Source organism: Idiotropiscis lumnitzeri, chromosome 5 (assembly GCF_059441095.1).
Source record: "Idiotropiscis lumnitzeri isolate Australia: NSW breed Sydney's pygmy pipehorse chromosome 5, RoL_Ilum_1.0, whole genome shotgun sequence".
NCBI classification, from domain to species: Eukaryota; Metazoa; Chordata; class Actinopteri; order Syngnathiformes; family Syngnathidae; genus Idiotropiscis; species Idiotropiscis lumnitzeri.
This window is the reverse complement of record NC_142395.1, coordinates 22,659,563-22,717,537: the sequence shown is the minus strand read 5'-3', so window position 1 is coordinate 22,717,537 and position 57,975 is coordinate 22,659,563. Positions and strand designations below refer to the sequence as shown.

The following is a 57,975-nucleotide window of genomic DNA, read 5'->3' as shown; positions in this document are numbered from 1 at the left end:
AGTTAAAGACATAAAATCGTGTGTGAGTTTTAATTTTTTAAAAAAGCATGAGCGAGTGCCTGGTGCAAGCAGACAATTTTACCTGAATGTTTATTTAATTTGAATAGACTGTGCTGATGGTGTTAACAAAAAAATACATTAAGTTAGGGAAAGTCTCTCTCTATTTTATAAATAATTCGGGCGATAGGTTTCCCCTTTCCCCCTCTCAACCAGATGCCCTAAAAAGGTTAACGCGCCAGCAAACTTCAGTATTTGCTTTTTATTGTATTATTTGTATTTCCCATGTTTGACCACTAGAGGTCACTAAGAAATAGTTGATCATTTTAACAGTTGCTTTGTCTCTCTGCATGATGATAATGGAATGTGATTCGTAAATATTTTTTTAATCAGTTTGATTTGTTCTACGGACTGCTCTCAAACGGTCCTATAGGTGAAAAAAAATGTGTGAGTAAATTCAGTAACCGCTGGTCTCCCTAAGAAAAGGGACAATGGTCACATTTTTAAGAATTGAATGGCTTTCCAAACCATGACACCCCACCAATCCCACCATCACACGCACACACACACACACACATGCACAAACATACACACTTCCCCACCTCCCTGCATGGCGTAATATCTGGGGGGGGGGAAGGGATGGTGTCATGCATTCTTCAATAAGGAACTGGGGGACACAGGGTGAAAAATTCAATCCATTGCAATACCAATCCTGTTTCCATGCCAACACCACCACACACATGTGAAGCCTACACACTCCACAGGATTTGGAAACATGCAGGGTGAATTATTAGAGCCGTGATTGAGCTACTAAAACATACGCTGCTGGAGAAATGGAAACAAATCTACTGACAAGAAACAAAAAGAATGCACCTTCTGACTAAGCATGTGTGTGTGACTTAGGGAGTCATCTGGTTGGAAATTCCTCTTGTGCCCTTGCATGAAGCTGCAGCTTCTAATGGTAGATCATTTCAAAGATGACTTCAAGCAAAAATACACAAGGCCTCAGTGAAATTAAAATGAGCTCCCCTCAAGGACACCCAAGCGAATTATTAAGTCTTACCACCACTTGTTCTGATGCATTTACAGGGGAACGTTGAATTATTCTAGAACTTGTAAGATTCAGTATTCAACCAATATTTGGTTGGTGAACAATGTGCTTCGAAAGTCACGCAAAATCTTAGCCTTCATGCATGATTGCATTACAAATATTAGGCCCGCCCTCAAATATGACAGCGTTGGAATGTGAGAAATTAGTCGTTGTTTTTATAGTATTATTATTATTCCAAAACACATTTTGTGCTAATACAATATAAAAAAACTAATTACTGTGGATTGATGTTACTATTTTGGTTTACTCCGTAAACCAATTTAGCATGAACGTTACACTTGAGATTTTGGAAGTGGATGATCTTGCCGAAAAGGTTTTTTTCATGTCCCGTTCTGAACATGTGAAAGAGGATTTAATTATATTGGCATTTATTGTGATACATGTCAAAAATGCATGAATAGGTTTTAGGACGATCAACTGCCCACATTTTCTTCTTTATATAATCACGAGGCAATGAAAGGCTTTAATCTCTTCAACTGGGAAGTCCTGCAAAAGCACCTCATTTCTCCCCATAGCCTGACACAATTTGTATCGGAATATACATGTTAATGTTATGCTAAATCACAATTCTAATAGAACCGTAGAGTGGATTTGTATTATTCTTAATTTTTTTATATTTTGAACAGTTTACGATTATTAATTACGTGATCATATGTCCAGGACATTACAAGTGGTTTAAACATTTTTTTGTTTACCAAACAGTTCCATCAATATTTCTTTATTCATCTACAATTCAGGAAAAAACAAAACACTGAATTAGTTTCTAAACTATGACTGCTACTGTATATAGAGTACACGGTGGATTCTTTGGAGATTTATTTTAGGGTACTGGTTGACCACCAATTAAAATTTTGTAAACACGCACACACTCAAAAAAAAAGCTTACTATATAAAACCATCAAACTTGAAACAATCCATTCCAGTCACAAGCACAACACTTTTATTAGCCGATTATTTTAAGTTTATTCTAAGTTTTGATGAAAGTGTAAAACAAATATTTTAACCATCCCACACACCGGTTGATGTCGCCAGACATCATGTCAAGTGAATAAGGAAGTCAAATAGGAGACCTGATGAAGTCCAGACGAGTAGACGACTTCACGCATTGTTTCATGCGAGTTTACAAGTGATGATGGATTAAAGTAAAATTGGAATACCGTAGAAACATATTGTTCACCCACATTTTGAGTGGTCATTTTGTTTGTATCACAAATTGTTCAAACTTCAAGGTGTTTGAAATTCGATTGCATTACTATATTTGAGGCACTAAATATGAATAATAAATCAGAAGGGATCGTAGATGTATTTAGACCATTTTTAGGAGAAGTGAAGCAAGCTATAAAATTGTGAAAACCAGGTCGAAGCACAGCCGCCAACGAACCCTTCACACCCCCCCGACCCCGACTTTCACATACAGCCCTCTGTCCTCCCGATATTTGCAGCACCCATAAATTCCTCTGAAGCAACCCTCAACCTCTGATCCAAGAACCACCCGTTATCTAGCATCATCGGATTGGGTTTTTCCACAATAACACTACAAAGAAATGATCCTTGAGTGATCATGTTCACAAAATCCCATCACATGTTTTAGAAATATGCTCTTAAATTCCTAAAAAGGAGGTGAAATCAAAGTAGTCTTGATCACAGTGCACTGCTTTTAGCTTTGAGGGTACTTCCTCGGCGTGGCCACAAAGAGGAGCAGAAATATTGGATTTCATAAACTAATAAACCTCAAAAGAAAAATCAATGAAGTGGCTGACTCTTTTCCACAAATTTATAGACTGTGACAGCCAATGCCCTGAGTTTAAAACTTGACTGGATTTGGAAATAAAAACATCTGTGAAATGTTGCTACTCAGTATGCAAATTAGGGACAAAGACTTGGTTTGTTGTTGGGAATGTAGCTGCCATCAGCCATGGTTTGGCATTTACATTCAACTGGAACACTCTGGTTTAACTTCAAGAGTTTTTTTTCCACTCCTATTTTCCAGACGTCTCCAATGCAGCAAAACATGCTAGCTAGCTATTAACTAGCGGGATTTGAGCTAACACATTTTGGTGTAGCAGACCGGAAGGTTTCTGGTCGCTAACAAATTGACTTTTTCGACTCATGAAGCAAAACTGTCGAGTGCTAGCTAATTTTAATCCAGTGGGCGAAATGACTGAGTACCAGGGAGCTAACTTCGGAAAAATGAATTTACTCTTTTGTTATGAGCTATCTGCTTTGTGCATCACTGACATGCTAAATTATAGCTAGTTGTACCTGTGGTTTATGTAAATGATTTGTAAAAGTGCCTTTTAAACAAATGTTGTCGAAAATGAGGTAACTGTATTTTTAAGGATAGCAACACCCTTGCAAGCTTTCACCTAAAATTGCTTGTTGAAATTAGCAGCATGCTAACGCAATGATCCCCAAACATTGTACCAGTGCCATAGCACAATCGAGTGCTGTGAGAGTTCATTAGGTGTCAAATTTCACTTAATGAATCCCAGAATTATTTCTTTATAACAAATAATATATCTTTATGTATCTACACAAGTGACCTATAATTACAGGCTTAAAAATAAAATGCACTTCCATTAGCCAGAATGTCCAATTAACCTGTGTATCCACCTGCTGTTTATTTTAGCATACTGTATATACCTTCAGAGACATTTTTGGTCATGGGCTGCGAGATTTTTCCGATTCAAAATAATATCCGCCTTGGCTCAATATATTGTAGGCTGGAAGACACTGGTTGATTGCTGTGAGCATGGACAATACTGACGGGAACTACCTTTCAAACCAGATAGGCACACAATTATTTAAAAGAAACAAATACCCTTCTCATCCACAAAGGGTGAAGACTTTAAAACGCTTTTTGTTTGGTAATTGGCAGATGTCACTTGTTATTAGTTATCCTACATGTGCTGATTTCATTTCAGAGCCAGATGGTCGAAAATAGATGGATGCATATATTAAGCAAAGATGAAACGATATGAATATTTCATATCGTAACTAGCGTGACCAAAATTATCTCGGTTATCAGGATTAGCACGATCCTGATAAATTAAATGTAAGCAAACACATTATGGATATGTACACCCAAAAGCATATGTGGGTATGCGTTAGCTTGTTTTTTTTTATGTTAACGCATTTGGAACACCGATGTATCCTTTCTTAATTTGTCCGCTCCTCTCCGTCCAGATTGGTTTGGACTCCAATGAATCACAGAGAGATGCAGAGAAAACCAGAAAATCACACGTCCATCTGTTGCGCCTGCACCAAAGGTCCCTGTGATATTTCCTGCGAAATTAATGATGATGGTGATATGGCGCCTCAGTGAACACTGCATTCGCTCCGTAAACTGCAATTGCAGTTTGTAGGAGGAGTAAGATATTCCCCTTGTTTTTAATTTCTGCCCGAGTACTCTTGTTACCAGTTATCCACAATTACAGAGCAGCACATTGGCTTTTATTTATGTGTACGTTGAATTTGTTTGATGGCATGAATGTTTCAGGAGCACATTTTTAATCGAGTGGAACCGCAGGTTTTTAGATCACCGCATTATTATAGCGCTGATATTGGCCCGGGACCAGTCCAGGTTAGATTTTGCATTTTGCAAAAAGCCAGCTCGGATAGGCTCCAGCTCACCAGCATCCCAAATGCGGACAAGCGCTCTAGAAAATTGATGGACACTATAACATTGACTGAAACAAAATCAATAACGTAACACAATTTCTCAACAGATGTGCGTGTGATCGTCGGATAAAGGCAGCCAAAGGAATCCAACACCTGCTTTAAAAAATAAAAAAAAAAAGAAAACGAAAGAAACAATACCTGACAGGATACTCTTGTATCCATCGTTGCGGTGTTATGGGATGCTTTCCCCTAAATTACCCGTAGGGTTTATTGTCAAAGTTAGTTTTGTACAATGGATTATATCATGAGATGAAAAGAGGATTTTATGGTCTGCGGACTTTACAAACGTAATCAGAAGCAGCCTTTTTTTTTTTTTTTTAATCTGAAAACGATTTCACATACAATACTCAAGTGGAGTATACCCCTCAACGTAATGAATCTGATTTCAAGACCAAGTCACCACTTTTTACCAAGGTCAGATTATCTGATGGCTTTTAATATTATCTCGGTAAATTAATCTGAGGTGTGAAATGTTTTTAATGAGCAAGTGATTTTCCTGCTTTCAAACTGGTTGGTGCAGACAATTGTAAATATGAGTTAAATTTTTAAACTTTTAATATTGGCAGTTATAAAAATTCTGCTACGTATGTACAACCTCACTATTTTTTTTTAAACAATTTTTTTTAGGCCTATGAAATGACTGCAGTTTAACGTTAGTCATTAATGTGGTACTTTGTGTAAAAAGTTTGAGAATGCCATTCTGATTTACGAACATTGTTGAAGCATATTATGAACACCTTTGAAATGATAAAAATACTATTTGAAATGTCACAATTGATAGGTGTTAAATGTTTCATTGCTGCGCAGGTCTGTAAACACATTAATTTGTCGTATTTCACTTCTATTCTGCATTAAATATAAAAGCCAGGAACCCCCCCCCACCAACCACCGTGCCACCGGCTGGATCTCGTCCTTTTGCCCTTGCACAAATCGTCACTGATTGACAATATTCAAATCATTTTTTTTTCGCAAGGTCCCTTGCTCAATGTAATTTTACCCCAAAGAGCAAAGACAGATGAGCAGTAAATCAATGAACGGAGGCTCAGTGGCAGAAAAAACTGTTTCTGCAAGCCAATGGCTCCAGCACACGACCATGTGATGGCTCCTTCTAGTGCTCTCTAACACTGTCGAGTACCAACCCCCACCCTGTATTTCCATTTTAATCCTTGGGGTATTCTGCATATCAGGCTTTATTACTCCCACTTCTTCAAAGACTGTTAATTTCGCTTGAACTGACTTTAGTAGTATTCTATTTAACGGCATGGCTCGGAGCTATTTTAGCCATATAAACTGATAGAGTTGGATAAGCCAATGAGGTGGGCCATCTATACGTTTGTGTCCTATGCCGAATAAAAAAGCATTTATATAAAGCAGCTGGCCCATAATTATTAGTGCTCTTTTTCACGTGTCAACAGCTAGGACTAAACGACGTTGTACGCAAAATATAGTGCCGTACAATGCAATGTTGTGATCACTCAGATATATCAAGGGTGGGCAAACTTTTTGATTGGCAGGCCACAATAGGTTCTAAAATTTCACAGAGGGGCCGGACCAGGAGCAGATTTAATTTTACATTAAAGTGTACAAAAGCATTACAACAATATATAAAAACCACAATATTTAGAAAATAAAACATTAACAATGTTTATTCATTTAATTTTTCTCAAGTTCGGCGGGCCGGATTAAAACGTTTTAACGGGCCGCATGTGGCCTCCGGGCCGTAGTTTGCCCACGCCTGAGATATACACTGTATTGCTTTCTGTAAAGGTTCCATGTTGTCAAAATATTGAGTGCAAATGAAGAATGAGCAGAGTTTAATGGCGTCACAGATGATGGCGTTAGAGCACTAATGTTTCATTTGTCATTACCATGATTTCTTTAGACATTAATCATCCTCTTAGAGCAGGACTCCAGACTAACATATTTTTATTAGGAGCACAGTATGCCCTAACTTGAGATTATTTATTGAGCAAGTTCCAGCAGTTAATGTTTAGAGTGGCAGTGCAAGTATTATCAGCAAATTTCGCACTCTGTGCCATAAAGTGTCTTGAAGTTGGTGTGTGAATACTTCTACGATGAATAAAGTAATCTTAGCAAGTAGTGGTGGTCCGTGCATTATTGGAAATAATAATGTGCTGATGAAGCATCTCGTGCATTGCTGCCCAGTTGCTCCATTCCGTGGGCATGCGGTCGCCATCTCCCAACTGAAGGTTTTGGATCGATCATCAGCACTTCTGACCATGCCGGAGTGTCGTTGAGCAAGATAGCTTAACCCCAAGTTGCTTTTATCAGTTGGTAAATACACTTTGAAGGTAGAAAAGCGCTTCACGAGAGGAAGCCCATTCACCATATAAACCCGATGCATGTCCCTTTGAATTCTCGTCGCTTCTTTGCTCCCAGCGTCTGCCGGTCGCTATTTTTTCTTGTGCTGTCACAACATCCTGTTCCTGCGGGCTTTGTCTCAGTGATAAATGTCTTTTGAGTCAAAGTGCGGAGCCGAAGTGTGTCAACATTGATTGAAAAAAATATTTATATACGATATATCAAAAGATATACTGGTCCCATTTGCACCAGTAGATGAAAAATGTACTTGTGCTCTCTCATATTTTAGGGTCAAAATGCGACTATTTAGGGTCAGAGCACTGTAAGCGCTCAGATATATTGTTTTGCATTTGGAGTCATTGCTCATTTTATTTAAGAGTAGATAACAGACGACTCTTGAGGGTTCTGGTTGCTGATGTGATGCCGCATGAATACACAAGTGTCGGAATGATGACAACAGAGTTTGTGGTTATTTGCTCCGCCCCTGCGACAAAACAAAGTTATCATTGCTGTACAATTGCGCAAACACACAGCTCTTTAATTAGCTGCTGTGTTGCTCGCAGTAAGTCGCCTTCACCGTTCCAGCAGATAAAGCGGCCAGGAAGTCCACCTCAGAAATGCACACTTCCTGTTCCATCAACTGAAGCGTTCTGGCTTTTGAGGTTATGGCCGTAATCACGCAATACAGGCTGCAAATGTACGACATGTTCATCCTTTTTGCAGTGTGACAGAAAAATTGGTGTTCTTCTTCATGCGGTCCATTTTGGCAAACGGTTTCATCAGCTTATACGATTTCAGACCATTTCCAGGTGTTCTGCGTCGATGCCAACCCATTTTAGACATTTGCTGAGCGGAAAAGTGATCAATCTTTCCACCTAAGAAAGGATTTGGACAGCCGCAACCAAAGACAAGCGCGCTAAAGGTACTCGCTGCATTGTTACCGTAGCAACCAACCATGCAAGGCTGTGTGTGTGTCTGTGTATTTTTGACCGTGAAATGCAATGTTGCAACAGTGTTGGAAAAGACCAGACACCTAAAAGGCAAGGGATTTGGAAACAGGGATGGTTCGTCACCCAGAGCGACGGGAACATGTATGATTAGATAACATATCACACATGGAGTGAAACATCCCAGTTAAGCTTGTTTATTACAACTATAATAAAAAATGTATATCAAATCAAGCTCAGAATTGGATTATGACTTCAACATGATGACGCACAAGTCAAATATTTATAAATCCATTACTTTGGGCTATAGTGGTGCGCTCCCCGTAATTGCACCACTATCTGCAGGGAACGTGACAAAGCTAGCCAAGCTACCTATCTCGCCACTATTTCAAACCCTAAGGACACACTTGCAATAACTACACGGAGACAGACCCCATTTGTTGGAATACCGTGAACATGGCAACGCTTCAAACGTAAAACGGTGTTGCTTAGTGTACAATCCAGAAACATGGATAACACAGACAGCACACACGTTAATGCAAACATGACTTCTTGCATTCACGTGAGCAAACGAAAAGACCACAGGGAGGAATTCCGACCAACCCTCCATTCCCCAGAGTCTACTTACTGATGCAGCAAGGATCGGCACAGAGAAGATGGAAAATGCTATACACACTGGACCACGAGCCTCATTTGGGTTATCACTCGTTACTCAATCGCGAGAGGCTCGATAAAAGGAAAACACTTTCATTTTGTTAGGTGGATCACAATCGTTAAGATGAATATTGCATTTGCACAATTCCCTTTCAACGTGTTCATTCTATGAGCAGTAGTAGGCTAAATGAGCGCATATTATCACTGATGTGTTTTGGATTCAGCTCAGTTTTAAATGGCGATGAGTAACTTGAAAAACTTCAACTGCACATCTGTAATTAAATAGCAAAAAGGCTGGTCTCGCGCAGAAATTTATATTAATCATTGTTTCCTTCTGCGTACAGTGGGGATCAGATATGAGTGACCTGCTTGAAGGGTTTTCATTCCCTTTTTTGTTTTGCTCCGCAAGAAAACGAATGAGACGACCACTGTATGGAACTCAACTCACTTCACAAGAAATAATTTTACTCATAGTGAACACTTTTTCAAAAAGAGGCTTCATACTGATTTGGTATTTAAAACAACCAAATGGCTTTTCCTGAGGAAAGTCCGCCTAGCTTAATGCTAACAATCGATGCAAAAAGACCGACTAGCATTGGTGCTACAGTTTTCTCATCCTTAAAAAAACAAAAAAAACAAACAATATCTGAACACAAATAATGTTGATACACATTAGACAGACAAAACTCACAGGCCTATATTCTTTATCCTCTGCGAAGAACCATAGATGTTACTGCAGCTTACTGAGGAGGTGACATAAACCATGACCATATCTAAGATATAATTTAAGAATTGATATCCTTCTCACTCGTGCATTCAAGATACTCACAACGACGCTATTAAAATGAGCACACCATTGAGGTCATGAAAAAGAAACTCTTGTTTGTTTGGCTATTTTGCATAATAAAGCCATCCTGAACCTGTGTGTGAATATCCCTCTGTCCTGCTGTTTATCTTTTTTTTTTTTTTGCCCCTTCCTAAATCCTCTTTACGAGCATCCTCTCATGGAACCCAGCCGGTTTCGCAGGTGTTAACCCTTTTCTGGAATGTTCCTGCATGAGGCACAAGTGTGCCTCGCAGAGCAACACATCTCATTTCCCGAGTCGCTTGTCGCCTGCCAATCACCCCGGCGGAGCAGATGGAGGTGCAGATCAGTCTCCCTCACTCCCAAAGTCATTTTACTTTTTGCCTCTAAAATTGAAAAATATCAGTAAATCACACCTGGATAAGTCTTCATTTCACTTATTTATTTATTTTTATTTTTTTTACTGAAAACCATCCTCACCAGAGTTTACACCCTGTATTCGTGTACCGAACGAGCATGCCAACTTGAATTGACTGGAAATAATGGCTCGTAGCGTAATGGTTCACATAGCAGATGTTCAGGAAGATGTCACGGGTTCAATTTCCACTCAATGATTGTCACTGCGAGTAACTGCTGAACAGTCCCGGATACGGACTGCTTCTTATCCTAAATGAGCGAGCAACCCAGCACAAGACATGAAATACAGCCAATATATCGATGGAAAAGCCATCAAATCCCCAAGAATAGGCAATGGCAATTTTCAAAGGCCAGATGGCAGAGAAAATTGGAAGACGGTCGGATGAATGCTCTCTCCGGCCAATCCGAGCCATAAACAGAAGATCGAGTGGTTAAGGCTAGTAGGACAATAAGTCAAAATCTTGAGAGTCTTCTCAGGAAATGAGTGATAATGTCGTTTTTTTACGCTTCCTTTAGTAGAGGAAAAAATGTCAAATTTGGACAACGCCGCCGTTATAGCAACATCAAAGATAAGCTCCTAGGTGGCCACTTGCAAGTTTCAAATCCTTACATTACAAGTCCAGGGTCATTCGGCTTCAGCTAACCCTCATGAAAATAAATCAGTTTAAAAAAAAAAAATGGATGAAACTATTTCCTTTCTCTCTTTTCCTTCACAGTTGATCCAAATTGCCATCATGACACCTGTGAACAATTTAGAGTCCTTCATTAACACAGCATGTATATTTTTGGGATGTGGAAGGAACACGGGGGAACCTGGAAAACATGAAACACGCAAACTCCCCACGGAATCTTTGATTATGACGCATGCACCGTGCAGATATTTATGAATCAATGGTTGTGTTTATGTGCACTGCACAACATAAAACCGATCAGAGTGGAGCCACTCCAATTGTTTACACTCTGTGTTATTTCCCAGCAGTGTTTTTTGTTTTGTTTTTGTTTTTCCTCAACAGGCCCACTGGGCCCACTTTGGCACACCCGTTGCCACTCACCAGCTGATTATCCCCTCGTCATACTTGTAAAGTCACTATAAAGTTAGTCATGCTTGATTGACACTGTCAGATATTTTCCGCAGTGGTCTAAAAAGCGAACTACATCATACCAAAAGCTGGCAGCCAAAACCGTTCCATTATCACAAGATCATTTTTTTTTTCTCCCCATAATTTTTGGCACCATTAGTTAAAATGTGTTAGAAGCCTTAAAATGAATTACATTTTTATTGCACAAGCATACTCTCATGCTGGCAATTATAGAAATGGTTCATCAGACAAGGACTCAAGCTCCTCCCGTGTACATCTCAACCCCGTTGAAAACCTGCAGCATGAGTGAAAGAGGAAAGTGCAGAAGAGATGATCCACGTTGCGGGAGTATTTGGAGAAATTGTGCAAAGGGGAACGGTTGAAGAGTCCTCTTTATGGATTCTCCCATCTTGTGACACAATATAGGAGAAAATTAGGTGCTTTTTGTTGGCAATCCATGGTTGTCTGAATGTTAACATCAGGATTTCCAATAATTGTGGCACATTTCATTTGCTGTACCATAATTATTTCTTAATCTGTGATTTTCCTCCTTAAAAATGGTCCAATATTAGAAAAAAATCTCCCATCTTTCCAATTATTACTGAGGGCAGTGTAACGATTATATTGGATTCCATTAGATTGTTCAGGTGTACCTAATGAAGTGGCCAAAGTATCTCATTTCTTCAAGAGCTCTTCACAAAAGGACTGCAGGACGATCGTCCCTCATGGGATTCTAAAAAGATAAAAAGTCCGCAAGTCACAAAACCCATTTCCACCTTCAAAGCACTCGGCGCAAAATACCCAGTCGGTCATTCATTTAGGATTTATTACTCCCATCCGATTTTTTTTAGGCGAAATATGAGCAGAAAGTATTGCGCAATACGTCTCTCGTCATGTTGTTACATTTATGTGTGCACTCAAATCATCGTTAAACATGCCACGTTCAACACATGAAGTCATATGCTCAGGATTTCATTACGTTTCAAATTATTTTGAGTATTTTCCCCAACTAGTCCATGCAAAAAGACACTAAGTATAGTCATCAGCCATTGCAGTATAATTTTGAAAAAAATAATGGTAAAAATTAATAAATAAATAAATGAATAAATAAATAAATAAATAAATAAATAAATAAATACATAAATAAATAAATAAATAAATAAATAAATGAACCAACTTAAAATGTACTATTCCCTGATCTACAACTTGCCTGACAGACAGAACGATCCCAACGGGCCGGATTGAATCCCCCTGACGGGCCACTTCTGGCCCGTGGACCTAACGTTTGCCACCCTGGCACTACTCTATCCTTGTAGACAATCCAGGCTTGCACGGCACTCATCAGTGAACACGATTGTTGGAAAATTAGTCTTTATTCTGTGCCCTACTCCAGCCGTTTCTGCTTGTGTGCATTGGCGAGGAGTGACCGAAACGAAAGTTTACGCACAACTGCAAGCCTCGAGAGCACGCTACCCATTGATGTTTGCAGGCCCCCAGACGCACCAGCAGCTTCAAATACCTGTTTGCTGCTTTGCAATGACATTTTAGCAGCTGCTCTCTTGCGTGTGATGTATTCGTCTGGCAGAAAGCTTTCTCATTGGGCCTTTATTTGCACCCACCTGTATGTTGTGCTCAACTAGAAAAAAACCATCCATGCAATTCTGCAGTGTCAGATATGATGATAATGCATTGTAGAGTTTATCAGTGGGGTTTATAACACCTCGTGCTTAAATCCACTTCTTGGACATGTAGTTGTGGCGATATGCTACAAAAATCCACTCCTGAGAAACCGCTCTTGGCTATTCAAAATCCATTTTTCCCAAGTGTATTTTTTCTCTGACGTAGTTTTCCTTCTTTTCCCTGCCCCCCCCCTTTTCCTCTTTATACGCTCAATATGATCTCTCCTGCAGTCTCATGCTCTCCCTTATACCCGCTGTTTCGTTGGCACGAGTGCACGCATATGCTCATATACACACACACATCGCAGACTCATATTAGTTGGTGCCTGTTTTTTTTTTTTTTTTAAAGCCCTGTCACTCACATTCAACACGAGCATCGTAAAACATTAGGTAGCAATCTCAAGTTATACACTAGGATCCCTTTATGGAATAATGAAAGACACTCAAAGAATTAATTTCACTGTTTGCATTGATAATTCAGAGTATTTTATCTGAGTATCATGAATTGTGACTGACAGAGGTTAGGTTTAGATTTTGCATGAGTTTTTTTCCTGCTTTCATTTCAGTGTAGCTGATTCTCAAAACATGATGCATGAAAATCTTTGCAAAGGTTGGCATTCCGTCAAACTGACTGGTCCTTCAGCCCGTCACTGACGGACGCCCGTTTTGCTGAAAATTGTCATTTTGCTCTTTTTGCTTTATTGCATTCTTGGAAATTCAACCTCTGATGTTGCACAGCAATTTTACTTGACAAAAGTGCACTCATGTCTGTGAAATAAATTGTGGAGTTCTTGGTTCTGAATGAGCTTGCTGCCTCTGACACGCTCAGCAACAATTTTCATCCCTCTCACTGTTGGCAAAAAATGGGAATTACTCACAAGCTCATGACAAGCTACATGATAAAAAAGAAAAAAAACGGAATCACTTTAAACGGTTTGCGAAAACGCCTACAAGCAATAGTCCCCATTTTCTCTTCGTCTTACCATGGATTTCCTCTAAAGTGGATTGATGGCTTATACTAATTCCATCGTTCCATTCATGCTCTCTCAACTGAGGGTGAGAGGCATCGTGGATACGGGACAGGTCACTTGCCAATCACAGGAATGACGCATAAAATAAGACATTCACATTCAGGCCAGAAACACTGTAAAGTGCCGTTGTTGCCTGAGTGGTCATGAAAATGTCGCAGAATAATATATCTCTCAGGTCCTCTTATAAGTAGCCAGACATTTGCATACATGCCAGTACGATCATAAGTCTCGTAAAATGTGACATTTCTTCTTACTTGAATCCTTTTTTTTTTCCATTGGATGTATACAGAGGTGGGCATTGCGTCCGGAAATACTGACGGAAACAGTGATGGACTGACGTAAGGTCACACAAGCCGTTTGGCTGTCACTGACAACTCAGACGGACGGCATCTCACTAACGGACTCACAGTCTGATGATGCCCACAAAATTATCCAATGCTCCTCCGCATTGAGAGGAGCCAGATGAGGTGGCTCGGGCATGTAATCAGGACGCCTCCCTGGTGAGGCGGCTCGAGCACATCTCACCAGGGAAAAAGACCTAGAGGATGACCCAGAACACGCTGGAGAGTTTATCTCACGGCTGGCCTGGGAATGCCTTGGACTGGACGAAGTGGCTGGGGTGAAGAAAGTTTTCTTATTCATACTGCAAATTTTGCATTGCATTGCAAATTTGCGTATCCAGAAAGAACCCTCAAACCCGCCCCCCCCCCCCCCCAAACCGTAACCTTCTTGTTGTTAGGAAACCAAACTCACCAATGGACTATTGCGATGTTTCCAATTGTGAAAAATTGCCTCCAGTTAGAAATAAAATAGACTGCGTTTTAAACTCTTCTAATCCTGTGTAGAATAGTGAGAGCCAGTTGGGAAAGAGACGATTATAGAGATGTAACACATGCAGCGCCAAGAGTGTCTGCAGGCATCTTTCACAATGGCCTTTTAAAACTCAGAGAACACGGTGTGGTGAGCTTGCTGCATTTTACTTCATGCCCAAGATTGTGAGTTCCAGAGCGTATGAGGAAACCAAAACATACAGGGAGATGAACAGGATCTCGTCACAATTATGTAATAACCGCTATTACACACTCACCCACCTCACATATTCATAATTGCCAAAGACGGGTGTCATATTTTTTGCGATATTGGCTGCGCTGTCTTGATGACAAGGCGGAGAAACTCGACATTGCTCTTCTACAACAGAGGAGCAACACGATAAAAAGCACGAAGGGTACAGCTCATTAAACGTGCTTATCGTTGATTTGAGACGGCTGCTGTTTTTCGTTCGTTGTGGAATGTACCTCGCAATTTTGAGACCGCTCAGTCATTCTTGTGTGGAGTTTGGATGTCCTGCCCATGTTGACCTCCAACGTTTTATCGTGTTAGCAAAAACAAGAATGGTAACCACCCCCTCTTCTATTCTCACATGGGCTCTGTTTTATGACTGTGAATCAAGCTGTTGTAGTTCAGCTCATTCAGTTAAATATAAGTGAATTCATAATTCATACATTGTAGAATAAATTAAGCATCACATTGCATGTCATTTCTTTCATGTTAAAAGGCAGGCACTCAGAAGCCAAAACATGCATAATCTAATGAGATACAATAATCACTAAGTCTACCATCACAATTAGCATAGTAATAATGCACACTTGTGACTGACAATGTCATGAGACAGACAATGAAGCTAAATTTATGTGCCACTATCTACTATCGCAGGAGCGAGCAAACTTTTTGATTGGCGGGCCACAATGGGTTCTAAAATTTGACCGAAGCAGATGGATGGAATGTTTTTGTAACCTCACCTCAACGGATAAAAAAATAATAAAAATACATGTAATTTTAAAAGAAAGTTAACAAAAGCATTACAACAATATATATGTCTTTGAAAAACCACAATATTTAGAAAATAAAACATTAACAAGGTTTATTCTTCGGATTAAAACGTTTAACGGGCCGCATGTGGCCCCCAGGCCATAGTTTGCCCACACCTGTACTATACACAATATATATATATATATATATATATATATATACACAATATATATATATCTACACAATGTATATATATATATATATATATATATATATTTTTATATATATATATATATATATATATATATATATATGTATATATATATATATTGGACGCTGTATGGCAATTTTGCAGTGTACAAGGTACTCATAAAATTCAAAATTTGTACAAGATGTATTATAGCTGTACAATAAACATGATTCGCATGCCAGTGTAGCCACTGTGAGATTGTACGAGTAGTAGTAGTTAGAGCAGGGCTGTCCAAATCCCGCTATGCTTCGTTTAAAGGTAGAAATGTATGAAATGATAGTGTCGTGTTTCACTCGCCTGACCTCCGTGCAGAAGGTGTGGCTTCAGAAGAATTGATGAGACATTTTCATTTAGGGGACGGTGGAGTCAGAGATTTTTTTTATGTGGTTGATTAATATTGCATTTGTGGGATATGAATTAAGCAGCAAATTCCGCCATTTTTTTATCCATCTCAGGGGGCGGCCATTTTGCCACTTGCCAAGAGCTCGTCTTGCGATTTCCACATGATCAAAACCAGAAATCACATGAACCATGATTGGTCATTCCCTCGGAAAATCAAAGAACAAACAAAACTAATTCAAAACAAAAAACAATTATAATAAAAAATAAACTATTATAACCCTCGTTCAGGGTGTTGTCCACGTCAACTTGGACAGACACCAGCTATCCCTAAGCTACAGAAATATGATGGACTGATAAATGAAGGCTATTGTATTTTGCAATACAGTACAATCCCCAATAGACAAGTGTGCCAAATATGGTTCGCATGTCAAACTGCAGTTTTCGATAAACAGTATCGGAAGATTGTGCAAGTACACTCAATGAGTGAGCGTGTACAACAAAGCAATCCTAAATCACCTCATAAATTATGCCTTATCATCGTGAAAGCATATTGACACACTGCTCTACTTTCCCGAACGTAAGAACGCGCCACACGTTTTCGTGGTGCACCGTAGTCCGCGGAGGCGCGCGCACGTTCCAGCTCCGTGGACAGAGCGCCGCGCCGCAGTGTCAATGCGTGGATTCAACCGGTGGCTTTTCACTGTGCGGCGAAGAGTGACGGCCACAAATGAGTGAACGTTTCACGCGAGATGCGTTTATTGCACACATGGGAAACGCCAATCGCTCTTGGGCTCACTTTTCATTTTTAGTGCGCGGGGTTTCATTTGTGCTCCTCCATCGCGTGGGTAGGCGTGCCGCCGGATGAGTGATCGACTGGGCTGCGTGGAAAAGCAGAGTGTGAGGCGAGCGGTCCGCTTTGGTGCTGGTGGCGCCTGAGAGAGCCTCCATGATTTAAGGATGCTGTTGGGAAATGCCTGGCGACAGAGATGACGAGATTTGTCGAAAGGCACTTGAACTCCTCTCAGATCTTTGTTCCAAAGGGGAAGTGCAGAGTGAAAACTGCCTGGATTTCATTTACTATTTCCGTGATTTGGCCAGGCCACGCTACACGGACTCAGGTGAGGAACAGCTCCATTAACGTTATCGAATGAATTAAAGCAAAATGCGAATTTAAATGTGCACATTTTTTAACAGTTTTTTTTTTTCTTGAACATTCGCCACGCATTACTACAATGCATTTATTTTTCTGCTGCATATTGTATGCAAAAGGGTAATTTCTCAGTATTGCTTTTGATATTCGTTCTACTATAATGGGATAATTGCAATCCTCCAACGTATTACTGATAACTGCACACAGAAAGGGTGACATGTTTTAACATTACTCTGCATTTTCCTGCCTGCGCGATGCTACTCGCAGTAAAGCCACACTTGTAATGTTCAATGAAAGTTGGATTTAGATTTGTGTGTTTGTGTGTGATTAATCAAAATGGATTAACCAATGGACTTCACTGAACTTGCTAAAACGTGTTGCAAAGGGGGAAAAAAAGAGGCGCGAATCGTCTCAACATCGACTCACACATCAGTCACGTGCGAAAATGAATGGCACGTTTCGAACACCCAAGCTAATGTGCGTGCGCGCGAGAGTGCGCGCGCTTGTGTGCAATGGAGACAGAGAGTGAAGGCAGAGAGCATGCAGTCTAACTGCACATTTTCAACAAGTCTTTTCATAAAGTTTTCCCATCATTTGATTTCATTTATTGGACTTTATTCACATAATATGAGTTAATGAGTGAATATCTGTATGCTTTTCTTGGAAATCCTCCACTTGCTTACGCTAAAAAAGAAGTCATGAGATAAAACTAGAACACACCTGTCCACGATGAAAGATTAAAATGATAAGGAAGCAATTATGATTATGAGGAATTGAGCCATATTCACATCTACTTTCTGAAGAAAATGGACAGCTTTGAATTCTGAAGGGATCAAATGGATGTAGACAAGGGCAATTTACTTAAATGACTCTCTCCTTTGTTGTGAATTTGGTAAAACCTATTTGGACTCCTTCACACTTGATTTGAATTTTTATCTTATGCTTGACTTTATCTTGACCTTTAATTGTTACCTAAAAATGACTCCAATGGGGTACATGAGTGGATTGAGGATTGTGCTTTGAGGGATCTGCTGTGGGTGAAAAATACCGAGGTGGTCACATGAGTGTTATTCGCCAGCGGCACCGCCACCCGTCTCATCGTCAATCCGCCATTATTTCAAGCTGAATAATATTATTGTCCGTCATTGTTATTTTAACCATGCTTTCATTATCAGTCAGTTACAGTTTGTTAACATTATTTTTGGCCCAACAGACCTACTTCTTCTTGTTCTTCTTACTATGTCACACGCGGCGCAGCACCGGAGACACACAGCCAAATAAAGTTTAAAAAAAAAAAGACAGACACACTCACATGCAGCGTGATGATTGGTGAAATAAAAACAATATGGGACAATGTTCTTGTGGTTGTGGGACTGAAAGGTAGATAAAACAAAGCCTGCTTCGTTCACCAGCCTAGGGCGACTTGAAGCCCGTATTTCACTGAGCAACAAAGGCTTGCTCGTGTTTGCGAATCAGGCAAATGTTTTGTTCTTGGTTGCAAATTCAATTCAACGAGTAGCAAAAAAAAAAAAAAAAAAAAAAAAAGAAATAAATGAAAAAAAAACTAACTATGCCCAACAGATGGTGACGTTGGCTTCTGGACGAGTTCTCCGTGTGAGAAAAGAAGCCAGATTTTTGGAAATACAACCACTGGAAGCAGGTTGTGATGATCAAAGTGTTTGTCAAAGTTAAATCTACATCACATAATTTTTCCATCAAACGCACATTTTAAGTAATGTCGTTGGTATTTTATAGAAGAAAATATGTCTGAGGCAAATTGTTAGCAGCAACGTTAAACTGTTGTGCGTACGATCTATTTTTTTTACAAAAAGCATTTTCTTTTATTATTTCATTTTGATAGCATCAGTGTTTACATAGTCATAAAACACAATTGTCTGTGAGCTAAATTGTCTGGCACTCAATACATTTTCTTTTATGAAAATGTCCGGCATTGAAAGAGTTAAATGGCGCAAAACTGCAACTAATGCTGCTAATCTGTTAGCCCATCTATGGCGTTTTGCAATGCGTGCCAGCATTTAACTAGCAGAAAGCAAGTTGTGTGGTTGCTTTAAACAACTTGCATTCCTTAGATGCTCAATTTCATTCGTGAACTTCAACTGGGAGTGGAAGAAATACTATTAATAATGCTTATCAGTCATCTGTGATTATGCAAAGATTATTTCAATGGATTTGTGAGATTACACCCCAGTGGTTCTCGCCTAGCGATCGGCCTCACAAGATTTAAAGTCATGATGCCACGAAAACCAAACAGGTGGATTATGTCACTTTCGTTGAGTGAATAATCTGAACTGCAGCTACGCATAATCATATACCATAACCCACTACTCACATGTACAGTTATGTTCTCGTTATGGGTTTTTATAGAGGCAAACGCGGACAAATATCATGCTGAGGGAATCTTCAGACAAACACAATCTCAAGAGGGAGGCGTTCTCAGATTGCCTTTTCAGCACTAGGTTGCCTCCTACACTCTCGCATCTTTGAAGGCCCTATGCTCTAAAATTGCTTCACTCTCTTTGTTGTTATACAGTCTCTGAATCCTTCCAGATGCCGATAGATTTTTCTCATGCTGCTCTCTGGCAGCCTGCCCACATGACGTTGCCTTCACATGGCAGGTCTCTCCATTTGTGTACATTCCGCTTCCAAACCTCTCATACTCGGGGTTGGTATTCACAGGATCTTTGAGCTGAGTGCAGAAAGAACTCTTTGTCAGTTAGTTTGTGCCCACACACGATTCTTGTTTTCACTCGTCGCTGTGATTTAGTGGGCTCAAATGACCTCATCCGATGCTATCATGCTGGAGCATGATGTGATGCTTTTAATTCAACATACATGCTCAAGATTTAACCTAACACTGTATATTACAAACAAATCCATTTTAAAAAGATAGATTTTATTTTTCCAAATGGGCGCAAAAACAAACAAAATGATTAACTGAAAATATGTCATACAGTGGATATAAAAAAAAAAGTCAACACACGCCTTTTCAGACACCAGGTTTTTCTGCATCATAATATAAGAATAATAAAGTCAGATAAAGTGATTGCAAAAGTGTGCACACCCTCTAATGTCTGGGGACGTGTGCGTGTTCAAAATTGAATAATCACATTCAAACTCATGTTAAATGCGAGTCCGCCTACACATACTACCATTTAAACTGCCACTGATTAACCTCAAATAAAGTTCAGATGTTCGAAGGCATTTGTGTAGTCATATTTCACAGCACAAACGTTGGGTCCACAGAGAGTTTCCACAAAAATGGAGTAATCTTATTGTTCAAATAGATCATTTGGGGAAGAGACCAAAAAAATATTCCAAACCATTAAAAATACCACAAAAACACGATGAAGACATTCATCATCAAGAGGATAAAATATAGCACAACAGTTGCATTAGGAAGACCTGGATATCCCTCCAAAATGTATGAAAAGATAAGAAGAAAACTAGTCAGGGAGGATGCTAAGAGGATGATAGCACAATTGAAGGATCTGCAGGAATTTCTGGCAAGTACTGGCTGTTTAGTGCATCAAATAAAAAGATCTCATTTCCTCTCATCTCTCAGCTGTTGTGTGAGGTGGAAAAACTGAAGCCTTAGATTATAGAGGAAAACATTCAAGCTTGCTTACATTTTGCAAAAACAAACTTGAAATCTCACAGTCACATGTGGGAACATGCTTTATGGAATGTTGAAACCAAATTTGAACTTTGGGCCACCACCAAACAAAAATGTCACAAAAAAGGATTTACTCTATACACAAATGGTATACATCATTTTCTCCACAAATATAATTACTCAATTCCCTATGGCGCAAGTCCGGAACGGAGTGATGTGTGAATCTGTACAGAGCCATGCTAGACCGAATATTGGTATTTTTACAGATGCCTGTAAACTATCTTATTTAAAAAAAAAAAAGAAAAAGTGCGGTGTGCACTGTTGTGGGTGTGAGCACAACTCACTCCATTCCCTGCCAATCAATGAAGCCCTTCACATTCCCTTTAAATGTGGTGCACTCACATCTTGCGTGGATGCATATTTGTGCGGAAAACTACGCAGCGATCACTGCTGTTGGCAGGTGTGGCAAAACAGTATGCAGGTCCACCCCAAAAACATATGTCAGTCCCCACATTGCTGTGTGCAAGGGAATGATTTTAAAATTATGCTAATAATAATGATAATAATAATAATAATAATAATAACACATTCAATAAATAGTTATTCAGAGAGTGTGGTTCTCACCGTTGTCATATTTATGAATGAAATACGAGGCTCAGAATCTGTCTGCCGGTGCCCCAATCAAATTCACCAAAATTGCATTACACCATCGGTCTACTTCCTGAGCCGGACTTAGACGTGATCCCAGTAGAGGGTAGAGAGCATTTCTGCCATTAAATTGTCAGCTGCGCCGAGCATGTAAAAGCACAAGCACTTTTGTTGTGCTGGTGAACGCCGGGTATGGTGCCAAACTGGCAAACAGGCACAGCAAGCAGTCGGAAATATGCAGGAGGTGCATTTCCACTAAGATTTACAATTTGGCATTGGTCCGCAGTAGAATAGTTTGATCTTGACAGACATTTGCATTCATGACAGAAAAATGACTGAAATACAGCTCATTATTATGATAATGATTCTCCATATCAGCATGACTGGTCAAAAGGCTGCCGCTACTTTGACACTTTGGGACAAACAACGTCAAATAAGTTGGTGAATGCATCATTATTCTTCTCCTGAAAGTGGATTTGACATCTTTGTTCACTATGATGAGGTGATCGGCAGTTATTTTGACCAATTGTCCTTTGAGTGTCCTCTTGAAAATCCCATCCAAATTGGTCCCAAAACTCTAACTCCTTAAAACATACCCGCTTTATTAGCCAATCGCACACAGCAGAGTCAAGACACGACCTGAGTTCAAGTCTGCCTCGCAGCCCTCCCACAGAACGAGGCGAACCAAGCCAATAATAGGCATTGTCAGAATGACACGGCAGACTGATTTTATTTAAACACCATACAGGAGCAAATGTGTGAGCGTGAGGTGGGAGATGGGAGGGTCAGTTGCCACTTGATCACGATAGCTAACAATTGCCACCCTGCTTCTCCCAACCATTAGAAATAGGACCCATCTTCACATACTGTATAAACAAGATGGTTGCTACATCTCAACAGTTGTTGCCGGGCAACAGTTGAGTCCTGTAAAATTGTTATAATACAATATTAAATGACAATGCATGTGAGCCCCATAGAAAGCCATAGAAAGAGTATTACTCAAGAAATGACCACACTAGAAAGCAAGATGCCTATTTTTGCTTATACATATTATTACTATAATAAATCCAGAGCTCTTGTACTTGTATGATTTTGCTTTTATAAAGCACCGTAATTGATCCAAATAATACCACATCACAGTCACGGAAAGTGGAGGTGTTAAAGGTGGATTCACATCATTTATTTTACTGCATGAAATATGTGCTCATTTCAAGTCTTCTGACAGTGAAATAAACACAGTGGCCATCATTCTCTGGCAACTGTAATTATATGTTATTTTACAAAGACAGATGCTAATTAGATGTTTTCTTTAAAAGCGGAACCAAAGGTGGTTCTATGCGTAGGAATAAACCATTGCACTTGTGTCTTGATGTAGCAGAGATGTTTATTTTGAAATTATGATCACGCAGGAAAAAAACACATTGTTATTGTACGTGACAGCTCGCGTATCAGACCGTTATGACTCAACAATTTCTTTTGATAGAATTTGTTCATCCCACACGAGAATTTTCTGAGAAGAAATGGTTCAGAAAACCTTTGATGAGTATTGTTTCGCACTTGACCTTGCTGCATGGGGGCGAGCACACCCCGTCTTGGTGTAAACAAATCCACCATTACTCGTCTCAAATTCAAGTCCAGCCAAATTTATTTATATAGCCCTTCATCGCAAGAAAGTCTCAAATGGCTCCACATGCCAACAGTTGACAAATATTAACGGCATCCCCTAATCTTAAGCCCCAAATAAGCAAGGATGAAACACTGTTGCAAAACCATTTCATGGAAATGTAAGCGTATCACAACATGAATCATGCTGTTTTAGTGCTATTTTTTTTTTTGTAGAAGCCTTTGTTTTGTTTTTTTTCTTTTGTGTTGATACACGCTGTGAAGCAGACAAGTCATTTGCTGTTCGGCAATGTATTGAGAGCTACAGAACATACATATTAACTTAACTTATTGACTACCATTGACGGATAAATACGTCAAAGATACATTTTTTTCCTCGGCTGGTAGTGAATGAGTTAAGATTGCAGAAATTTGACACTCCAGGGGAGAATTGAGAGCCGAGGTCCTTATAAATCTTATGGAGGACTTAAATTCGCTCTTATTATAAATGGTTGTGCCTGTCGCAGAGAAGCATAATATTTATTTGAAAAGAATTGGTTGGAGAACCAACCATGGGCGGTATACATTCCACAAAAACTACAGCACACTTTGTGACTGACTGACTTTTTAATATTTCTATTTTACAATGCACAAGTTATCAAGAGAGACCTATGATTAGCAATCTAGCCCAAACAAATATGTTCAACAACAGAATTCTTCAAATCCCGTCATATGGCAAAAGGCTGTTTCCGCAAAATTCAATCAAAAATGCTCCATAGACCAATGAAATAAGTAACACACTGTGTATACGTCACGCTCACAAACAAAAAACGACATCAGAAACACAAGGACTGAGGATACTACCGTAAAAGAACGCTTCTGGCTGCTTCTGATGCAGAATCACCATCGTAGACGATTATTGTTCAAACTCCTGACACTGTTCTTTGTCTTGACCAGATGTGTCGGTGAGTCTGTTGTCACTGGTCGTGACAGCCTGTGGCTTGGCTCTGTTTGGGGTCTCCCTCTTTGTATCTTGGAAGCTCTGCTGGATACCATGGAGGGAGCGGGGTCTCTCCCCCACGACCAAGGAACCGCACGGGGGGCACCTCAACCCAGCCATGAGCCCTTTGCCCTCACAGCCTGTGCCGAGGCAACCGGTTTACACGGCGGTAGACCCCCCCGCCCACACCCGCCGTGAGTCGTCCCACTGCTCCATCGCCAAGGAGCCAACGCCAATGGCATCGGTTATATCCGTGGAGGCTCCAGTATCTCCTGTATCACCGCCTCCTGTCGCCCTCGCCGCACCGGAGGTCGCCATGAAGATCAGCCACACATCCCCAGATATTCCACTAGACGCCCAAGAAAAAAGTCGGGAAAACGGGGTTCATACCAACCCTCGTATCCAGAGACAGACTACAGAACCCTCACCGTCCGGGAACTCCATGTCAGAAATGGGGTCAGTTATTTTCAAAGAAACACTTAATACGTGTCACTCGTTCTCCATAAATTATGTTATATTCTTAAAAAACACAGGAAACAATCTAAATGAAAGAATAAACCATGAATCTTAAAGACTGCCTTCACTCGAATGATGTCTGCTGTTGATATTTGTTCTCCACAGACAAGGTTCGATACGCCGGCATCTGAACCTGTCAAACCCCGACTTCAACGTCGCCCAGTTCCAAAGGCAGGACTCGCTCACAGGAATGGGACTGGGCCTCGGGCGCCTCAAACCTGAGCTCTACAAACAACGTTCTCTGGAAGGAGACGACGGAAGTCACCGAGGCGGAGCATGTGGGTGCCTCCACTTCATCCTCAAGTTTGACTGTGACCTGGAGCAGTTGATTGTTAAGATCCACAAAGCAGAGGACCTCCCAGCCAAGGATTTCTCCGGAACCTCTGACCCTTACGTTAAGATCTACCTGCTGCCCGATCGGATGACCAAGCATCAGACCAAGGTGCACCGCAAGACGCTCAACCCGGTGTTTGATGAGGTTTTCTTGTTTCCTGTGGCCTACTCAGAGCTTCCCACACGCAAGCTGCACTTCAGCGTCTATGACTTCGACCGATTTTCACGACATGACATTATTGGTCAAGTGGTTGTGGACAACTTCCTGGATCTGGCAGATTTCCCACGGGAGACAAAACTCTGCCGGGAAATCAAATACGTCTCCACGGTGAGTAATTAAACCTTTTAAAAATGAGGCAGCGATAGAAACTCCATCTCTTCTTTTCATTGCGATCTGAAAAGCGGCAATTCGTGACCTTTACAGCCACAAAATCCAACCTTTCGATACATTTCCATCTACTGACATGACTCAGGAAAATCACCAATGAGATTTTGAAGTCCTATTCCTGTGTCCAGGACCTCAAGTTCAAACTCGCAATATTGGGGCAAACTAATGTACCCTTATGACGCTGAGTCGGACATCAATGGAAGTTCCTATTGTGAATGTAAAACCTGAAACATTGTATAATCTTTATGTCATCCAATTAAAGGCACTGAGAGAAAACTACCTTTATTACGCCAACCCAATTTTCATTGATTACTGCAGAGAACCAGTCTGTGATACCCAAATAAGGCACAGATGTTCAAATTAAAAATGGACCAATTTTGCAGCTCTTATCAGCAAACTAAAAGCAACAATTTAGAGGTCAGTTCAAATAGATGCTGAGACATTTTAGCTTGCAATATTATTTCTTACTCACCTGGAGTTTTGGTCGCCTCGTTTAGGTACAGGAGGTTGAAAATATCTGTTGCGCAGTCAACAAATATTACTTCGATCATATTTTTTTTAAATGGTTCAATGAAAATCTCTCAGTGTCAGTGTTCAATAAAAATTGATCTACGTTACAAAACATTAGAAAAATTAACCAATAGGCCAGTATTTAATCAATCACAGTCTAAAAGTACGCATTCATTTTTCAATAGGTCAGAAATGTCCACTACTGAGAGTATTGGATTCCTCAAACAATCAAATCAAATTAAATACCAGAGGTCTGTAAAGAAGTCATTAGCAACTGCTTGAATCTTCTTGTGCTTTGTCTCACTGGAAGAAAACGGAGTCAACGCTGCCCCGTGTAATTGCAAGATCTCATTTGTTGAAATTACAACCTTTAGCAAAAGCAATCACACTCGATTGTACAATGGCTGATCATAATGTCTCAAAAAGACATTGAATGCATTTTGTATGCACATAGGGAGCTGTTGCCGGTTTGGAAGGGCCAGCCAAATATTTTTGCCCGCTTAATTGGGCCAGAACAATATCAGTAAGCAGTTGGTGCAATGATCAACCGCACTGTTTTCTCCAGTTCCAAATGTAATCAGGAGATTTTTTCACAATGGGATTGAGGCATCAATTATATTCATTTGGTCATTTTTTGTTTATGGTCAGCATAACGGTAAACCATCCAAAACGGAATATGTGCTCAAGGCAATCACTTTGTGATGGCTGCTGACTTTTATCCCGGGTGGAATCTCATATTGCATATTTGATTTCTATTAACCTATCGGCATCGATAATATAAACTCCGACAGATTGGGGGGGGGGGGGACTGTTTATTGAGATGCTGTTCTGTCAGCGCATCTCAAATACTTGAGTTAGTATTAATTTTGACAATATTGATTTGAAAATCTGAAATGATGGTTGCTGATTATGGGTGCTGCCATTTCCCCCATATTGATTGTTAATCAGCGCTACACTAGAATGGCATGCATGATGCATCAGTGGCAAATGATTGGTAGTCTGGCGCTCTCTAATCATATGGTGATCTGTGTTCCCTATCATTGCCGAGAGCATAGCCCCGACACACACACACACACACACATTACACACACAGCGCAGACTGTTGCACACAGCACACAGTTTGTCTTGTCTCAAAAAACAACAATCTTAGTAAATACAGTTCATCTCGGCGAGGGAATACAACGCAGCCATGGGCACTTTTTGCATATTCACCTCAATGGAGAGAAATGAGAGCGTAATTGCTGCTTCTGTATTTCCTGCGACACTGAGCATGTGTTTCATTGCCTGATTTTACAATCTGTTATTGCAGCATGATTGCCGAAGACATACGCTGAAGAACAATTTGAATCATATGATGATGTCACTGGATCCATTCTATGACATTTTAGTGTTTGTCTCAGTAGAGCAGTCTGAAAGTATGAAATAACAATAAAATACATTTTAATATACCCCCCAAAATATGGGGAATACGAATACAAACAAAATGACCTTTTTTTTTTCTTTTTTGCACAGACTATGACATTTTAAATATTTTTCATTAATACTTCTAACACAACTTCTTATTTTTTTTTTTTTTTGGCTGCATTTTTGGTGATGGTGATAACAATTATTTGCGGCCACTCATTTAACATAGAAATCACCAACTCAAAACGTTGCCGTGTTATGTTATGTATACATTTCTACCTAACTGAATTCATTACAGTCATTCCAGAATGCACCGAGTTTGCTGCTAAACATAGCCCTCGGTCGTTTAAACTCAAACCTCGCAATCGATGCGCAAAGGTCATAATGATGATGACAAAGACATAACCAAATACAATGAAACATGCTGATATAGATTTTATACATACAATAATGGTTTAACAAGTCTTAATGTGCTGCAATAATTCGGTGGAGTTACTAAATAAAGACTAATGAATAATGAAGCATTATTAAATAACATTAGCTGCTCCTGCAGCAGTTATCAGCACTTGTAAAACTGCATCTTAACGACAAAGATACACTTTTTTTTTTTTTTGCCGCCTCCATTTAAGCAGGTAGAGTGCCCACGTGATAAACCACAGAAATGCTTTGGCTAAGGCTCAAACGTCTGGCCATGCTTTACTTAACTGACAAGTGCGCGTGACACTACAGCTCCTTGAAATGCCCACTTGCACAGATGAAATTCAATCTTAAAAATATTCTGCCTCGTAACAACAATGAATCAGTTCAAACCAAATCAGACACAAGTTTTCCACCAGACTTATTTGTGCGCAGCTTCTCACCTCTTCCCCGAGTTATTTTAAGAGCAAGTGATAAGTGTGCTTCTGCCTTTCTCCATTCTAGCATACTGTAAGTCTCCATCTGTGCAGAAACATGAACACGCCTTCATTCAAGCACACTCTTAGTCATTGCTTAGCTCAGGCCATGAAAACACGAGTGAAAAATGAACGCCTGTATTTAATATTAATCCCATGAATGATGAAATGTGATTTATTTTCTTTTAGGATAACGTGGACCTGGGTGATCTAATGTTTTCTCTGTGTTACTTACCGACTGCTGGAAGACTGACCATAACGATGATAAAAGCTCGCAATCTGAAGGCCATGGACATTACGGGTGCATCCGGTAATTAGAAGTCTGAATCTGTCTCGGTGACGTTGTCGCAAGCCTCGACTTGTGTGTGGAATATATTGAATTATGAACTCTTTTCTTTTACCGCCAACCCTCCAGATCCATATGTGAAGGTTTCACTCATGTGTGACGGTCGCAGACTAAAGAAGCGGAAGACCTCCACGAAGAGGAACACTTTGAATCCTGTCTATAACGAGGCCATTGTTTTCGATGTTCCCCCCGAGAACATCGAACAAATCAGCCTGTTGATTGCAGTGATGGATTATGACCGGTAAGAAATGTCGCCATCAATTCTCTCCCTGGTTTTGACTACTGCAAACTCGGGCTATCACTCAACACGCTTTCCTAACCTCACTTTCAACATTGCGTGCTGCAATGCAGATGTTGACCATACAACTTGTCTCGCCTTTCCTCCCGTGCGCACAGCGTCGGTCATAATGAGGTCATCGGTGTGTGTCGGGTTGGCAACGATGCAGACAACCTCGGTCGGGACCACTGGAGTGAAATGCTCACCTACCCCCGGAAACCTGTCGCCCACTGGCATCCTCTTGTGGAGGTGATAACTTTAATAAGATGTGTAACTCTAATAAGATGTGGCAGTTATGTGTGTCGATACAAGTCGGAGGATTCACATTTGAAATATTCGTCGAATGCTTAAATATGCTACAATGAAAACCAAAATGAAAATCACAAAGCCACTGTCCAGGCAAAATTCTGGAGTGTCAGAACAACATCCGATAATCGCTACCAACAAAACATTGTTAAACTCAAGATGCTTTCAACGAGCCCTGATCGAAATCATATTGAACATCTGTAGAAGGAGCTGAAACGTGCAGTCTCGAGAAGGCACTCTTCAAAACGGAAGGGGAGCAGGAGAGCAGAACAGGAGAGGACCAAAATACCCGTTGACAGATGCAAAAGTCTCAGGGAGAATGAATTAAATATTTTTTTTTATGCTTCAAAAGGTTGTGCAACACAACAAAATGTTCAGTTAAGAGTCATTTCCATTAGTTTGTATTGTCAAATAATTTCATCGGGACCAAAACTGTGCGACCTCCATTTGTACGTATCTATTATTGCTTCTGTCGGATTCACGAAAAAAAAACCCGCCCTTTTCTTCACGCTCACGAGACTTGAACAAGTCAACAGTGCCAGCATTAGTCAAATTCTTAATAGGCCTTTTTCTTTATATTTCCGAGTCTGCCATTAATAATAAACAAATAAACAACAAAACAATTCTGATTAAAAGCCACAGCTAATTTTAGCCATAAAAAAATAATATTTTCAAGGAAAGGGGTCACGCAAATATAGTTCATTTTTTAAACTTTTATTTTAAAAACCGGTCAGTTATTTTTTTTTCCCAAGTTTGGCAGGCCGGATTAAAACGTTTAACGGGCCGCATGTGGCCCCCGGGCCGTTGTTTGCCCACGCCTGATCTAGTTAGACAGTGGCATTAAAAACCCTCTCAGTCTTACTCTTGTTGTCGCACGAGGTCAATTTGTCAAGACAATGGGTAAATTACTGACGACTTGCAGCTCGTCAGCAAAAAAAAAATCATAAATAAGCTGTGTCACGTTAAAATTCGTAGGGTTCAAAAGGTGGGAAAATTAGCGGCTCATAGTCCAGAAAAAAGTATTAGGACGGTACATTTACAGACGAGATGATGATTATGGGATGCAGAGTCTGAGTAAAGGTACATTTTTTTGTCCCTTATTCAGTATCGTGTCGGTGCACCTAATGAAGAGGCCAGTGAGTCCATATTGGCAATGCAGAAAATGTCCAAGGAAAACAAATTGGAGCCTGGGCTCTACGGACGTATTTTGGAGTCTAACCTCGGGCAAAGCAGGTTCAAGTGTTTTGGCTCTGGGGAGACAGTTTGAAGTGGAGCGAGAGAAATAGCTTTCTCGGCCAGGCTTGGCTTTAATTCGAGAGCCCATGCCTTTGAATTAATTATCTGCAAAGTGTAGGAAGTCCTTTGTCAGAAGGAAAATAGGGCATTTAGAGAATTTATCACCTCATTAACTTCCTTAATGAGAAAGGGTACACTGCTGGTCAGATTCTATTGTCATTGTGAAGTACAGAAAAAAAAAAAAAAAGTATTCATGCACTTCATTTCTTAACTAGAACTTTTAACTCAACTAATTGCTCAGAGATATCATGACTGGAATGAAAGCACCCCCAGAAATATGGCCCAAAGACTGTAAAATAATGGCGGGGGAGGCTGGCAGAGCGCTAAACTGCTTTTGGCGAACTTATTTACATGGAACGACATGAAGACAATGAGGGAAGCCTTGATAAAAACTTTCTTTCAAATAAATACTTTCAGGGCTTTCTTTTGCAACAATGAAAGGTACATTTATTCAAGGTGTGATCTTTTTATCGAAACCATTTGGAAAACGCGGACTTTTTTCTTAGTCATTTCCGTTTAAACCAAATGTGAAATATCGCAAAGGTTACTACACCACGGATATTTTGAGTGGAGAATTTTTTTCATATTTTTTTTATTAACATCGCTAGTCAATCTTGTGACCTGTGTGTTGACTGCCAAATTCTATTTTGGTTGACAGTTTCAACAATCGCAAACAATTCATTCCACTCACCCGATACTCCAACTTCCTTGCGCCGAATTCTCCAAGCCTGCTCTTTTTTTCCCCTTGATCCAGGAGGGTGAAGGAATCTGGCTGAGCTGTTCACTGTACCTTTCGGTCCTCCAGACTGTAATGATAATGTCCCACATAGTTTTTAAGATATTGCCATTCAACAGAAGCTGCATGAAAATCACAATTGTCTACTAAACTTTTCTTTAAAATGGCTGCCAAATGACATCCTCTTTTCAACCACTTTTTTTCCCTGTTTTTTTAAAAAATATATTTCTGTTGGACTATAATTCAATCTTATTTGTGTTATTTTTTTAAGCTTTTGTTAACAGAGGGGTACCAACATTTTTATCCGCGTCTGTAGTATGACATTTCACACCAGCAAGGTCGAGAAAAGTACTACCACACTTAACTGAAATAGATATTTATTGCATTCGATTGAGATAAAGTCCTTGAAAAATGGCACCGCTATGCGCTTCTTTCAAGAAACCGTACAGCAAACTGAGCAGTAAAATCATAAGAAAAAAAAAAATCACTTTACCGACTCATACATATCGGAATGAGTATGAATGCCCGTCTCATACCAGTCATTCGATTAAAATATAAATAAGCAAGTAAACCAGTTCACAAAAAAGCTGTGTCGAACATGCAAACTTCGTGAGACAAAAAGACCAAACAGGGAAGGAGACGAGCAAGAAAGATTGAGCTCATGGAGTCAGCTCAGCAAAAGTAGAGAGAGAGAGACTACGCTCTTCTCAACGTCATTAATAACTTCTCATGTTTTGTCCTTATCAAAAGGCTGCCTGCTTTCCTCGTGGCTTGTACCAGTTACGTCATTTGAAATCGTTATCAGCATTCTTATTTGAAATAGCACAGTGGGAAACTAATGAGAGGGAAAGGGGAAGACAAAAGCCTTGTCATCATTTTGCCCTAAGGCAAGAAGAGATGGATTTTCTTCCACTGGAAATACATCGACTTTGTCTGGTCAGGTTACATGGCTGTTAATAGAAAAAAAAGATGACGTGCAATTTTCTGTAAGAGTCACAGTTTGTTTCAATTGACCATAAAGACTCAGCTCAACATTTTGAAGACCTCCCCATCCAAGTGGATGCAGGATAGTTTTGCGTTGATTCCGTAAATAACCACCAGGGGGCAGTAAGGATCCTTCAACATCAATTTTGGTGACCTCAACAGCGGCCTAGAAAATAATTTCTTTCTTTCATTCAATTGACTCTTATATTATCTCATCTATTATTGCATAGCATCATTGTATGTGCCAAATGTTGCCCAGTTGGCATCCATTGCAGCCTGGTCATCCTGGAAGGGGGATTCCCCCATCTGTGGTCCCTTCTCAAGGTTTCTCACTTTTCCCCTAATGAGGTTTTGTGAGTTTTTCCTTGCCCTCCTGGGGGTTAAGATCGGGGATGTCGATTGTGGCTATGTAAAGCCCTTTGAGACTGTCTGTGATTAAGGGCTATACAAATAAAATTGACTTGACTTGACTTGACTTTCTAATTCTGTCATGTCAGTCTCATCAAGCTCAAAAATTCATTAAAAAGATTGGCTTGAGCCAAGCGCCACTAAGCTAAAGTTTGTTGCTCTAATTTAAAACTTTTGCTCATACTTCTGGTGGCCAAATTGTGATCGCCTTGCTAATTTGGAACAGACATCTTCAATCGAATCCAACTGGTTTCTCACGCTAGAGTCACGGAAAATCCTCTCATCACAGCACCCCTTAAGTCTTGAATTAGTGGGTTAGCTCTTCCTCTGATGCCACCTGCTAACAACCTGCGGCCAGTAACAGCATCGAACTCCAAGACTACTAGGACACAAAAGTTACTCTTGAACTAAAAATAAGGGGAAAACTGCTAAATTGCTGAATGTCTCATGAATGTAAAAAAGATGTGGGAGCACGAGAAGGAGACGATGTAGGTATTAGTATTGAAAACACTCCTATTAACACCTAAATTGCACATTTATTGACACATTTTCTGTATGCCATTTATACTTGCACTTCGTCTTTGCCTACAAAATCTTCACAATAAAACATTGAGTAAAAATGCCCATTTAATTCTTGACGTGAGTATAACAACCTTCCTTCTTGTCTCGTCAGTTTGTTGACGACGCTATTTGAAAGACACATCTCATGAAGTGAAAATAGGTAATATGAATAAACCCAATTTTTTTTTTTAAATGTCAGAACTTTAAGATTATTGACAATAAATCACAATTGTTGGCCATTTTTTACAGTTAAAGTATTGTTACAAGCACAATTTTTGAAACTAAACCAAATGTGCACCGTGATTGGTGCTCTGCATTTTTTATTTTTTTTTTTTTACTTCAGGGTCTGCTTTATGTAAACTCAAGTGTTATCTTTGAAGCGTCACTATTTTTGCCTTGTAAAATCCCACTCCGGTTCCACTATTAATGTTTTCCTCCTGTGCTTTTTTTTTCGCAGTACCAGGGGACCACAGGTAGTAGCCAGGGAGGATCCTGTAACTCACTGAAGGCACCTCCCTCTCCATAACCCAGAATAACATTTTACGTAACATCTCGACAGGCCCTCGGTTCAGCCTTGTGCTGCTGTGGCTTACTGCACACGCACGATGAAGAGAATGGTGCAGCCATCCAAGGAATTTCAGGATGGAGAGACACAACTGGATCAGTTGCATGTTGAATGATCACATTGATGGATGTTTTTCTTTTTTTTTTTTATAATGTTTCATGAGAAAAAATAACAAAGACATTTGACGTCTGTCTTCCTGGTTTTACGCGAGTCACTGTTTTGACATGGTCTTGTTACTTGTCTATCTGAGGTGAGTCTGTAAACTGCACAATGTTCTTTAAAACCAGTCAAACTGCCTTCTTCCTCTTTCATTTGGTGGTGATTGGTGCATGAGGTCTTGCTCGTTGGGATAGCTCTCCTTGTTTGTTCGTTTCCCTCTACTTTGGGCCTATTCTGTGTTTGTTGACGTGTAGTGGAAGGTTGATTTCTCAAGAAAGTGTTTGTTAGTGAAGAAAAAAAGAAGACTAAATATTGTCAATAAATATAATTAAATCAAACATAGCCATTGTCAATCTAATTATATACCAGCATAACTCACTTTTAAAATCAATATTTATTTTTGTTAAAAACTCATGTGACATGGTGTTAACTCCATAGCAGATTCGAGAGAGGCGGTGGCTGCTGGTCTCAGCAAGTGTCTGGACTCCGGAGAGAAAATCTATTTGCTAAACAGAAACAGAACCGGAAATGAATTACGGTACGCCACGTTGTACGTTAGCCAGGAGGAGTGGCCTGTAAGATTTTAAATATTTTCACATGGTATAAAATATTATTTGTTTGTTTTGACAATCAAGTCCTGAGTTTGGATTTTGACTTTTGAGGTCTAGACAATAAATGTTCTCAACATTACAGTACTGCCCGAAGTTGGCCGGGATAGGCTACAGCATGCCCGCGACCCTCGTAAGGATAAACGGATCGGATAACGGATGGATGGACGGATAGATTTTGTTTTTTAATCAATTTAACATTGCTTCTAGACAAGATAATACAGATTGCTGTAATACACAATATGAATTTAAGAAAAAAACTACTATATTAAAAAAATAAAGATATAATAATCTCTCTCTCTCTCTCCCCCCTGTATGCTTCCGCAAAAAGCAAAAGATGAATCTAAAACTAAAACGTGAAAACACATCACATAATACACTCTCCCTTTACAATTAGAATTAGAAATCCCTTTATTGTCATTGTACTCAAGTGTGCAACGAGATTAGAGGTAGAGATTTATTTCAAACTTCACCCCATGGATGCAATTAAATGTGTTCTTCATAAGATTTTGTCCAACTCTAAAATGAAGGACTTGTGTTATGGTTCTCTTTTGCATGCAAACATGAAATGGTTAAAGGTGATGCTGTGTTGGTCTGGAAATAATAGCAGATTTTTTTCCCATTGTAATTAGTTCAAGGATGGCCGCATATAATAGAACTTCGACACATTGTTTTTTTTTTTCTTCCAGTTCCAAGTCATGTGGCCTAACAAATGTTCTTTTATTGTTTTTGAGGTTGCCACGTCTCTCTACTGTGCCTATGTGGATGTTATCTTTAGGCTAGTGCTGTTCTGTTTTACCTGTTTAACGGTGAGCAGTTACAATAAAACATTGTAATTGCAATCAGATGCCTCTCATTTATTTATAAAAAAAATCTTTATCACTTTTTGTGACTCGTTTTAGTACAGTAAAATGCGCAACAAATATTGAGCCCACACTTCACCACGGGGAACATTTTCTCTTTGTTTTATGAGGTCAAAAAGGTTTACTGTCCATAATAAAAAATAAATAAATAAAATCATATGGGAAACTCGGCATACTGAGTACTGCTGCACTCATTTTCGCGGTTAATTGGAAGCAGGAACCACCGCGAAAAGTGGAAAAACTAAAAAGTAGCGGTTGACTTTTTAATATTATTATTATTATTTTTTTTTTATTTCAAAATCTTATTTTGGGGTGATTTATAGCTCTATTAGGCATTTGCGAAAACATTGTACAAGTGTACCTAAATGCAATTGAATGCACATCAAAGCTCAATTAAAGACTGAGCCGTTTCATTTTTTGGCTCTAACTGATTTGAATTATCAGAGCCTTCCACAGAATAATGTACGAGAGAGAATAAAGTGCAAAGAAATAGGGTGGCCGTTTTATTATTATTTTTTTTTTTGTTCAATAACAGGTGGTGTGTAGGTTGTTTGTGAACATCTCATTAGTGGTTGCTGCATGTGACACGCGTCTGCTTTAACAGGATAAAGCAAACTGGGGTGAGAGTGTGTATTTACAGAACATCTTTCTTGGTGTTATAATTATCTGTCTGACATTTAATCTTGCACAATACAGTGGCGGAAAAGTCAGCATGACCTCCCAAATGTGAAAAGTCTTCATTCATACGCAAGATATCTGCTTATTGTTGCACTGACTTCTTATCCATGGGTAAATGCAATTTCTGGTTGTGTGGCCATTATATTTCCCAGCTTTGCCATCAATGACTCCCATTTTTGGTACCGTACAAAAGTGAAAGAAAAGCCAAAAGACTTCCAGATCCTAGGCTACAGTGAGCCAACGGACGTTTAAGAGGAGAGACGATGTTTTGTAACTATAAGTGTACACTCCATGATGTATTCAAATGATGATAAATTACAGATGTGGTCGGATGTACGTTTGCCTCATGGAAAGTGGAGATCAAATAATTCCACTTGCGGTTCACTTCCCATGGCCTCGGCTCCTTCTGTGGTCTGTCGGCTTTATGATCGTTTTCTAATTCCACCATTTATACTCGCATGTCTCACTGCAGATGTAATTGTCACATCTATGGAAAAACGTTTTTTTTTTTTTTTTACGTGGCACAACTGGTTCATCACATGAACACATGCTTCAAATTATGACTCGACAGTGTTTGTTATTTGTTTGCAAGTTTTGTCATAGCTGATTTGTTTTTGTCTTGACACATATTTAAATGTCTTGAGCCCCCCCAGCCAAAAAAATATCAACCTTGGTTTCATCAGACCATAACAAAAATCTCCCAAACACACGTAGAAAAGCCGTCATGGTCCGATTTATGTCCACGGGACATGCACGGCAAATGTGGGCTGAAGCCTCCTTCAATGATGTTAATGTGAAATAATTTACTCTTCCAATTACGTCCTTGATGGACAGTGCGAAGAAGAATACATTCAATCCATGTCATCCTTTATTGTATTCTGCAGAATTAAATGAATTCACCGTGTTGCTCATATTGTCTGATGTCCCAGGAGGTTCGTTTCGGAGATCTTGGGTTATCGTCATAACTTTGCCTTACGACAGTCAATTTAGCTTAATGTCAACAAACAATGCAAAACGCCACAGACCGGCTAACGAATAGCGTCAGCGCTTCCCTCATTTCTTTTTGTCCGATTTAATTACTGCATGTTTTTATTACAATATTATAAAGTTGAAAAAAAAACACATTACAAGCATTTTTGTTAGGTGCTTTAGGAAGTCTGGAATGAACGGATAACAATTTCAATCGGGAAAGATATGTGCATGGTCATGGAACCAATCAAACATGTCTCAAAGAACCACTCTAATTTCCAATAAATATATACTGTAAAAAAAATGTTTCATCTCTAACAGCTGAGATATGAAGCTCTTTATACAAATACATGATACTGTAACTATGAGGATAACACAGATCCAAAAAAATGTGGACAGATTTACAATGGCGTTATAGGAGAAACTGCTTGAGCAGTTGCTATTTTGTTTCCAAGTTCATTGTATGTCATTTATGTGATGAAGTCACATATCAGCATAAATCAACACAAACTTCAAGGAAATAAAAGAAACTATGCTTAAACTGAAAGGAAATAAAAAAAAAAAACAAAGAAACAATTCTAAAGATGACAATTGGTTTGGCGCTTGAATAAGAGCAATGACAATAGCTTTAGAGTTTGGGCCACAAAATGAGAGGAGTGTTTAAAGCCAAAGTGAGAGTCTGGGTTTTATTTCAAGTGGGAAGTCAATCAGATGCCGAGACAGCTTTCAGAACTGAGAGTGAAGTTGTCTTAGGAGAGGAGCAGAAGAGCAGCTCAAAGTGACCACTTAAAGCCACTAAATGAGCATCTCATCGTCCCACTTTCACTGACAACTGGTTGCCATGGCGTCAGATGGCTGCAATATGTTGGAGAGGCTGCCTTGGAGCAAATAGATGACATTATCGCAGGTAAGAATTTCCATTTCATTATGCAGTCTAATCTTTGGCACTCCTCAACTATTTGTTGTAACTGAAAAAAAAAACACGTTCATAGATCATTTTAAGCATCAATCTAATGAGATACAGCAGAAAAGCTGTAACTTTTTTACTACATTTCAAGACATAATGTTTTGAGGTTAAGTAAACAATATTATGTTTGTTTTAATTTCCTGTACTATGCCATCTTTTTTTGATGTGGCTCTTGTCATTAGGTTGTACTGACGTACCTAATATTGTGACTGTTCATCTCTCGCCGCTCACGAACATGCACAGTTGGCCCCCCTATTCCTCTGTTCTCGACGAGGCGAGAGATTTTTGGGATTACAGGCCGTTATCTTAAAATTCTCTCATAGCTGAGGGTCAGAAGACACACTTCTAATAATTAGAAGCAGCAGCCCAGCCATTTGCAAACTGCTGAGACCCTAACATGCCGGATTACTGGTTATCACTGAAGATACAAAGGGTTAGTCTCATCTTCTTTCCTGCATGTTTGATTTAATTTTAGGATCGGAGCAGCGGAAGCACTTTCTGCTCAGACGCTGTTATTATAGCGGCACACAAATTAAACTTGTAATTTGAGAGTGGATGATGTGGAAGCCAACTACACTCCAAACCACGTGATGCCATTTATTTAGCAGCGCTCGATTAAGCCACGCTGTTGTGCAACAGTGCTCCCAGCAGGCGGTCTCAGGAACTGCACTTAGTACAGGCCGCAACATTAGGTACACCTTCAAGATCCCCTCAGATGCAAGTAAAGAACCACATTTTAAATAAATAAATATATGCATGTAAAAAAATATACAAATGTTCAGTTTTTGTTTACCACAGTTAGAACTAATTAATTATTCATTTTCTCATTCCAGATGTAGAACTTCAATACAGGGCATTGCATCCCAGTGCATACTGGGAGGTGTGTCTTGTAATTTGAATTTTTCAATGCAGTTTATTCTGTTTTTGTATTGCCTTAAGCAAACAAATATTGCAAATTAAGCAATAGGATGTGACGGCAGTGTGCATTTCACATGAATTGCACTATTCAACCATTTAGCTATAAAAGTAATCGGCATGTTAGAAACTGTTTCAGCATGACATAGAGCAGTTCGAAACCACTGCAAACTACAACCACAACAGTAAACAGTGTTGTAGTAATAACTTTATTACAATGCAAATAAAAATTGAGCATTTGAAAAGACTAATGATTTTTTTCCTTTAAAAAAGTTCTTCTATAGGACAGCATTAGATTGTACAGTTACGCCTAAAGAAGTGTTCAGTGAGTATAATACTTTATTCATCACTAAATATTGATGCGAGGAAAAGAAGTATCAATTTACACTCCTGACCCCCACTCATCCCTAATTAACAACCCCGCCCCCCCCAACACTGTTCCTTTACTCCAGGTAAAATAAAAGAAAGGCTCCACATTGCCCCGATATCATGAGACGCTCAGACGCAGACGCCACAAATAAAGTCCACTTTAAAGGCTTTTGAGTTGACCGACAATTTAGGGGCACTGCAGGAGGTCGAGAGGAGGGATAAAGAGAATGTTTTCACTGAGGCAGAAAAGGCGGTACTAACACAACTGTATAGCGGCAGCGTGGTTATTCACACAAACTCACTGCATCCAAGTATATCATCAAGAACAGGAGCAAATCTATCAAATGACATCACGAACACTACAGACTACCATAATTGTAGTCTTGATGTCTCATACTTTGATTCTGATCATCAACATCTGGAGCGGTGTGTCCTGAGGGAGTTAGTTGAATGGCGGCCCTAATGAGAACCAGAGTTCCTGTTCAAAAAAAAAAAATAAATGCCCTTTTTGCCTGACTATTCCTTACATCCCTTCATCTTCCTACCTGCATTCTCTTGCCTTCATTTCCTACATTTGCCGTGTCTCCAAAATTGCCCTCACTTCTCAGCTGAAGCAAGATTTTGCTGCTTTGAACTCTTGTGAAGTCTACACTCACAAAGCTTCCTCCCTCCTCCTCTTTTTTTTTTTTTTTTTTTTTATGAAGCTCTTTGCTCGACACCACATCTGAGGAGCATGTGCTGCAGAAAACTCTCCCCCCCCGAGCCCTTCTAGTTTAAGACCAGGAGGTCGACCGGTGTGACAGCCAGTGAAGAACTGCAGGAAGGTCTGGAGAAGATGAGAGCAGTAAAAGTTGCGTTATTGTGCACGAAGAGGCAGTTTCAGTTGTATTGAGAAAAAGAGAGAGAAAAAAAACTCAGAGCAGGAGGTAGAAAAAGAGGTAGGAAAAGAAAAGGGAGTCGAGCCAATTGGCATCATCTGAGTTATTCAGCTCAGCTCGAAAAAAAAAAAACCTCTGTCCAGACTGAAAAACATACCGAGGGCCTCTCACGGTGCTGTCAGCATCGTGGATGGTCTGCATGAGGAGCACACAAGTGTGAGGAATTATCGCTGGGACTCACTTATGACACTGGACTTTGTTTTCCTTCCCGGCGCTATGCAGCACGCAAACTAAATTGTTAGTCGCATCCAAAATTGAGAGCCAGGGCTACTACAATGGGCCTGTAGAATGGAGCATGATATTGACTTCTACAAACACTTTGCTTGGCTTAAAAAGGTAAGATACTCCCCACGTGCATGTCCTCCTTTTTGTGCACGTAATCTCACTTTTGTCTCCTTTGTTGCTCGGCTGTCACACACACACACACTCAGAGAGGAATGTATGTGCACGTGAGTTTCAGTCGTTTGCTGACACATTAAAGTTACTAAGTCAACATGAACCCATCATCGTGTCATTAGGGAGTCATTAGTCATCGAGCAGCATCCATTTTTTTTTTTAACTCGTTCGCTACCATTGACGGATATAGACGTACTTTCATTTTACCTGGGCTGGCAGTGAATGAGTTCATAAAAAAAAAAAAAAACAGGAGGCACAGAAGACAATCTTTCACAAATTTACATCCATTTATGGAATCATTTCACTAAAATATTTGAAACATAAATGTGACTTTTTTGGATATCTTATCCCCTATGCACTCATGTTTATGCTGCGTAATGATTTGATGTGCGTGGATCGATCACTCTCTGTATACGGGATGCTAAATTTGTAATCTCGGGATCACAGCGGGCATTCCGTCACTCACGGTTGCTGCAAGATGAAGTTTGAATGGAAACAAACAAGTGCAGCTTGGGAACAGTTTTTTGTTTGTCCAATGGCAAGTAACACACATACAAATCTTCGCTCTCTCACTTCATTTGAATTTATCGGAGGTTCTCGTCTGTCTCCATATCTCTTCTGTGATGCATTCCTCGCTCGGTGGATGCTGCCCGCCTCCATATTGAAGCAAAGCTTCACACAGTTGATACATTGTAGGCTAAATTCCTATGGCCAATATTATCCGATAAATGAACCATCCTGGCTAAAACACGAGAGTAGTTCAACCTTTAGGCATTTTGAATTTTCATATTTGTACAACTTAAGCGGCATTCAAACTTTGAGATTTAAAGTGACTTATTGGCCGTGTGCGTTCACTTTATCGTATATGAGTTGGCTCTTTATTTTTCCCTCTAAAAGGAAAAATTAAGCCGCGCTCTTAGGAAGTGAATTATTAAACACGATTTTAAGGAGCGTATGAGACTTCAAAGTAAGGAAGCATTTAATACAACTGGCAACTAAGATGGAAAAAAAAAAAACATGTTTGCATTTGTGAATTACAAAGCCTTTGGCTACAAAACGCTTTGCACACAATCGACGGAAATGATGCATGTTAAAATAAAATACAAGCATTTTGTTCTAATGCCTCTTGGAAAAGAGTCTGTCAAAGACCCTTTTTTTTTTTTTGGTTTCAATCAAGACTATTGCAAACCACTTGGGATTCTTGGCGCAGGCTCCAGCCTGAACTACATAATGTTTCCATAAGTGTGGTTTTGTGAAGATTTCGGAGTAAATGCAGCTCATTGGGCTGCAATCATACATCCCCGACCAGCGATCGCTCTAAAATATCCCGAAATACACAGCAAGCTAAGAAGCTTCATCCAAGTCCCCGCTAATCAGATGGAATCAAATATATTGTACAATTTGAATAGAGGATTAGGAGAAGTAAACCTCTTACAGGCCGAGGCAGTGAGAAGCTCCTTCTGCAGCCTCATTTGACGAAAACCAGATCTGACCTCTTGGGGAACTGTTCCATTCCAGCAATTCAGTAACCAAGGTTAACAGTTGACCTGTATATCCTGAAGGTAAACCACCAGTCATCCGACAACAGTGAGTCCTACCAGGAGCGTTTATCACGTCTGGAAGGAGACAAAGAATCCCTCATATTGCAGGTGAGATGACGTCATCTGTGCTTGTAATGAGTTTGAGTTTCAATTTTAGACGGCATCGCATTTAAAAACGACAAAATTCCCTACCCTCGTAAGAAACAACTTGCAGAAATAGTTGAGTCAAAGCAGGTCAAAGGGTAGATCTCAGTGTTAGGCTGTAAATGTTGCATAACTACCAAGTTTCCTTTCCAGCAGCAGGAACAAAGCCCTATAGTGCAGGTTTAGTGCGATTACAACACTAGAGTATTGTGCAAAGATTTTAGGAGGAAGTTTCAGGAAATGCGGAATAAGTGCATACCTCAGACAGGTTAAGGCGAGAAGACTTGCCCTATTTGTTTATTTAGCTCTCAGGTGCACCCGTCTTCTGGGAAATCAGCGCCAATTGAACATTACAAGATGCGTTCTAGCTTAGATTATTCAAAACAACAAAATGGTGGATACACACAATGTCATCATCAAGGACGAGAAACTCACTCACTCACTTCGTGTTTCACATCAACTTGCATGAACAATTCCAACAATGCTCAGGCCGCTGAATTCGCGTGAGCTTGCACTGACACACGATGTGTCGTGAAATGAAATATAGAGGTTGACATTCTAGCGCAAATGAATATACACAGTAGATGACACACAAGAATGTGTAAATTATGAGAGGCAATCATCATAGAGCTTTTGAGTGTCCCTTATGAATAATTGCAACACAAATATGAGGAGATAAATGCAAACTCTCAGGCCAAACTATTTGTTCCGGGGATATTGTGGTTCAATTTTGAAACAAGAAAAAATGGAAAGAATCTGTTTATTAACTCATTCAATACCATTGACGGCTTAATACGTCAAAGATCCATTTTTTTACTGGGCTGGTCGTGAATGAGTTAAGAATATTTTTAAGTGACATCAAAGCAATAATTTCTGTCAAATGGGTGTAAAACTAGATAAAAAAATAAATAAAACACTCAAGTCTTAACTTTAATGACAAAGGATAATGGGTGGCATTGCAGAAGTGCCTCTACCATCTTTTTGTCCCTTAAATGCACAAAGTGAAAAGTAATGACACCTTTATAGTCTTCAACTAAAATTGCTTTGTTGAGTCTGATAATATGGCAAATAGCCTGAAAAAAAAATACTACCAGAGTTAATCTTCACTAAAGTCTGGTGAAGTCTGCTGTTGTCGCTTGGTAAAATCTCTGAGCTTTCATCAGAAAATTCCAAATCAAACAACCTCTGACTCATTTCACCTAAAATGTTCTACAGAGCTCACAATTTGTTTTGTTTGCCCAACACACACACACACACACACACACACACACAAACAGGTGGGTGTGCTGACAGACCAGGTGGAAGCTCAGGAGGTGAAAATCAGTGACCTGCAGAGTTCAGTAGTGGAGCATCGGCTCAAACTCAACGCCACAGAAGAGATGCTACAGCAGGTACGATCGAGCTCAGCATCCACTTTACTAAAAACTTTGATCAGACCAGAAACTTTTACATCAACATCCTTCTCCTAGTAAATGAGCTTCAAGATGACTCCGATCAGTCATTCACAACAGATCCCTCCCGCAGATTCAGTCTCTGCTAATATCTCTTGCTCCCAGGGAAGAAATTCCTGTTTAAAATTCCACTCTATGGAGCCGCAGATTACCTTGGAGACCAAAATATTTAGGATGCCCAGACTCATTCCAGGACGGTGTCGCTGAATCCTGCTTTATGCTGGGCTTGACTGGTCTGTCTGGGCAGGTGATTAGACTTGAAACCGCCACACCCCTAACCTTTAACCACAACTTAAGCCTCTGCATGCTTTCTCACTCCAACCGAAGAGGGAAATAGAAAGAAAAGGCAGGACTGACTAATGGCTTAAGAAGGGAGGAAAAGCGGAAAAAGGGTGGTGACATGGGTGGGAGACCGGCTTGAGGTTGTGCTTCTTGAAGCGAGAGAATCCTCCACTTGCAGTTATTTGCTCTTGACTTGAACTCGCCAACTTGCTGAACTCCATTAAACACAACATGGAAAAGGACGTATGACATTTAAAGCGTCATGAGCCCGGGAACTATTCGCTACCGTGCGGGAAGCACACTTTGCTCTGCTGCAGGCAGACGTTAAAGTTCAAGGTAACTCATTTCATTAAAGTCTCTTATTTGAATGTTCTTCTCTTTATCTTTAGTGTTTATATATTGGCAAATTGCGATTTTACCTAATGACACAATTCCCTGGGATGGACCCAGGACCGGTTTGCTTGGGACGTGGTCATTATGAGGCTTTGGACCCGAGCCTTAAATCTTTTCCTGGGGACAAAGCGCTAATATTTTCCATCTGCCCTTGAAAAAGAAGGCCGCATATTTTCCAAAGTCAACGTTTCAAATACTCTCGTCCACGTGGGCTTGCTTCAGATGCTCATTTTCTGGGCTTTGAATGATTTAACACCTGCTTGGATCGAACCAAATTAGCACCACATCTGTCCGCACGGTTTTGTGGAACTCTCACGGTTGAGAATCACCCATCGCCACTCACAGCTTTGCCAAACTGACAGGCTAATGACCTGTTCAAGTCATTTTAGTGTTGTTTTTTTTTCCCCCCCGAATGTTTTGCATGCTAATGCCCCCCTCCCTCCCTTTTCTCCCCACCAATCCTGCTGTGTACTTAGAGTGAGCCGTGAAATAGGCATTATAAATAGTGGTCATGCGTTGTGTATATTTAGCCCCCCTGAAAGCAGTGGGTTTGTCCAAGGAGACTGTTATTACAGACCTCGTAGCCTGGCTGTGCCTCCTACCTAATGCCGTCTTTGTTGAGTAAGTGTCGCACGGCACCGTGTGCATTCGGCGCTTGCGTTTGCAGCCGTGTGACTTTTGCTGTATGACAGGAGCTCCTGCATAGGACGACGTTGGAGAAGCAGAAGCTGAGTCTCAAGGGGGAGGTGTCCTACCTGAAGCTGAAGCTGACAGATATGGAGGAGAAACAAGGCCATGGAGGCGAGAGGCAGCACAAAGCAGAGGTAAGGAGGCTTTTCCATAAACTGGATGGGAGAGAACGGAATTTACAATCTTAAAGAGGTCACTGAGTTTTGCCTTGCCGTTCACCTTGAGACATTTTTTTTGCAAGTGAAAGTGAGACAGCCTCACGGACAAAGAACTTTAGACTGTATTTTCAAGGAAGAGCGAGTTGAGCTTGAATCTCCTGGGACACTTCTGTTTGGACAACCTTTGGAAATTTTAGCAAAAGTCTGCCAAGAATGACACGGCAACATACGGAAACCTGCACCGTACGGTGGACTTGAAGTCGGCTGCTGAGTTTATGGAAGTCCATAAACACTCTCAGAACAGATGGGAAGGAACATTCACAAAAATTCATTCACTGGCACGGGTCGATGCTTAGTAGAAGGAATAGAAATATCCAGGATTTATTTTTTTTCTCTTGCGCGCGTTTGCTCGAGACTGTTGTGTAAGGTTACCCAGCGGATGAACTGCGCAGTGCTCTCTGCTATGAAACTGAGAAGAAGTACAATTAGAGTCAGACAGAATGCCGCAACGTTGCTGTCAAAACACGGCCAGTCAAAGAGCCTTTGTGTCCTCAGGTGAAAAGAGTTCAGGCGTAGTCGAGCTTGGCATGCTTGGATGGAGGAACGCGTGTGGCTTCACGGCCCGGACGATTTTTGTTCCCGGAGGTTGGCAATGATTCACAAAGTCATTACGAAGAGAGGAAGCTCTCGTTCAAATGCGATTGAACGAAAGAGTATTTGACATGGAGAAGAGCGCACGTCTTGTCACTTTCATGGTTACAACATATGTTTGGAATCAAGAAGAGGGGGGGGGGGACTTTGAAGGCGTTACAAGGCCCCTCATGTGCTTTTTACTACATAAACACACACGTTGAAGCGCCCCACACCCCACTTTTTGAACCAGTAAGCTTTGAGTTAAATTTAGCCATGGAGGGGCTTCATATCATCTGTCACATCCTCTACACTGGACCCACGCGAGACTTCCTCTGTCGACAGTCCCGGCATAACTTGGGTGCTGTTTACAACCGCTCTGACGGAACCCTGGCAACAATTTCTTTGGAAACATGTCGAAACTAGTCACCCATGTTGCATCGACTACTGCAAACTATTTGGAAATGAACTTTTAAAGCTGGTTCGCTGGTCGATTTTGGCCAACATTTCGGAGAAAAATGCATTTTTATGTTGATACTATAATTCTGACATTCGTGCGTCACAGTCCAAACTGCTCATCATAAAATTTTCATAAATGCGGTGTGTTTATGTGAAGTGACTCACCACCCAAGCGGGTACTCCCATCTTAAAAATGAAGGTAGAACTCATGTTTTATTGGTCTTGGGTTGGACTGTTCACTTATTTTTGCACTTGTATTATGGTGTTAGTGGCAAAATGCCAGATGTTGAAACCCCAACCATTTTCAATCCCGCTGTTCCTATTTGAGTGAGAGACGACTACGGTTTATCTCAGCCGACTTTGAGCAAGATGCAGGACATTCCACCCGTGACTGGTCGCCTGTCAGCTGAAAGGCACACGACAATTTTGACAAAGAGTCTGACAAATGTTTTTTCTAATGTGAAGAACACAAAAGGCAAGTCCATGAATCACACCCAGATTTTTTCAACCGCAATACAGATGTGCTAACCAGTGACTGCGCCGTGGACTGACTTAACTAATAATAATAATTAATAAAAACAAAATGACTTAAAGTGGGTTTAAGAGAAAATGCAGCATAGTGTTTATTATCCAGAGCAGATGTTTTTTTTATTTTCCCACGAGTGAACGACATTCTGAACAAATTCCATTCAAACAGAGATGAACATGACTACAGAAAAAAATGCATCACCTATTTCCCTCTAAAAGGTGCTTTCAATTTTTCTCTCTCCCACACTGCATCCGGCAGAGTGTTGTGAATTTCATTAGCGAGCTGCAGGAGCAGATGTGTAGGTTTCAGAAGGAGATCAATAGCAAGATCCAGGAGAAAAAAGCCTCAGAGAACCCAGCTGACAGTGGCTCACCAGCACCAAGCTCCGCCCCCTCCACATCCCCCGAAGACGCCAACCCCTCATGTTGCACGGCGGCAGAGGTGAAGCCCAAACTAGAGGAGGAGGCTGCAGACGGGGTTGATGAGAGTAGCTCAGATGCAGAGCAGCTGCCACACGGAGGAGGAGGAGAGCGCGTATGCAAACAGTCTGATGCATGACTTGTGACGTCGTGCACGGCATGCTTTGTCTCACTTTGAGTGTGTGTATATTCCGGAGTTTTGACTGAATGAAGCGCACACACACACGCACACACCAAACAGCAGTTCGGGTACTCATAGGGCCTCATTCACCGATATGCATCGGCGATGGTGTGGCCGCGCACTCCCAACATGCTTTGCAGTGCTCTTTGGAACTAGTTGTAGACGTTGCACACATTTTTTTTGCTTTGTTTGAGTGTGGCTTTGATGTTTTTGGTGACGAAAGATCAAAGGACTATCGTTATAATAGTTTGGGATTTTTCATTATTTGGACTTGTGTGTCTATTTTTCCATTATCCAAACGGTTTATTCTCATGAGGTTTGGGGGCGTGCTGGAGATTAGCCCAGCTGTCTTTGGGCAGTAGGTGGGGAACACCCTCAACTGGTAGCCAGCCAATAGCAATTCAGTTAGTTTTAATGAGTTTTTAGAGGAAATTTGTTAATTTTTCATTCGTTTTTATTTGCTTGAAAAATAATAATAATAATTATATTATAAATATATTTTTGCAATAAAGCTAGTTAGTTATAATTATTTTTACAAACCTAATATGTAGTTTTGGTTGGTTTTAGTTTTAGTTTTCTTCCCCTCAAAACATTTTGTTCACAACATTATTTTTGATAATTAGTTCTCGAGGACCAAATAATTAGGACAAACAAAGCAAAGGAAGATTTGAGCTTGAACCTCGGCTCAGGGGATGCAGTCAGTGTGTGGGCTGGACGTGAGCTGTGGCCGACAGCAGCTCTTGAATAAATGTGCATTCCAATATGTTGCAGGGCTTGGTGCGGGAGCTCAAGACTCTAAAAGACAAAGTGCAACATCTCGAAGATGAGAAGATGGAGTATGAGAAAAGACTCAAAGCAAGCAAGGTAAAACTTGTATTTCGTAGTAGATTCCACACCAGTGATTCTCACGTGGTTTGTCGGGTTCCATTCGTTATTTGCTGGGTCATAGCAAAACAGTACACGTGGTCCTTGGTTCATGTTGGTACTGATGTTGGCTATCACACATTGTTTTTCAATTGATTTTTTAGTTTTTATACACAACCTCGATTTAACATTCCTTTTTCAGGACAATTTCAGTTACAAACATTTCCGTCCCAAAATTTCCTCCATTTATCAAAAATAATTGCGTGGGTATGTTATCGTGAAAATGATCCTCTCTTTCATTTATATAATATGTAATCACGTCATAATAGCCACCCAAACATGTTGCGAGGCAAATGTTCCACCTCCAAACAATACATTCACCTAATTGCAGTTGCCAGAAACAGCCACGTTGTTATGAATGAATGCGGAAGCTCCGTCCCATGTCAACATGTTGAACTTTTGCGCAGCAAGTCAACAAGCAGAGTGTAAACTAAAAGAAGTCTTGTCATGTTTGAGCGGAAATATCTGCGTTGTACATTTTTCCTCTTTGTTTAACCAAGATTTGAGGATTAAACAAGGCAAAGTCGGCACCGGTATTGTATCGTTGTTGTTTTGCTCTTGATAAATGATCAAAAGAAATGTGTCTTTTAAATGACAATGTGACGTCCCACTTTATATATATATATATATATATATATTATTTTATTTTTTTAACAAAGAAAAACGAGTTTCCCTTGATCGGAAATTTCCCCATGTTGTTTTTGGAAGACGACTACTTTCTTAGCCATCCTTAATGAGGGGGAAAAAATGTTAAGGGTTTTTTGCGTTTTATTTCTTTACAAATTTGTATTTTCTATCGTGTCTATGTTGCATTATATTTATTTTTAACCACAAACTATTAATAAAGAGTAAGTATAACTTACTTTTGCGGCTGGAATGGATACATCGCATTTTCATTCATTTAAATGGGAAACAGTATCTCAATTTATGAACATTACGAGTTATGAACAGAACGGAACGTTTGAGGTGTTTTCTAAAATTATGATTAGGTACGTGATATTATCCGGTGACACATTCTGACGACAAAATTGTAGGCATTTTGTAATCCCAACTGGGATTTTCCTTTTGCTTGGAAATTAACAGGACTCATAAGCATACATGGAATGGAAGAAAGTGACTTTCCTAAAAAGAAGCGATCGGTGCTATGATGCAAGTGAAATTTTGTCGCATTATTGTGCAATTGAGTTTTTTTTTTCTTTAGAAATTTCTATACATGAAATTGCCATGATCATGTTCAGCTCTGAAAAGCATTTTGAACATGTAAGCGTCGGATACTAGTGTGAAATTATTAAATATGTTTTCTTTTTCGTTCTTCACCTCTATAAAAGTGCGTTGCGACCGAGTGACAATAAAAACATGTGGATCCCAGGGTGACAACATTTGAGAACCGCTGGTCTAGACGTCCAAATTCCAATGCTAACTGTCCTCTCAATTTTCCCCAATGCTATCCAACCAATCAGATGTGCCGGACAGTAAAGTGAGTCACTCTCATTTTAAGTTCACACATTCTCAAGAACTATTTTGGTGTTAAAAAATAAAATGATTTTCCGTAAATAGCTACATTATACTTTACTGCTGCATTTTTCTTCACTCTCACTCTCTGTACATTTCCCTTTTTTTTTCCCCTTCAAACCATTATCTTTTCCTCAGTTACGATGTGTTTTCGATTCATACCATGTGTTTCATGGTCGAAACATAAAACAGCCTATTCTCAGCAGGCTGAAATAGAGATTAATAACTCTTTTTATATGGATACATATACAGTATATTGATGCTTTCAAATTTCTACAACAGACTTTTTAGCTCAGAATGATTGCCCTCTTTCACAACGTTGACATTTTAGATACTGTTAACTGACCTATGTCCTGGGTTAGGACTATTCTGAATCATATGCAAATGTCAACTTTTTAAAGGGAATTTCGGACAAAAAGTGGATCCTGCTTTAAATGCACTTATGCCAGGCGTGGGCAAACTACGGCCCGGGGGCCACATGCGGCCCGTTAAACGTTTTAATCCGGCCCGCCGAACTTGAAAAAAATTAAATGAATAAACCTTGTTAATGTTTTATTTCTAAATACTGGGGTTTTTCAAAGACATATATATTGTTGTAATGCTTTTGTTCACTTTCATTTAAAATTAAATGTATTTTATTTTCTCCGATGAGGTGAGGTTAACAAAACACTCCATCCATCACCCCTGACTTATACTGTTAAAGTACGGAAAGACTTGTTGTGTCTCAAGATTACAGAAGCAGAGGCACAATTGAACTGCAGAACTTCTTTTCTTCTGGTAAGCTTAAGAATCTAAACTTTCGGTCTGTACCGACAGGTGGAGATCAGCAGCCTTCAGCAGCTTCTCCTCAGTAAGAACGCTGAGATTGAGAGCTTGCACACGCAACTTCTAGTCAGAACTCCACTCATCATTGAGAGCTCTGAGAAAGGTAAGCAGAACATCCAGCCTACAAATCCACTCATGGACTGAATGGATACAAACTATTTGCATTCAATATCTTAAACCAGATGGAGAGAACATACACAACACACAAAAGAGCATACAATCACTTTTCAGTTTTGTCTTTATGTCGCCAAAATCACAATGCGTTAATTTTTTTATTAAACCTGTCATTCATATCTAGAGTTCTTTATATATAAGCCAGTGTTCCCTGTTCACCAACAAGTGTTACTTGGCCAAGCGAAAAATAGCTCAGGTGACATGAAGAGAGTGCATGTCACAAAGAATGAACATTTTGGAATTTCACCCAAATAAAAACATGCCTAAAAGTACAATAAAATGACAAAACAATGTTTCAAGCGTGACAATGTTCAACATTTTTCTTTTCATCATAGATCCGGAGCTGCACCGACTCCGAAGTGACATTAAATCCTTGGAAGCTGCCAATGATGAAAAGGTAACTCTCTCCATCAGTTTATCGAGAAATTAAAGAGCAAAGTGCTAATTTTGCCTCCATAAAGTATAGATGAGGCATCACCATGAAGCATGAAGACTTGCACTTTCTAAATATTGTCACAGCTCACAGACACCGCCCTCCATCCAATTATAGTACAACATTGCTTTTGTATTCTCCCTCGTGGGGAATCTTGGACCTTAAACACTTGCAGGCGTGGGTCTACATGTGGCAGGGCTGGTGAACACACACACATCCCCGCCCCAAGGCAAGCCATTTCAGGCAAAGCCACACTTAAGTAGGCCCCGATCTGCCAAGCCTAATTTGGGAGAGAGCTGCAGTAAGTGAGCCGCGATGAAGCCAAGCTCGGGCACCACTTCAAAAAAGACACATTCGCTGCAGCTGGTCGCCACAATTGAGTTTTCAAGTCAAGTCCATGTCAATCCCCTCCCCGGATGCTCCTTTCATGTTGACCAGATGGTGGTGTGGCCGAGTGGTCAGGAGCAGTAGGAAGCGGCCTACGTGTGTTTCTTAAGCTTCGATAAAAATCTTAATGGGTTTTGTTGACCTTGAACACCCTCTCGTTCCTATTTCTGGAGGACCGGCGCATTGAGGAACTCACTCTACTCTTAAACCAGTGCAAGCAATTTAGAGATCTGACACACAACACAAGGCAAGGTAATAAAGCATTTTTCTGCTGCATCCTCCCGTTCACCGGCGATCATTTTTTTCTAATCAACGGCAACGATTGGAGATAACGAAACGTCAACACAAGCCAACTAGTTCCCATGTTTTTTTTTTTTTTTGTTACTGTAGCTCCACCTGCTGGCCGTTCACTGTGCAACGGTAGGACACATTCCAGTAGCAGTGAGGAAGAGGAGCAAGGTATGAGGAAGAATGCTGATTCTGCCAGTGCAAAGTCTGAGGATCTCAAGTCTGATGTGGGTAATAACAAAAGTGTCTCATTTATTTTTCTCTTGTAAGGCTAAAATCTTATTTTTTTTTATGATTCAGGCTTCCACAAGCAGTGCCTCCTCTCATCAAACATCAATTTTGTCTCAGAAGGACAGCGAATGCAGGTATTTAAAGTCGTCTCACCCCAATGGCAGTAAATCCACGGCATGATTTGTTTTCAACCTAATAATGTTGCCGATGTCTTTTCAGGCCAGAGACGCAGACATCATCTAGTAGCATAACTGACTTAACACCTGGCCACACACAAAAGGTATTTCTATTGGAAGACTATGACATCATCAAGTATTTTCAGGACTGTGAGCCAGACCCTGAGTGACCTTTGACCTCATAAAATGTTGTTCTTGTTGAAAGTCTTCCCAGAAGAGTGGAGGCCGGGTGGGAGGGGTTAGACACAAATTTCATCGAATCATATCCAGTAAATCTCTGCTAATTGCAGGAGACAGACACCGAGCTCTGCCAAGAATATATATAAAAAAAAATAAAAAAGCGACGAACTGATGGTCCTCCAAAAATGTTTAGAATAGTTTAAACTAAGTTTGCCACTATGATCCAAAATCAGTTTAAATTCATCGTACATAACTGCACTCCAAAAGAAATGGTCCTCAGATAATTGTAAGGCGTGCATGTGCTGACTTTCTTTAATTTCGACTTCCAAAACTTGGCTCCTCCCTGACACACAAAGCTCGTCGCACAGTCGAGCTGAACGTCACCTTACTTCCTTGACACCAATTACTCCTTTCCTATTTAGCAAGATGTTTGGAATCATATAGCGAAAAGGAAAATATTTTCACGACTGATGAATTGCTCATGACCCCATAGCATGTCCACATAAAATTAGAGATGACAGTTAACCATTTGTTTGTATCTGTGGGGTCCACAAACAGAGGGAGACCAGAAGTCCGATGCTGCCTCTTCGTTCGTCTCCCACAGAGAGCAGCACTGAACGATCTCCAGATGACAGTGAGGACGGGGACTCCAGCCAAAGTAAATACACAGATATTAACACGATTATATTACCAGACACAACTTATATTTGGAGCAAGCCGCTCCCCTCTAACAAGAGGGACTACTTCACTTTTTGGTCATGAGTAATTGCAGGGACTACAGAACCGGGAAGGATCAGGGGATGGATGTTGGTTTTTTTTTCTTTCCTAAGCAAACACACCCTTTCCTCCTTTCTGATGACCGCACGCAGACCGGCGTCACACACCATTGACCATTATAACTCACCCCTGCCTAAAGAAATAAAACATACACTTTAGCACGACCCCCCCCGGAACATACAGATGTGCACACGTCTAATAATTACAACCATCACATGGACACAGTTAATAGTTTAAGATTAAGATATTAGCTTTTTAAATATAGCACAGTACAGTAATTGCACTCAAAGGGCAAAGCTGTACAGTATCACATCAGTTGCTCTACAATGCATTAATTAATTCATTAATTAATTTGTGCGTATGTTTCTTAACTTTTCAGCAAACAACGGCACCGGGACAAACAGCCCACCAGGCCAGAGGAATGTGGGCTCGGCAGAATACATGAAGACGAACCGGAGCCTTAAGAGATTTTGGGGAAAGTGGGTGTGAGAAATGGATTGCATATGGGAAATAATGAATGAGCTATTTGATATGATGTGACTGGTCAAGTCAAGACTTTTAACCCATTCCATGCATCTTTTAACGCAATGATTGCAAAATGAAGAAAATAATGACTAGTTCTTGATCACTCTCGTCTACCCAGACTTCGAAGAACAAATTCTGGCGGAGCAAATCCATGTGATCCAGATACTGGTCCTTTTAGAAGAGGGGGGTTCCGTGCTACAGCAGGACCTCGACTAACCCGTACCCCCGAATCACCTGACTCTGTACGGTAAGAGTCGACAACATAGCGGGTGTTCTTCACGCTCAGCTATAAGCGAATACTTGAAATGAAATAATCTCAACACAACTTTCACGATCGCCGCAGCTTTAACAAAGCACTTAACAAAACACACAACATTTGACATCTATCATTTTTTTTTTTTGCATGAAGGTACATGTTATTTAAGATATTAATTCATGTGCCAATATGCTCCTTTTTTTTCTGCCAGGGACATGAATCTCCCTTTCGGCCAGTGGACCAAGGAGCAGGTGTGTGGCTGGTTGGAGGACTACGGTCTGGGCCATTATGTCAACCTCACAAGGCAGTGGGTGGAATGTGGCCAGACGCTACTTTCTGCCACACCTCAGGATCTTGAAAAGGTTAGCGAACAAGTTAAAATGGCTAAAATAACGACCTCAATATCAAGACACCAGCTACTAGAATCCTTTGGAGGTGCTTGGTTTGTTGGACTGCGTTTACCTTTCACACCACATGTGCATTGGCGGCTTACATCAACTGGAAATAAAAAAAAAAATATTGCTGGAATAAGGAAAAATAAATTATTCCCAGATGGTCGGGAAATTTGACAGAGGAAAAACAGAGGCAACAAACAGACAGATGCGGCTGACTGTACATTGCGGGGACTGCAATTATTAATATGATATTTACAATCCGAACAATGAGAAATATTGACACCGAGTGTGCTTTGCAACCTCAGGAGATGGGTATGAAGCACCCTCTGCACAGGAAGAAGCTGCAGTTGGCTTTGAAGGCGTTCACCAATAAAATGACCGAGAAGTCTTCGGAGCTGGACCACATCTGGGTCACCCGTAAGAGTCTCTCCCTTTTTTGAATAAACTCAAGTGACGTGAATGTCACCTATATGACACACATGACTCTCATAGGATGGCTGGATGATATTGGATTGCCTCAATATAAAGACCAGTTCCATGAAGCCCGCGTGGACGGCCGCATGATACAATACCTCACAGTAGTAAGTCGTGACGAATGTGTAATCACACATTCACATGAAGCTCACGTTTTTTTTTGTGTTTTTTTTATAATTTCCGAGAATGACCTCTTGAGCCTAAAGGTGACCAGTCAACTTCATCATCTCAGCATTAAATGTGCCATCCACGTCCTCCATGCTAACAAGTTCAACCCTCACTGCCTCCGACGCAGGCCTGGGGAAGAGGTAAGCGCGTTCATATTGTGGATTGTGCTCCTTTTATAGTATTTAGGGATCCTCTTTTGTGTACTGGTGTATACATAAAGAATCTCTTTCTCAGCAGACATTAGAGCACGTGACCACAAGATGGAGACAAATACATTTCTATTATTAGCACGTGTGACGGCAGGCAAGCAGTACATTTGCATCAATAAGAGCTTCATAGTGCTTTTTCTTCTTTTTTTTTTTTTTTTTTTTTAGTTAAGCAATCATGAGATGTACTGCGTCTGTCTTTGTCAATCTGAATTCTTTACCTTACAAGGATATTTGCGGCGGTGTCATGCTTCTATCTTTGTGAGAACTGTTTGGGGAAGTTGTTCATTCCCAGGCTACCAAGCAAAATCCACAGGTGCATGCTGGGATCAGTTTTATGCGGAAGAACCGGTGACCTCAAGTTCGTCAAACACGTACAACAGAAATTATGAGCTAGACCCAGTGACCTCTGACTATAACATTTTCTTCTTCTAACATCTTATTGAAAGTCTTTCATAAAAAGTGGAAGCTGTTATAAAGGGAGCTTTTTCTCATGTTTACTTACTTTAAGTACAATTGCAAGGTGCCCTTTAAATTTTCCCTCATGGTGTATAATGAAAAATAAGTGTAACTGTTTTTATTGTTTCTTCAGAAACAGCCTTCCCCCTCTGAGGTTGTGCAGTGGTCAAACCACCGTGTGATGGAGTGGCTTCGAGCAGTCGATCTTGCAGAGTATGCACCTAATCTACGGGGCAGCGGTGTCCACGGTGGACTAATTGTGAGTAATTCCCACTTTCACGACACAAGCATGCGGGCACTAACTTAGTGTCGCGTCGTAACCGCATTTGTCAACATGTATCGCTGTAGATCCTGGAGCCGCGTTTCAGCGCAGAGACTTTGGCCTTGCTCCTGAATATTCCCCCACAGAAAACGTTGCTCCGTCGCCACCTGGCCACAGCTTTCTCTGCTCTGGTGGGGACTCAGGCCACGCAGGAGAAGAGAGAGTATGGCAATGCTACAGGACATGTGCCCCTCACAACCACATCGAAAGTGAAGGTATTCTATGAAATGTCAAAGGGGCTAGGAAAAAAAACAACACATTCAACATGCGTCTCTTGAAAGGTCCGTCTTGAAAATGGCCTCGCAAGTGTATCTGCAATTAAATCCACACTTTTCCCTCCTTTGGCCATTGTGGTTAAAAAAAAAGCAAGAATATTCTTTCAATCATTGAACGGTCGCTTTCTGGGGTGTTGATTCCGCATAGCGATACACTGTCACAAGTGAGTATCCAATCACAAGACGCGCTCATCACCTTCGACGTTAGGCCAGCAATCAGATCAACTCGTGATCTGATTGGCTGTCACAACAGTCTAGCAACTGTAAAAGCCCCCTTGAGACACAGAACAGACGCCCGCACGATTGTATCTGAAGGCCTCTGACAAATAATGAGTGTGATCCTGGTCTTATGAAATCTGCCTGGCAACATGAGCTAGTTGAATTCTGATTGGATAAAAAGTCCAACCTAAAAATTCAACACTAGGATTTATGATATCAATGGGAAAAATATGATGATGATTTCTTGATTATGTAAAGCCAGCAGAGAATGCCTCGTAGGCCTTGACCGCCAACCACTGGTAAAAACCTTTCTGAAATGTGTTACAGCCCAAGAAACTCGGCTTCACCCAGTTTAGTCACCTTCGGAAGAGGAAACCTGACGAATCTGCAGACTACATCTGCCCCATAGAGGGCGGAGTACTGACTGTGAAGGGGATTTCGAGGACGCCCTCCGCAGCACTCAGGGGTATCAGCCCCAACTTGGACAGACCGCCCAAGAAGCATGAGCATGGCGAGGGCAACTTATGGAGGACGAACATAAACAACTGCTAAGGAAAATCACAATGATCAGCTTCTCACTTTGAACTCAAGAAATCCAAAAAATGTGCATTGCTGGACAGTCTTTCATGCACGCCATGTATTTATTAATTACATAATGCTTGTTTTCTATGAAACAAATGCATGCAAAGGTTGCATTCCTTTGACAGTTGTTCCAATTATTGCTTTAAGGCCTTTTTGAGGGTGTGTGGGATGTATATCTCTAATGATGATGCTTTATCCATATTCTTCAGCTGGCTTCAACTGAGCACTTTTGCGACGGACGTTTGTGAACATGGCTTTTTCATAATGCTAAACATATCTACAGAATATTATATTGTCTGTGTTATCTAGCTTGCTAAATTAAACTACTCAAGAGTTTTTTTTTTTGCGTCTATCCATGTACTGCTTGTAAATAATAAATTATTGCTCAATTTCTTTTATTGGTTCCAAGTAGTATTGATTGTATATATATATATATTTTTTTTTTTTCCATTTATTTTTACTCAAAACTTGAACGTACTACAATATGAATACATCACCGCATATGAAGACTTATACATAACTCGAATGATATTTGCCTGCCGATAACTCAGAACATCTGGACAAAGTATTAGCACACTCGGCCATTACACTAACAGGAAAAGGAAAGAGTCCTTCAAATGGCGCTGTTGTCCCAGATGCGACGTTTCCATAGAAAAACATATCGAGTAGTACAAGTAGAAGAAGTGGTCATAAATCATCACATCAGAATTGCAGCGGGCGCGTTGACATCGTCTGCCCCCCCCCCCCCAGTCGCTACCTGTTTAAAA

The 57,975-nt window shown here is 40.3% G+C and overlaps 2 protein-coding genes across 8 annotated transcripts; both read left to right on the top strand.

The window, feature by feature from the left end:
• Positions 1-16,760: 16,760 nt before the first annotated feature.
• Positions 16,761-35,293, top strand: syt9a (synaptotagmin IXa). Of its 2 annotated transcripts, XM_088296885.1 has the most exons (8): positions 16,761-17,242; positions 24,116-24,614; positions 24,780-25,335; positions 28,392-28,512; positions 28,618-28,789; positions 28,945-29,074; positions 33,229-33,276; positions 33,574-35,293. In XM_088296885.1, the coding sequence occupies exons 1-7, from the start codon at positions 17,095-17,097 to the stop codon at positions 33,247-33,249; spliced, it is 1,647 nt and encodes a 548-aa protein (XP_088153011.1). In that variant the 5' UTR covers positions 16,761-17,094; the 3' UTR covers positions 33,250-33,276; positions 33,574-35,293. The 2 variants fall into 2 exon arrangements, with proteins under 2 accessions (XP_088153011.1, XP_088153010.1); XM_088296884.1 differs by lacking the exon at positions 33,229-33,276.
• A 4,694-nt stretch (positions 35,294-39,987) lies between these two features.
• On the top strand, positions 39,988-57,602 carry ppfibp2a (PPFIA binding protein 2a). Of its 6 annotated transcripts, XM_088296876.1 has the most exons (22): positions 39,988-40,483; positions 42,106-42,192; positions 43,506-43,619; positions 45,047-45,178; positions 47,079-47,354; positions 48,192-48,284; positions 50,673-50,784; positions 51,191-51,252; positions 51,849-51,927; positions 52,066-52,190; positions 52,264-52,328; positions 52,414-52,474; positions 53,109-53,208; positions 53,707-53,806; positions 53,971-54,099; positions 54,320-54,470; positions 54,809-54,920; positions 54,996-55,084; positions 55,163-55,285; positions 55,944-56,069; positions 56,159-56,347; positions 56,954-57,602. In XM_088296876.1, the coding sequence occupies exons 1-22, from the start codon at positions 40,436-40,438 to the stop codon at positions 57,176-57,178; spliced, it is 2,598 nt and encodes an 865-aa protein (XP_088153002.1). In that variant the 5' UTR covers positions 39,988-40,435; the 3' UTR covers positions 57,179-57,602. The 6 variants fall into 6 exon arrangements, with proteins under 6 accessions (XP_088153002.1, XP_088153003.1, XP_088153007.1 ...); XM_088296877.1 differs by lacking the exon at positions 47,079-47,354; XM_088296881.1 differs by lacking the exons at positions 39,988-40,483; positions 42,106-42,192; positions 43,506-43,619 and adding exons at positions 43,666-43,926; positions 44,885-44,975.
• Positions 57,603-57,975: the final 373 nt, after the last annotated feature.

Coding starts and splice junctions, on each gene's coding strand:
- syt9a (XM_088296884.1), top strand. CDS start 17,095: ATGCCTGGCGACAGAGATGACGAGATTTGTCGAAAGGCACTTGAACTC. Junction 17,243..24,115: donor GCCACGCTACACGGACTCAG/GTGAGGAACAGC, acceptor TGTCTTGACCAG/ATGTGTCGGTGAGTCTGTTG. Junction 24,615..24,779: donor AACTCCATGTCAGAAATGGG/GTCAGTTATTTT, acceptor TGTTCTCCACAG/ACAAGGTTCGATACGCCGGC.
- ppfibp2a (XM_088296876.1), top strand. CDS start 40,436: ATGGAGCATGATATTGACTTCTACAAACACTTTGCTTGGCTTAAAAAG. Junction 47,355..48,191: donor ACGGAGGAGGAGGAGAGCGC/GTATGCAAACAG, acceptor AATATGTTGCAG/GGCTTGGTGCGGGAGCTCAA. Junction 52,191..52,263: donor CTGAGGATCTCAAGTCTGAT/GTGGGTAATAAC, acceptor TTTATGATTCAG/GCTTCCACAAGCAGTGCCTC.